We start from the raw sequence: 71753 nt of genomic DNA on the forward strand, positions 1-71753 counted from the left end.
CCCTTTTTAGCACAACTTCCAAGAAGCTCAAGTTTCTCTTTTCTTTTGATTCTTTTGAAAGCTTGAAACTTAGAGACGAGGGTTGGAAGAATTGTTTGGGATGAGTGTCTCATGAGAAGAGAGACGAGGGTTGGAAGAATGAGAACCGGAGATGCACATAGACAATGAGTTAAGAGCAATAAACACTTTCTTTAACAACATGTTATTTTCACTCAAATCCGGTTAACCCTTTTTAGCACAACTTCCAAGAAGCTCAAGTTTCTCTATTCTTTTGATTCTTTTAAAAGCTTGAAACTTAGAGACGAGGGTTGGAAGAATTGTTTGGGATGAGTGTCTCATGAGAAAAGAGACGAGGGTTGGAAGAATGAGAACTGGAGATGCACATAAACAATGAGTTAAGAGCAATAAACACTTTCTTTAACAACATGCTATTTTCACTCAAATCTGGTTTATCCATTTTAGCACAACTTTCAAGAATCTTAAGTTTCTCTTTTCTTTTGATTCTTTTAAAAGCTTGAAACTTAGAGCAAAGAGATCTTAGATGACCAAAAGCACCACAATGGTGACAAACAATGTGTTTAGGTCCACTAGGCTTTCTGCTAAGGGATCTAGTAACATGGTTTTGTTCTCTCTTTAACTTGGGGCATTGAGGTCTTATATGACCGATCACACCACAATGATGGCATGTAGGAACAAACTTAGACCCATCTAAATCCTTAGGTTTAGACCTAAACGAAGGCTTTGGATTAAAAGCCTTTCTTTCCACTTTTTGATTTCTTTTGTGTGGAGGAATGTACACCAACTTGCCTTTAGAGGTAGAACACACAAGAGGCACAAAATTGGGTACTACAACATGATTGCAACAAATATTTTCATCATTTTTAACAATCGGTTCAGCAATTAAACGCTTGGCATGCATCTTAAGAGATTCATTTTCACATTTAAGATCATCAACTAGTTTTTTAGACAAATCAAGTTTAGCATCCAAGTCCACATTCAAACTCTTTCAACTTTTCAAGAGAATTTTCAGCAAGCTTCTTATACTTTTCAACTAATTTATTGGATTCATTGAGCTTAGCAATCAAATCATCCTTTTCACAACTAAACTTGCTCAAATTCTTATAAAACTTCTTAGCCTCTTTCTTCAAGAGTTTGATGTTAGGAATATCATCAATTCCCAAAAATTCATGTAACATGGCATCACAATCATGAGGATAAACACTCATAGATAGGCCTATTCGTTGATCCACCGGCACCAACTAAAGCCGTTCTGACCGCACCAATCCGCCCCCCTCAGGCCGCCACCAAATTTTTTCGGTACGGTGGTCATCGGCATCTCTCCAATACCGACGTCAAACCGATGCGGCCATTGGCGCCGATATATGCACACCGCCGAGAACCGAACCACACCGAGGATATATTTTTTAATATATATTGTTTAATATATGGCATGCTGAGCACCCCGTGCTCTACCTCTACTACTCTCAGTTTCTCTGTAGGCTCAATTTTAGTAGGCTCTACCTGTACTCAGAGTCTCAGTAGGTTCAGTTTCTCACAATCTCACCAGTGTTAGAAGTCAAAAAATATATAACATTAGTAACTTAGTGTGCCTTTCAAAAATTAAAAAATGTTGCATGTGTCAGTCCTCAAGTGTGAATAGTCTCACTCGCTCTCAAGTCTTGTCTAAGACTCTAAGGCTCTAAGGTGTCTTGCATTTAATAAAAAATTTAAAACAAACAAAAACAAAAAAACAGTGTTGTATTTGGTAAGTGTTTAAGTCACTGTGTAAGATTTTTTTTTTTGTTTTTTTGTTTAATTTCAGCCACACACGTACCCTAACTGAGTTAGACTCTAACTTGTCTCTTTCTCTCTTTTTTAGACTTTTGCTCTCAGACTCAACTCACTCAATCACTCAGCTCAGTCACATTCATTTTTATTCAAGTTCCAACCCCTTAGCCCTAATCCCACCGAACAAATAGTAAAGTTTCCCTCTCAATCTCAGATTCTCAGCTCCCACCTAACCATTTTTCTCTAATCTTTTGCCCTCAGCCACATAATTTTTTTTCCATACCCTAATCCCGCCGAGCAAACAATAGTTTTTCCCTTTCAAATTCTCAATCTTAGGCTCCCAGTCCCAACTATGAGCTAACCTTCTACGCTTTAAGAACACAAGCGTGACAAGCTCTCAGCCTCACACTCTCATCAAGACTCGTCTCTGATTCTCAGTCTCTCTCTCACAAAGAAAGACTTTCCTCTTAGTTAGTCTTCTTCTCATCTCCGTTCTCCACCGTGGCTCTACCACAATATAGTTCTATCTTTGATAACCCTAACCCCTAATTTTTTTGGTTTTCTTTTGAGTTCACTGAATGTTTCTTGGTGATTCTAATTTTTTTTTTGTTTGGGTTATTTTCTTGTAATTTTAAGGGTGATTTAAGAGATTCAGCTTCAGCCTAGTAAAGGACTAAATCTCAAAGGCTTAAAGAGTTCTGGGTATTTTCTCATACTATTTATAAATTTTTTTTTTTAGTTCACTAATGTTTGATTTTTTTTTTCCTATGCTGTTTGATTTTGTTGTAAGGGTTCAAAGATTGTATATTTATTTGTTAATCATCCTATTGATTGATTATACTATTGTGATTTTAGTTTATAATATCATGCTATTGATCAATTATACTGTTGTGATTTTAGTTTATTATATCATGCTATTATGATTTTAGTTGATTATCTTGTTGTTGTGATTTTAGCACTGAGTAAGCTGTGTGTGTATGGTTTTTGTTTACTAATATGTTATTAAAATTAGTGTATGACTATGTGTTTTAGTTAAAGGTTGCTTGCTTAATTTATTTGTTGTTGCTTAATTACTATGTATATGTGATTGTTATTTATATTGATGTAATTAGATCATGGCTACTCATGCCTCTTGTTCTACCCCTCCTACTGAGCCTACTCCAAGTCCATGTACTAAGGCTAATCAACCAAACACACAGTCTCCCATTCCACCATCAGATGTTGCACCCCCTCAAACACAAACAGAAACTCAACAAGCTACTATTAATGGTGGTAAAGAGCCTTCTAAGATATGGGATCATTTCTCTAAAATAGAGGGTTGTCCCCTTCACCCTAAGTCACAGTGTAACTATTGCCAAAGGCGTTATAATTGTCACCCAAAAAGAAATGGAACGTCTGCCATGTGGTCCCATATAAAATCTAGTTGTAAAAAGTACCCTTATATGCGTGATAAAGGCCAAACCACTTTAACTTACCAAAAAAAAAAAAAGGGAGGGAGAGGGTGTTAATGAGCTGGTGTTAAGGAAGTTTAGTGTGGAAAGACTAAGGATGGCCTTGGCTAGGATGATTATAGTTGATGAACTACCTTTTAGGTTTGTTGAGCATGGCAGGTTCATTGATTTTATCGCAAAGGTAGAGCCTAGGTTTAAAGTTCCCTCTCGTGTTACTGCTGCAATGGATCGTCTTAGACTTTACATTAGGGAAAATGAGAGTTTAAGAAGGGTTTTAATGGCTGGTCAAAGAGTGTGTTTGACAACTGATACTTGGACTTCAACCCAAAACTTGAATTACCTTTGTTTGACTGCACATTATATTGATGTTGATTAGGTTTATCATAAAAAGATTTTAAATTTCTGCTTAGTACCCTATCATAAGGGTGAGACTATTGGTAGGGTGGTTGAGTCTTATTTGCTTCAATGGGGGATTGATCATATTTTTACAATTACTGTTGATAATGCAAGCTCAAATGATGCGGCCATAGAATATCTTAGGAGGAAAACAAAGGATAGGGTGTGTAGCCTCTTAGGTTGTGAGTTCCTTCATATGTGTTGTTGTGCCCATATTTTGAATTTAATTGTGCAAAATGGGCTAAAAGACCTTAATGAGTCAATTGTTAAGGTTCGTAATGTAGTGAGGTATGTGAAATCCTCTCCTAATAGATTTGAGAAGTTTAAGGCATGTGTTGAAAAAGAAAAAATTCAAAGCAAAGGTTTGTTGTGCCTTGATGTGTTTACTAAGTGGAATTCAACTTACTTGATGTTAGAAAGTGCACAAAAGTTTGTGGCTGCATTTGAAAGGATGGAGGAAGATGATGGGCATTTCCTTCATTATTTTGAGGATCCATCTAGTGGCCCTCCTCGGTTTTTAGATTTGGAAAATGTAAGACTTTTTACAAAATTTCTTGAGGCAACTTTAAGATTTCCTGGTTCCTTATTTGTGACTACTAATGTGTATTTTCATAAGCTTGTTAGTCTTTAAGACCAATTAAATCAATTGTGTAATGGTAGGGGTGATCCTTTGTTAAAGGGTATGGCACAAAGAATGAAATTGAAGTATGATAAGTATTAGGGAAGTGTAGATAGGATAAATCTGATGTTTGTGGCTATTATGGTTGATCCTAAATATAAATTGAAATATGTGAAGTTTTGGTTTAAGCAATGGTATGACAAGGAGAAGGTTGATGAGTTAGGATTGAGAGTTAGGGAAGCTTTGAATAGATTGTATAAGCACTATAGTGGAGTAATGGGGGCCCCATGTGGTGCTAGTGCTAGTACTAGTGGGACTAGTGCGTTTGGTAGTGGTGATGTTGCTACCATGTCATCCATGGTAAATGGCTTTGGTAGTGCAGAAGAAAGGATGAGGAGGTACAATAACATATACAAATAGCACTTAGCAGATGAGGATAGTGTAGAATGCAAATTTGAATTAGACTGATACTTATTAGAAGCTAGTGTAGATCCGGAGACGGAAGGCTTTGATATTCTTGATTGGTGGAGGGTGAATTCTTCAAGATATATGATCATTTCTCAAGTTGCCCGTGATGTTTTGGCAATTCCTGTCTCTACCGTTGCATCAGAATCTGCATTTAGCACAGGGGGTCGTGTTTTGGATCATTTCCATAGCTCATTGTCTTACAATACCTTTGAAGCTTTGATTTGTACACAAAATTGGTTGAGGTCGAAGGATTCAACTAAACCAATTAACCTATGAGGGGCAATGGATGAAGTGGAAAACTATGAACTTGAATCCGGTAATGTGTTTATATTCTTTTCTAATTTTTTTCTGCTCTTGTTATTTATAAATTCTCTTCTTTTTTTTTTGTTATTTATTTATTTGTGGGTTATTATTTATATACAATTTTTTTTTCCTTTTAGAGCTTGCACCAAAACCCATTGTGGGTACAGATTCTATTCTAGACTGATTTGGAAGGTGAGGTTGTTTTTTGGTGCTTAAGGTAACTTAAAAATTTTATGTAATTTACTTATGTTTGTTGGCTACTGTTTGTAATGGTGTTAATTGTCATGTATTGTTTTCTACTTTCTACTTATCATTATTTTTTGGGGATTGACATTGTAGAGATGGAGTTTTTTGTATATGATAACTTGGACTTGGAGTTGTTGGCTAGCTGATTGCAGAAATTCTTATGGTTGTAACTAGATAAAGAAGTCTATGAAAAAGAAGTCAAAATGGGCTCAAAATGCTATTTTAAAGGCCCAAAAGCCCAAAACTTAGAATAATAATTTTTAAAAGTCCAGCCTATACAACCGAACGAACTGCACAGAGCCGCTAAGATTAACCGCACCTTATGTAGACCGGTTCTTACCTTCCAAAAGTGAGGTGTGGTCAAGCATAGGGTGAAACCGCACCCTATAGGCGTCGTGCAAATAACCTCCCCAAAACCGACCGAACCGAACAGTGTACACCCCTACTCATAGAGGCATTTTCACAAACACGTGGCATGCTACAATCATCAACAACCAAAGAAGTATACAAATCACTGTCCATGGTAACAAGCACAAGGGGTCAAGGATTACACTTAGGTATTTAAACCACAACAAGTGTACCCACTCTGATACCAATTGAAAGTTCACTTAGTGCATAAAACACTTGTGAATGTTTAGACCCCGATTACAAAATTACAAAGCAAGCTTATATTCAAATAATAGATGTGCGGAATATGAAATATAAGCAATACCCAATTTGGCAAACTACTTTAACACATAATTAATCACAAACACAGCAGCAATTCATGGTTAAAAAGTAAGGAAAGAGAGATGCAAACACAAGATAACACCGGCACGTGTAATCAAAGAAGAAACCGACGAACTCGGCGAAAAACCTCTCCACCGCCTTCCAAGCGGTAAATGATCCACTAGAAAATTAGTTGGGATATATGAATAGCGATAGACCCTCTAAGCCTAATCTACCCGATACACCTAAGCCCTCTAAACTTCTTGCTCCAACAGGGTTACGCCGAACTTTGTCTTCTCTAGCTTACCAAATCCTGCAATAAGCTCCATATTGCATCCGCCATCCTTAGCATCTTCCAATGCTTCCCAAAGCTCCAAAAACACTCTCAACACTTTGAACGAGTGTGGGTAGTGTTTAGGTACAAATCTCCTCTCAATGGGTATAATAATAGGAGAGAGAATGAAAAGAGACTACAAAGATTTCTCTCTAAGAATGAGTAGCTCTCTCTCTAATGAGGTGAGTGTGTTGTAGAAACCTCTCTTAGGGTTTTTCTCTCAATAGCCACACCGACATTTTGTGGGTATAAGGGTATTATAATAGGGTATGAGATGGAATATGAAAAGTCAGTTTTCAGCAAAATAGGGTGCACTGGCGAGTCACTCGTGACTGGGATGAGTCGCGGGTTCTAGTTGCCAGTTAGCAGAAAGCCCAGACTGTACTTTTTATCCTGTAGTGATCCAGCACCCTTTAACTTCCTACAGACTTCACATGTGTGCTACATTTTGGTGAGTCGCCACTCGCGAGTCAGTCGCAAGTTCTAGTCGCCAGTTTGCTCCTTATTGCACACACTTGATCAATTCTTCACACTCTTGTACACACAACCCTTACATTATTCTCACCTAAATATAGGATTTCTAAATGCTAAATTACAAGCAAATTTGGCACGGAATAAAACCAACACATAGTTGAAGAAATTCAACCTTACAGTTACCAAGGACTCGAAATGAAGCAGAATACATAGCTGTTCTGACACACTTGGGGAAGCAAAAAATAAACTTCTGTAACCAACCCTTACTAACGCATGTGGTGGGCCTTTTGTGATTTTAGGCTGGACTGCCTCCTGCTGTGCTGGACTCAAGTATTCTGGATAAGAGAGTCGGGATCGGCCCAACTGCAACTCACTTTAGTCCGGTTTGTGCATAAACTACGCCTCCGTTTGCCGAAACTTTTGTCACATATCCACGACAGGCGAAGTTGCCGCAGAAGAAAGTTGTGGCGGAATGGGTACAACAAAACAATGATAAACGAGATACATTATTGTTAGGAAAACTAAGTAAGCAATCTTTCGTTAAAATAAAAGAAAAGAACAAGTTGTAAGTATAATAATAAAGCCTAGAGGAGAAACGACAGCAGTAATCAGTGAAGTTAAAGAAGAATGTAACTAGCTTGCCACATTCAGTTTAGTCACGAGGCTATGGCCAAAGAGGGAACCATTTTCTCAATGTGGGTAACCTCACAGGAGGATCCTGCCGTGAAAATTACATACTTTGAAGGAGCGGACCTGAATGGCTTGTGCGTAAAAGGATTTTTTAGCAGAAGGTAGGCTTTAAGAGAGAGAGAAGGAGAAAACCTATTGGTGCATGTCTGTCATTCTACTCTCTCTCACTCTTTTTCTAACTCTCTGTTTCTTTCCCCTATTTTACTATTTCAATTTTTCCTTTTTGTTTTCTCTCTTGTATTTAGTGCTTTCTTGTGTGACGTGATGGTGATCACTCTTGTGGTGATTGCTACTGTTTTTTCTTCCTTCTACTATGCACGGCAAAGGCCTTTTATATACTATCTGTCACATCTTTTTTTTACCACTTTACCCCTTAACAACCTTTATCTAGTCTGGGTGTCCTTACCGACCACCACTGGTTTGTCAGTGCCCTAGCCACCACCATTTACTTGTGCTGGCAGTTCCACTCCCCATTACCAAACAAAGAAGGTTGTTTTGTTTGTTTGCTCACCATGGCCTTCTCATTTGCCACGGTGTGGGTGTTCTCTCTTCCTATCCCTCATGGCATGCACCTAGTAATTTCAGCTCATCCTCCCTCTTTTGGGCGGTATGTCATCCCAGCAGGATATTTCCCCCAAAAGAGCCTGAGCAGGAACCCCCAAATAAGCTTCCCCCCACCACCAAACCATACCCTCTCTTACCTCTGACCCATGACCCATAACCCACCACTCCTGTATTGGCTGGGTACAGGCTGGTAGTGTCTGGGTCTTGCGCGTGCTCCACTTCCTGTGTACTTCAAAAACCTGTTTGCTGCTCAGGCATTTGCCGTGGTCTGGGGCTCGTCTGTGCGTTCTACTACCCATCCTTGACCTCTTATGGCGTGAACCATCTTCTGGTCTTTCATTCTTTATTGGCCTGCTTCTTTTCAATGGCTGGGCCTTGCTTGGATTTCTCCTTTTAGTCCATTCCTTACTTCACCCGTAGTCTTGTTGTCATTCCTACCACACCATTCTACTATTCTTGCCATGGTGTTATTGGACCCGTGTTTGCTGGGATTGTTTGGGCCTACTGGCCGTCCTTCTTTCAATGACTTTGTGTGGTCATTCATGCTACTTTGGGCTTTCCCAATCCGTTACATTGCTTGTGGGTTCTTTTGTCCCATTTCTTTCTCCCTGGGCATCCTTGGCTCATTTGCTTTCCTTGGACATCCTCGGACCATTTCCTAATTCTGCATTCCTATGGGCACCTTGCTAACTCTTTTAGGTTTCCTTAACCCAATTACTTTATCCTTTATCCTTGGGGTTCGTGGGATTTCCATCAACCCCTTTTTCTTTCTTACTTCATTACATCGAGCCTGTTATGGTCCATTCTTGTTTTTCTCAAGACCCATTTATTTATTTTATGGGCCTATGATCTATTATTCCTGCCATTAATAGTTCCTTCCTATCAATCCACTAACTCTCTTCTTGCCCATATTGTTGGGCTTCTTCCTGCTGTTGGGCTTTTCAAAAATTAGCCTCAACAACGCACACAATGCATCACATTTTGAATAGGCCTAGGAACATAATTCAAACCCCTCAGGCTATTTATTCCTATTGCCATCACATGGCCACAGTTGGGAAAGAAAGGAAAATTAAGCTGTAATTTTAAGTGATTCCTTAGTTACACAGAATTTGCTGATCAACTCAATTCAATATTTGCCTTCAGATTTTAGTTTGCCAGTCTTTTCATGCATTAATCATTCCATTAATTCAACTCTTTAATCTTTCATGATTCATCTAAAGGATCAATTTTATCTCAAAACTTCTATTTGAGTCAATGTCTATCTCAAGTTTGAGAGTGCGCCAAGTTGTTCCTTGCCATTACTTTTAAGCCTTAAAGTTGACTCCAGAACATTTTGTATGGCACATGATTGCTTCTTTCCAAAAGAAAAAATAAAAAGAGACAAAGCTTGTGCCAATGTCAGCTTGATAGGATAACCACCAAAGCGAAATTAATGTATTTGTCTTCTATGAATGGATAACGTATGGCATTGTTGTGCTAATTTAGGTGTGATTTGATATGAGCAAGACACTAAAAAGTCAAAATTTGATGTTATTGGTATCTAATCAATGATTTAAGTGCGAATTGATGAGGGGCTGCCATGACTCATACGAAAGTCATATCACAAAGACTTCCAAAAAAAATTCAATAACGAAAATATTCAAATTTCACTATCATTTAATAGAGTTAAGAAAACAGGAAAGAGAACTAGAAAAGACACCATCTTCACCAAAAATTTTAGGGAGAAAAGTACAAAGTCGGCAATACTGTACAGTTTTTCTATACTACAAACCCTAATTTGAAAATAAATACCCCAAACAACAAGCCAAAATATCAATTCAAGTCTTCACTCCATGAACTAAGTCTAAGAAAATCTATCATTTAAAACAGAAACACTTCCAAGTCAAGTAGGGCCACAAACTAGATCAAACACAAACTAAGTTCCAAAGCCAACAAAGATTAGGGTGAAGTTGATGCTAAAGAGATTGGATTTAGGCCTAATGTTTCTGGAAGAGATTGAAGTGAAGTTGATGCTAAAGAGATAAGATTTTGGCGTAGTATTTTTTTCAACTACATGGGACAAACTGGGCTCAGCTAGTCTGAGTTCAAGACAACCAGGCCAGGCATTCCACCAAGAAATACATAACGATATATTAATATAGCCCAAAATCCAATTTTCTTAGCACCCACCTCACTTCAGTCTCCTCCTTCCATCACCAACCTCAGGAATTGCTCTCTCATCCTCTGCCCCAATGTCCCTCCTCGCAGTAAAGAATATCAGCCAAGTAACCAAAAGGCAAGAACCTTATTGAAATATTAGCAACTCATATTGATCAAATTAGCAACTCATATTGATCAAATTGATGGCGATGCAATAAAGACTAGCTTTCTTCCTACTTCTCAATAGTACATATTTCTTCAATGCTTTAATGGTAGTGCTGATGTAGAGGGAGATTGCTAGTACTATTCAGAAGTAGGGAAGAAGCTAGTCCTATTGAAGCCATGTTCTTGAAATCATATATCTATTCCATAAAAAGTAAACATTATTTTTTAACAACATTTTTTCACAACTACTAACATAGTCTGTTGTGATTGGTGAATAATAAAATCAATATCAATGGTAGAACCAATTAAAAGTAATATGGTTCTAATCACAATAGATCATATTAGCAGTTATGAAAATTTTAACTTTCCAAGCATTCCAGAAACATCAAACAAAAGTCGAAACTCTTGCAAGTTGTTCTCAACCAACATGCCTTTAAAGTTTATATCTTAGTGCATAATATTTAAAAAGAAAAAAGAAAAGAGAGTGTGTGTGTGTGTGACTTATTTGCAACCCTTTTTATTAAAACCAAAGATAAAAACTTTATTGTCTTATGCATAGAAGGGGCCGACAGCTATGCTAAACAGAAAAGAGAAGATGACAGAATGCACCATAAAATGCCCCATGGCCTCTAGTAACAAAGAAGAGACAGGGTGTGTGTAAGAGAGTTGCCTTGCAGTAAATAAGGGATGGGGGCCAGAGAACCCAAATTATGACCACAAAGAGTCCAAAGTAGAAGTTCCATACGGGATCCAGCTATTTGTCCCAAGTTGTCCAAAAACATCAAGCCAAAGCCCAGAGTTGAACAAGCAAAAAAATACAAAAAAAGAGACAAAATATAACCTAATAATTCAATGTCTTTAGCATTAGAATTAGCTTTACTCCAATCTCCTCTTTAAAGCCATCTACAGGAACTTCTCTATGTATTATCCTCTTGTGCTGTCACCCCATTATCCATAATTTCAGCATCATGCCACCATCCCTCTCTCTCATGAGGGTTTCATGATTTATCAAATACCTATCTTCTAGTGCATTCCCTCGTCATGATTCACCAAACACAACTTGAACGGTGCAGCTCACAACTCACTTGGGTTCAAAAGCTCTAAAGCAGCAAGTTTACTATGCCACCCAAAACATGTCCCTTACTAAATTTAAGATCAAAATCTTACATTCTTGACAACAAACTTGAGGCTCTTGGTTATTACAATTAAACCAAAATTTATTGGAACACATAAAGCAATCCCATCTCTATCTATTCTCCCTCTAAAATTCATTTCCCAGCTCATTCTCTTACATGCTTGTCCCCCTAGTTTTGAGCTTTGATTTCCATTTTTTGTTAAGTCCAACCAAAGCATCAACTTAATTTCTTGCAACCCTTTCAAGTGAACTAATGGAGGAAACAAATGGGGGCGAGGGGGTATATGCTTGAGGTTTGGAATAATTGCATGAGTCACAAAGGGGTTTGATTTTGTTTGAATATTTCATATGTATCGGATTATAAGACCAGGTTCCTTCTCAACAAAACCAACATCTCCCACACAATTTCCTAGTAAATCATTTCTTAATCTTTGTTACAAAAAGTCCAATAGAAACCTTTTTTGTCCCCCTTCTTTTGGCTACTTGATAATTATTCTTTACCGCACGAGGGGACACACGGATGAATTTTGCATCAAAATGTAATGCTACAGAAACACTTCGTCCCAGGTTCCCTTTATTTTCTTAGGACTTCCAGGCTTTAATTCTATATGGTCAACACATGCAAGTTTTATTTGCAAGTTATAGAATATGGATATCAGAGCGATGCAGAAATAATCAACAAACTGCAAGCACAGTCTAGATGTATTAATGGGACATTTTTTTGTCAATTCACTACTTTAGCCTGTAATACAATGATGAACACCATACTACAATTGCAGCACAAAGTTGAGGCTGTGACACTAACATTCAAGTGCACATAAATGGGCACTGAGATCAATTACAATAAACCCAAGACAAAACTTTATATACATATACAATCCAAACATTGGTTTAGGTTCCATTAAAAATAAAATGAGAAGAATTAAACAAATTCTGTATGAAGGTAATAAAGGAAGATGGCCTTTTTTTTCCAGGTAGCATGGACCATCACTCTAAACAGTATTCATTTGCAGATGATCAAAATTCTTTCATACACAGAGAAGGAGGGGGTTGGGGGAGGGGGGGGGGGGGGGAGAGAAGGGGTGAAGAGGAAACAACAAATACTAAAACTCAGACATCAGTATTTCAAATCTTACTTCCTACATCTCCAAGCCGATACTGAAAACAAGGCTCGGTCTTGCCAGCATATTACCACACAGCCATTCTCTTCCTTGATCTTATAACCATCAGAACCATAACCTTGCAACAACCGCCTTGCCTGCAACATACCATAATAGCTCAAAGGCAAATTCCCAAACCCAGCCAAGTCAAGCCTTTGGACCCACTTCTCAAGCTTTTCATGCCTTTCTTTTCTCTCAGCTCCCTCGCATGCTATAATGTTCTTAATTTCCTCCCCAAACAGCATCTTCTCTAGCTTCAATCTCTCCAATGTTCTTGGCACTGTAGACTCCAAACAATCAAACAATGCTGCATAGGAGTAAAGAGCCTCCAATAGCCTCTCCATTAAAGTTGATCCATTGTGGTTAGAATCTTGTTCTGTTATTACCATGAGCTTCGGTGTCAAGCCCCACAAGGCATTGACAAATCCATCCATCTTTGCTGAAGCACTTAAAGATAGGGGCGACGATGTGGCTGAGTCAGGACTCCGGCTATGCCCATTAACTAAATCTTTCTCAAGCAGCTCACCCAATGTGCTTTGGTTGATTGGCAGGACTCCAGGTAAGTGAATTCCATTCAGATTCTTTGGAGCTAGTGGGGATTTCTTTCTCAAGAGTTCATCATCAGAGGCCAACAGGGAATGCAATTGAAGAACTGAACTGATTGCTAGTGCCTCCCCAGTTTTGACACGAAGTTTTTCAAAATCAAGATTATCCAATTTACTAACTACAGGATTGAACTGGAATGGGATATCCAGCTTTTCAGCTTCTTCGGTCAGTTTAAAAGCCATTTGCTCCAAAACCTCTCTCTGTTGATGAACCCCAGTTATTCTCAAATGGGGTGGGCCTTCAGGCCGTGCACTCAAAACTTGAATAAGTGCAATCCACTGGGCAGGTTCAGCAGCATTCAGGTCAATTATGTGAACCATCTTTTCCCCTTCCATGGCTTCAACAATAGCCTGGTTTGTGAGCACAAATGCCACCTTCATGAAGGGAAACAGCTCGAAAAACAGTTTCTGAACAAGAATTTCTTCAGAAACCAATGTTAATTTAGTAGAGTTGAGGGCTTTGTGAAGACCAGGCCAAGCTTTTAGGATTCTATCTGCAAGTGCCTCAGTGAAGTATGCCGCGATACGCTGCATGGTATCGCCATCAGGAGAGGCAAGTTGGGAGATTTGTTCAAGGGCAATATTTGCATTTTCAAGGCTGCCGGCAGCAACATGATTTGCACAAGTGAGCAATAAGTGGATCAAATACAAACCCCTCTCTTCAGATTTAAGTTCTCTAACAAATGGGTATGGTGATCCTAAATTAGGTGAAAGAGACATCATGGAAAATAATTGGAGTGGTGATGAAGTTACAGAAGAAGACCCTTCATCTTGAAACATTGGTGCCATACAACTAACACAACAGATTGAGAAATTGGGTAACAAGGACAGGCTATAATGGTAACAAAAAGAGAACCAAACTCAATTCACAAATTGATCAAAATGATGACAAAGTCTATGTCTTTACAAGGAGACATCATATTGCTTATGCAAGAACCAAATTTGCATGAATCATAATCAGAAAAAAAAAAAGTTTAGTCTCATCTCAGCATTCACAAGCAAAAGAATGCAGAATCACAGCACTATGAGCGCTTAGTTAAAAGTATAAGAGAGTAAAGAATCTACCAAATTAAGCAGATCAAACAAACAAGAAAGGGAAAACAAGTGGAAGGCTTAGATTAAACAACAAGTGGAACACAAATCAAAGAAAAAATATCATAAATGTAATCCTCACTAGACAAGCTCCAAAGGGAAAAAAAAAAAATTTCACCAATCTTAGTTCAGGTTTCACAAAGAAAAGGATCTGATAAGTCAAAAAAAAGAGGAACAGTGAAGACAAAAAGAAGCAGCTTGTGCATACCAGAACCAGAACTAGCTAACTAAAACAAAACAGCCAAAAGCCTTACTGGGTTATGCAATTGATAAAGAACCCACTTGCATCCCCATGAGAATTCCAAAGATTGCTTTTTGAATCTCTCTCAGTACGCACAGAGAGACTATTCTTTCTGGGGTTCCCTCTGTTTTTCAGTTTTCCTCTGTTTCTATCACAGATAGAAAAATACACTTGGGGGGTTTTAATTAAAGTTAGTGTTGTTTTTGGACTTGTTCATGGCTACGTTGTCGACAAAGCGTTGGGGGGTCCTTTTGTCGTTACTGTTTTGTTGTCCTTCACTCCTAAGTGGAATATGGAATTTGTGAGAAGCTGAGCCATTTTGGCTTTTGGCTCTGTTTTTCTGTTTCTCTCTCTATGAAGGAATTGTCTTTCTCTCTCTCTCTCTTACTCTATTAACACCTCCACTTTTTATGGTTTTTTGTCTTTACATTAGGTGGATAGGGAATCAGGCCAGGCCTAAAAGACTTTTTAATATTCCCAAAGGTTACATGGATCCAAACATGCCCTACCAAAGACAAAAAAATAGGCTCAGTTTTGTTTCCTAGTGGGAGGAGTGTGAGAATTGCAAGAAAACTCTCAAGGATCCTTCCAAAACCACATTTTGTTCTCTCCTCAATCCCTGTGACCATACAATTGGTATTATCTTCTTATATTAAGACAAAGGGACAAGGAGGTTAAGGAAAAAGCCAAAAGTAGATACCACATTTATCTTTACTTGTGGAGTCTTAGGTGGAAGGCTTGGAAACACAGTTTCATTCTAATTTAATGTTCTTTATCTGTATATTATGAAAACGATTTATTTTGGCATTTCTTTTCTTTCTTTCTTTCTTTTTTTTTTTTTGTACAATTGCACATGTAAATCCAACCACAAATAGCCAGTTCAATAATGAATTTATTTGAGAGGAAAAGTATCGTGAGAATGAGAACTTAGTGTTTTTTTTTTGAGGTGGATGAGAACTTACTGTTGATATATTATATATCCAATTTATAAAATTTGTAAACTTGAAAACCTTACACATCACTGACATCAATTTACTTTTTTCCTGAATAAAAAATATATTTAATAAAAGAAAAAAAATAAAAAATAAAAAAGGAAGAAGATATTTACAACAAAAAGGCCCAAAGGGGCCAGCTCATCTCATCAACACTGGATGAATCAGCTCTGAAGCTGGGATTGATGAGATGGGTGAGCCTTGGAAGATCAAGAAGTAGCCAAGCTGCCAAGGCAGCCACATCCTTTCACTTCCTTTAGTGAAAATTAATTTCTTCAAATTTTTAAGATTTTCAGTAAAGAAAAAAATTTTAATTAAATTAATGGCCTCTCTCCCTTTGGAATATGAATAATTGGAGCTCATCCGGTAGAGAGAGAGTCTGTACTTTATGTAATTTTTACGTGTAACAACATTGTGACTTACAGCCATATGAGTATGATTACACATATAATCATAACACATAATATCAGCTCTTAGATAGGAAAAAACTTACAAGTTTTAACCAAAACACTTTGTTTCTCAAGTTAATAAGTTTTCCTTTTGTTTATGTTTGCATTAACACTTTTTTTTTCTTTCCTTAATAATTAAAATTATTTGAAGAAATAGCATTTTTTTGGATCTTCTCTCATCAGGAGAAGAGTCCCAACATGGACCTTGTCTCTTGAAGAGACAATATATTTTACCTTGAAGCTAAAATAGCTAATCTGATGTCGCCATTTAATAAATAAATAAAATTGGTACCCACCTGGATTTTGCCTCTTCAAGAATCAAGATGTGAGTACCACATAATAAAACATTAGTTGAGTTCCATTTTGAAACATTTCACTTGGAAAAGCAAGCAACGCCTCTCCTTCAACACCGACACACAAAGCTGTGGGTCTAAAGGAGTGAATTGGGATTAGATGTGTGGAGAAAGATTGGTGCACCATTTATTTCTCCTATTATTTTTATATTGTATACAACTCATTAAACAAAATATACTCAGGTATATATTCCAAAAAAATAGATAAGTTTATATAAATGATTAAAGCATTATTATTTTTCTTCTTATTACTTTTATACTATATATATGTAAGTAATTAAACAAGAGCATATTCAATACATATGTTCAAGAAAATAGTAAGTAAATCTCTTTCATAGAAGTCTTCTTTATTTTTCAAAGAGAAAACATTTTATTATTATTTTTCATTTGAAGAATTAAAGATATGGAAACCATGCTTTTATGGTTTTATTCTTTTTAGAAGAAAGGACAATTTGTGGACTTTTTGATGAATAGTTAGAGATAGTTAATGCATTTGTCATCTATGAAAAATAAAGTGCTCCTTTAGTAATTATTAAAATACTTTAATTAAGTAAACTCTAGTTTATTTTTAAAAAACTTGATATAAAACATTTAAAGAATATTAATTATGATCAATATGATTCAAAAGATAATTCATAGTTTACAAATTAACGGGATAAAAAATGTTTTAACCTAACTTAATATAAATGATTATATATAAAAAAGTTAAATATATTAATAATGTTAGTATGTTACAAACATATTTCATGTATACGTTATATATGGTTATCTTTTTTTTTTGAATGAAACTCTCTCTAAAAAAAGAAATATTATAGACAATTAATAGTTTATTTTGGATTTTAAATTTCTTTTGATATATTTTACTTGCCCCTCAGAAAAATTCTTGCTCTACAACTTTTATCAAGTTGCACTAAGTAAGTAAATAATATTTTCAACAAAAAAGCTAATGCAAACGCACAAATGAAAATCTTGTCTTACTCGAATTCAAGATACCAATCGATTTTTTGTGTAGGCGGTAATTGAACCCCAGATTTCTTATTTAACCTTCAAAGACTTTACCGGTTGAGCTAACTGTAACTCACCTCCATCAACTTCACTAAATCGTGTCTTTGTTTTAAATTTTGTTATTTTATAAGGAAAAACAAAAGTTGTGTGACAGACCATACAAGATTGATAGAATATAGAATGAGACACTCAAAATAGAACTTTTACTCTAATTTCTTATTGAATTTATATCTTTTTTTTTTTACCCACAAATTCACAATTTTTTTTATATCATAATTTGATTGTTGGAAGATTTAAATTCTAGATATTTCAATTGGAAATATTAATAGTTATCAATTAAGTTACAAGATTCTTAACTTTGCAAACACGCACTTATGTCTAATGTCCATTTTCACACAAGCTATTAATGCTTGCCAATATATCGTGGACTCCATGTTGTTGCATTATAGATTAACCCTGGTTAATTAATGATTAATTATCCAAATTACATGAAACATTGTGGAGGCACAAACAAATCTTCAATTTAAACTAGAGTGCAGCAAAAATTATATTGACACAATGATTTGTTGACGAATAGAAAAAACCTTCACAAGAAAAAATCTCATGGTGTAAATTTCAAGTCACCTCCCAAAGAATCTACTAATCAAGAACAAACGATTACAAGTATAAGGAATCTTACTACTACTCGACCTATCCCAAAATACCACCCTACAATTAAACCCTTACGCTACTCTCCAATCAAACTTAATCTTGTAGAGACTTCTCCTCTGCACAAATCTCAATCTGTGACTAACTGCACATCAACTTAATAGTTATTGTTTGATGCAAAGTTCTTCAATCCACACTTGTAGATCTAAAAGCAACTCAGTACATAACTCTGTGGCACACAAGTAGTCATAGCAGCTTCTCAAAAGCGTGTATCTCAATAGTAGCCTATGTGTCTATGATGACGTTATAAAATAATTCATTTCTATCCTTTAGAGACTTAGAGCACAAAACCCTAGAAAGCTTTGTCATCATGGGCTAAAAACAGATGTACAAATGCAAAACCGGCATACCTTGATAGATCAAAAGGTATCGAGGAAGGTATTGTGATTCATTAAAACTCAATAGATCGAAAGTGTCGAGTTGGGTATCGAGACAAATTTTTTCAATTTTTCTTGCACTTTTTTTTGAGTAATTTCCATGTGCTCAATAAAATTACTTGTCATGATAGTCTTAAACCCACTTAGAGCTACCAAATTACAAGTAAAATGCATTTTTATCATAAGATATGCCAATTACATAAAAATATGACCTTAACATATGTGAACTTCACAAGCAAAAGATTTATTGTTAAAGCTAATAGCCTTGTACCTCTATTAGTTTTTTTAAAAAAGATTGTACTTCTATTAGTTGACATTTCTTGATAGTTTCCATAGATATATTTAAGGATCAAAACTCCCATTTTTAATGGATATATTCAGGTTATACCTCCGTCACCCAACTATCAATTTTTCAAGAAAAAAAAAAGATAGAGAAAAAAGATATAATGTTCTCTCATATTCAAGGCTACTTTGACGAGTGATTTGTAAGTTTGTAACCAAATGAGAACTTGAAATTGACATTAAATTTTGTTGGTAAATTTCTCCTCCCAAAACCAGAGTTGGTCACTGTCTCATCAATGAGTGTCTTAAATAGGAGAAGTTATATTATGTTTCCGGTGCATGTTATTTCTCTCTCACAAGAGGGTGGACCCCTTGTGAGAGAGAAATAACATCACCAAAAACATGATTGAATTTTTCCTTAAATAGGCCGAGCATGTGGCAATACCTTAATGGCTTTTCCTGTTTTTACAATGGATTATTTAAAAACTTCCAAACCAAATATTAACTCCCACTTTAGTTCATCACTTTCGTAGGGACCATAATTTTTGGGGGGGTCTGATTTGAGACTTTTGAGTGGATGTTATATTTACAAGTCACATGATATCGACTGATAATTATCATGACACACTCTCAACTGGTACTTGGTGGTAGCTCATTCAATACACTAGACACTACATTAGGCCACATCAAGTCATAGGTCGTATCTATTTCTCAAAAAAAAAAAAAAAAAAAGTCATAGATCGTATCTTTTACCATCAATTTACACTAGGACAATCCATCAAGGCCAAGAATGAAATAGAAAAGTACTCTATATTTCTAAGTTCTAATCAATCCAAAATAGATCACTTTGTTAATGGAAAGAGTTGAATGATAAATTATAAATTTTATAAGAGAAATGCTAGGGATATTGTTTGTTTCACTGTAATTTTAATAAATTAATAAATTGTTATAGGACCAATATTAAATATTATTCTTATTGTTTTTTTCAAAGTTTTATATGAACAAAACGATATCCTGTGAGATGAGCGCATACACTCAATATCGCACTGATATATGAGTTCCACACACATGAGACCCACACGTCAGTGAGACATTAGACGTATGTGTCTGTCTCACACAAAATTTTATCTATATGAATTTATTAATAACACTACTTTTATTATACCCCAATTACAACAAACTACCATCAATAATTATGAAAATAATAATAATTTTTTTGAGAAATAAATTATAAAACTTTATATCCTTAAAATTTATTGATTTTATAATTGCGTAACTTAGTTAATAATTAAAATACACGTTTTAATAGAGTGAATAAAGACTTACACAAAAAAATAAAAAATAAACGTCTATCACAACATTTCTCCCCCCCCCCCCCCACCACCCAATTTTGTGTGTGGGTGCTTTTAAAGTATGTTTTATTTTGTGGAAAAAAAGTTATATACAAATATAACTTTATTTTTTTTTATGAATAAAAATATAGTAACTTTATCTAAAAAGACAGATTTTAAAATAGTGTATAATTGTATTTAAACTGCACGTGAAAATAAAATAAAAATATTATTTATCACATACATGATCCTATCTAATCTTATACATGATCCTATCTAATCTTATACATGATCCTTTCTGACAAAAAAAAAAATTTGTATTTTTTAGTCTTGATCCTTATCACAAATTACGATGAGATATTTTGCACTACATAGATTGAAATCGTCACTTATGTCAGTTTTAACTTTTAAGTATTGGAAGACATAACCACATCGGCCTGTTTTCCTTTTCCTTTCTTTCTGGTCCATAAGGTCATTCATTGTCTCTTTGTATACTTTGAAGTTTGAAGGTCATTCATTGTCTTGAGATTAGAGTCATGGTGAGGCTTAATGCCATTGGGCTGATCTTCTTTCTTACTGTTGAACATAGTTGGATTGCAGCCCAATTTGAATCCCACCAATAATGATTGGGTTTAAATTTATTGTTTAAAATCCTATAATTAAGAATATCACCCATTATTATGTAATTTGAACTTCTTAGAATATACTGATTAGAATAAAATCAATATCAATGTATCTATTAGTAAATCTAATTGCAAAAACCTACCCCTAAAATTAATACTATTTAACCACGTAGTGTACATTTTAAAAAAGGCAAAATATCGCATTAGTTTTTTTTTTTTTTTGAGAAATAAATATTGCATTAAAGTATTTAATTTACCGCCACATCACCGGTCGGTTTGAACAACGAAGTTGTGTAATAGAATCCAAAAACACGTGGTTTCAATGTAATAAAAAAAATACCATTGCACTAAAAAATAAAATAAAAAAAGAGAGAAAAAACGAAATAGAGTGGCCCATAACTGTAAAGCGCAAAGATACATAAATTTTGCAAAATAAACTTATATTATACATGAGCATTGTACAGGACATCAGCTAATATTATGTAAAAGTAAAACTTTTATACATATCATATATGAAAGGATGATTAATCTCTGCAAGACATTATAGAAAACAATATGGTCTCATTATTCCTATATTAAGAGGGACAAGTTTTCTGTAAATAAATAAAGAAAAACTTTACAAGAACAAACACAGATATATCAGTTTATTTTTTTTAATTTATTGATAAACCAGATATATATATGTAATCAACAGATGTATATATATATATATATATATATGTAAGTATTTCAGCAAAAAGGAAGAAGATATGTATAAGTATTTTTTTGATGAATATGATATTTATAAGCATTGGAATGACATAGTGAGAGCACTACCATAAATATGACAAAACCAAAGTAGGTATATCCGTTTTGTCCTAACTTCAATGGAGGCATGTGGCCACCACAGTGACAAGACGTGTTCCCAGACAAGACCAAACACATTGAACTCAAATTTAAAAGAGAAATTATATTCCCACAAATTAGTGCACAACTTTGTGTACAATTTACCTATGTGACGAATTGTGATTAGTAGAGAGGTGATCCACCATCACATAGTCAAGTTGTGCACAAATTTATGGCACCAGATGAACTCAATTTAAAAATAATAATAACTATTATAAAAAATAATATAAATAAGACCTTGAATTCCACTCATATTATTAATAAGGTCTTAAGAAAATGAGAAGACCATTTCCTGTTATATTTAATCAAAAAATAAATTTAGAAAATGATTTTTTTTTTTTTTAATTTTTAAGTGTGAGGTGAGGTAACCAAGAATCATAAAGGGACAAATGGAGAATGTTAGAAGGAAGAATCCAAGCGTTGCTAGCTAGAGTTGCTGGAGGTATTTACGATAAAATGTTCCTTGATTTTTTTTGCTTTATTTGTAATATATTTAGATTGGGGGAAAAAAAAAAACAAACAAACAACAATAACCACCATCACCTTGTTCTCCCAGAGAATTAATTTGACGGTTTCGAAAAACTACTTATATGGGATCACATATATTGTGAGAGAAAAATCTCACGAAACCGTCTTATAAAATATTTTTCTTTCTTTTGAAGTGGCATGAATAAAATTTCCAATTTCAACAGGAACTTCAAAGTTGGAGCTTGTTCTTCCTGAGCCAGCTTACTATTACTAATAATGATAAAGTCATGTTAATAGAGGCCCTTAAGAAAATTGTTAATAAACTATTTTTGAAAAAAATTTATACCACTTTTACAGGAAATTGAAAATTTTGTCAAAAAAATTTTTTCTATTAAAAACCTTTTTAAAATTGTTCATTAACAAATGCTCTTAGGCCATTCATTAACTTTTCTCCTAGTAATAATCCTTAACTAAGAAGGATTTGAGTGCTGGAAAGAAAGCCTGAAAACATTCATGACAGGGACAAAAGTGATGAACTAGTGGTGCAAAATGTGTGAACCCAAGTTTTGGTTATGAGTTCCTAAATATTGAACTCTTAAACAGCCATGTGTTTAGGTAGATGAGAATACCATTCTTAGCAGTTATAGACAAAAAAAAAAGTAAAATGCTGAACCAGAAGCAAAATGATATCAAACAACATAAACTAGATATATTTCCTTCTTTTTTTCAGTTTCCTTGGAGGTGGGGAAATGAAATCCTAGTGGAAAAACAAGGACTTTCACGCCAAGAAGTGACATTACAAAGCCCTAGAATCATATTGGGATATCTATTGATAACACTTACCCAATAGATTCATTCATTGTTGCATTTGGACCAAAACTGAATAAAAAAATAAAAGTAAAAACTAAGGCCACCAACTGTCTAGTTGCTTTGTACCCATTAGCACAAGGTGATTGGATCACATTCGAATGTAGTAAGACTCTTATGCTAAAAACATCCACAAAAAATTATCCACTTTGTACCAAGATCACATTCTTTTAAAGGGATAGGCAATTGTGAGAGAGGGTCAAGAGGGCGTTGAGGTATTCAATATCATAGTGAGCATTTATTTCTCTAATTTTGTCATTTCAACATGAGAAAAAAAGATAAGGCCTTTTTAGAATATTTTCAGTCACTAAAATATTTCAAGATCTTCATAATGACAGATTCTTGAGTGATTTAGCTCACGAGAATTAGAATTATTAAAGTTGACTTTTATGTTATTATAATGTGTTCATGCCATATTTTAGACTACTATATTTAAAATATCATTTTTTGTTGTTTAAAATAATCTTATACATGATCATGAAATAACTAAAGATTGATAATTTGACCATTGTGTACCATTTTTTATTGGGAAAAAAAAATAAACCTTATAAGGATGTTTATTTTGGTGAATTAGAGGGGAGTAGGAGAGAATTGACACTTCTTATATAAAAAGGTGAATTAGAATTCTTTCATATCATGGGAACTGAGAGATTCAAGGGGATCGTAATTCTAAAAAAAATTGTTAAACAAAAAGGCAAATTTTTAAATATTCTCAAGAATTAACAATTTGCATCCTGAATAGAGAAAACACCTAGAGAAAGGTAGAATTTTATTTTATTTACATGAACATGAGATAACATAATAATACATATCATCTAGGATGACAACTGCAGGCTAGGTCATCTGCCTTCAAAAGTATAACTTCCCCTATATGGGGTCAAGATAACAATTCATACAGTACTTAATACACTTCATCAACTTATATGGCTAACTTAACCTTTTCAAATCACTTTTTCATTTGTCATGAATTATTGGATCGCCCGGTCATATCAGGGAAGAACAAATAAAACAAACTTGCCAAATTATTGGATCGCCCAGATTTTGATCAGAACAATTTGGGGCCTATGACACTGACTCCACATTGCCTACTGAAAATAAAACAAGAGTTTTTCATCAGGGAGAGAACAGGGCAGCTCAATCATTTCCAATATAGAAAGCCAATTAGAACAAGCATAGCCACACAAACACATCTTGGAAACTCAAAGGAGCTCATATTTCCCTTGAATTAATCAGGAAGCGTTTTCATGTAATTATTATCTCTTTGTTGGGTCAACATCAATTAATTATTATCACAACTCAGCAAATTGATCATACCTTTATTACAAGATTTCCTGAGCTGAGCAAGGGCTACAGCTATTCTTGTACCAACAAGAGCATTATTCTTCACAAGTGCCATGTCTAAGGGTTGGTTAAGAAAATTAAGCTAACAAAAAGGGTTAACTCGGGGTAACTGCTAGTGAAGATGGAAATGAATTGGGAAAAAGAAATTGTAATGCAAATACATTTTTACACTCATATGCTCAAGCAAAGAATTCCAGTTAACCTTTAATAAATTTAAGCATAAATTATGAATTAGAATATGAAAATGTGAAATTACTAATATAAGAAAAATTGTGCTAGAACAAAAGAAAAAGGATACTTGCAGCAAGTGAGGCTCCTCCAGTTAGTTCATTCACTTTGGAAAGCAGGAAAGGAGTTTCAGCATTTCCAGTTATGTTCTTATCCCTGAGGATGCAACTCCTACATAAATTAGTGGTGTGTGTGTGTGTGTGTGTGTGTGTGTATAGATATAAACTAGACAAGATAAAATAGCAGTTATAACATTTGGGTGACAGGAAAAGCACATTTTACCTAGCCTCCTTAAGTGCTTTCTGTATAGCAGATTCAATTATGCTTCCAGAAGCTGAGTGTTCTTTGGGAATTGGAACTGCAAATAGAACTCCTGTATTAAGCTTCAGTTTCGTGTTTGCATCTGTAAAAAACAATAATAAAAAAACGGAAACAGAAATGATTAAAAAAAATTTTGAAGGTAAATGAAGAAAAAGACAAAAAATAAATAAATAAAAAAGTTGAGTTTGTCAATTGCCTATAAGCCGAGCACAGTCTTCTGGGCTATCTACACGACAAGGCACCTAGATTTTGTCACAATTGACCAACAGAACATCAATACATAAAATTATACCTTAAAATTATCTTAGACTGATACAGTTGCACAAAAGTTCTGTACAAGAAGTCTAAAATCAGCATTTTAGAGAACATCAATATAACCATTTTCCTTCTTGTAGGTGTCATATTTATCAATACATCTCTTCAATTTTCAACCACAATAAATAAAAAATAAAAGTTTTTTAAACAAAAACAAAAGGAGATCTTCTGAAGTTTATGAAACATGCAACCACTTAAAGAATTGAAAGAATTTAAAAGAGATTATACAATTTTTTTTTTTGCTTAAGAGAATAATTATACTTGATTCACATGTGAGAAATTACCTAATTATACTTAATTTAGACCCCAAATTTTAAATTTACAGCTTAATCACTTCTAAGCTAATCTAACAATTAACACCGAATTTAAGTTATTAACCAATTACAATGTGCATGGACATCAAATTAAGCACAGATAAACATGTAAAACATAGATAATGAGCAACCCAGAGAAAATTAAAGACACAATACCATAAGATAACACTGGATGTGTTATCAAAGAGGAAAATCCAAGAATTGGGCAGAAAAACCTCTCCATGGCACCACCGCCAAAACGATCCACTAGAATGAATAGTTGCAGTACATGATACACATAAAACCCTCCAAGCCTAGTACTATGTATGTACTCAAGCCCTCTAAGCTGTTGCTAACAACCAACTTCACTGAGTCATTTCTTCAATCTAGCTACTAGATTCGCAAGTTGAGCTGCCAACTGCAAGCAACCAAGTCTCCTTTGATTTATGGAATTACTCTAGGGCTCCAAACAACACTTACAATGCTCAGCAGATAATAGGTGTGAAGGATTTAATCTCCTCTCATAGGATTTGGCAATTTGAGAGGGAGACGGTAGAGAGAATGAGAAGGTTTTAGCTCTAGGGATTTTGGTCTCTATATAGCTCTTCAATATGGGTATTCAAGCTACAAATTTCGTTGAAGTGAGGGTTATATAGATGGGCAAAGGGCTAGAACAGCAGAGAAATTTGTAACTAATTTCTCTCAGGTTCTGGCATTTTTGCTTGACACTTTGTAAAGTGTCGGACAAATTTGCTCTTCCAACAGATTTTCATAAACTGATTTCACCAGACAGGTTTGGCTGAGCCTCCAATTTTTGTCCAACCGATATTCTTCGGTATGCACTTTGAACTTCAGCTTGAACCCTCTTGAACCCAATACAAAATACACCTCATTTCAAGTATTGAAATACAAATCGATTGATAAAAAAGTACATGGAAAATTGCCATGGAATTAGCCAATAATCTAAAGATCCTAACAACATGGAGAGGCAAGGGATGTATATAAATGTATCCCTTTGCTACTACATATCAAAGAGGTTGAGCTGTTTATGTGCTAGAAGGCCCAGAACACAACACCGCAAGAATGGGTCCAATGTCAAATTCTAACGGCCATAAAGAAATTCTGGAAATTATAGTTCAGAGTTGAGACAACAATGACCTGGGCAAATTTTGTGGACTTAAAAGTTTTTAAATCAAAACATTTTGCTTGTTGAATAAAGATCAATGTAACTCTAAGAAACATTGCACTGAAATAGAGTACAACAGCAATACCTTGCAGCCACTTGTTTCCGTAAAAAAAGCTGGAAACTCATTGGTTTTGTAGGCAGCAACGCAAACTCCCTGTGTTTCCTGTAATGACAGAGATAAATGTAAGATTTTTTTTTTTTTCTTTAGACAATAATTTATAAGTCATAATCTGAATCTCTGTTACTCATAATGATACTGGATATAAAAAATACCAAATATTCTAGGGTCCTGGGAATATCTAATATTGATTTGACTCCAGCAGAGACAACTGCTACTGGGGTCCTTCCAAGCTCAGTAAGATCAGATGATATGTCCATCGCTGCAAAGGAAAAATTATGAATATGCATCCCCCCATCAATATTAATTCACAGATTATTAAATTCCAATCAATCAATAAAGAACTTGAATTTTTTGGAACAACTAGCTCATTCTTGAAAATTCATTTAGCAACTTGTATAATTGGTATGTAAGTTTATTAATTTGTATAATTAATAGGTACTAGAAATATCATTACCATGACTCAGTAATAAAACGCCATCTCACAATCCATTGTTGGAGGAGATGTGGCTATTCACATCTTTCCATCATAGGTCTATTCTCTTATGTTTGTTGGGGAGAAAAGTTCATTCTCTTTTATTTTATTTTTTGCAAATACAAAGTGCAAAATAAAAATGAAATCTACCTCTAGAGAATAAATGGTAAGATAAACTGGTAACTGCATTTTTTTTTTTTTATAAATAACGTAAGAATATTATTAATAATAATAAAGAAGTTGCCAAGCCGAGTACCTTGGGGATGTACTATGGGTGCAAAAATCAAGAAACAAAAGAACAACGGTCAAGAAAAATAGAAAAGGAAGAACAAGAAAAATGAGAAAAAACCACAATCCATTCAAAGAGAGTGTGTAAGAAAAAAGACTTAATCTCCAGCAAAGAGCGTACGCAGCCCTCAAAGCTTCTAGCATTCCTTTCTCGCCAAATGCACCAAATCAGGCAGTGAGGTACTAATTTCCAAACATCAATGTAACGATGTCGCGCAAACTTTCCTTGCCAAGCCTCAAACACCTCAAGAACAGTACGAGGCATAACCCACTAAATACCAAACAAGCAGAAAACCAAATACCACAACTCCCAAGCTATGGTGCAATGAAGTAGAAGATGATCCACCGACTCCCCACACCTCTTACACATAAAACACCAGTCAAGCATAATCACTCGTCTTTTACGAAGGTTGTCTGTTGTTAAGATCTTACCTAAGGAAGCAGATCAAGAAAAGAAGGCTACCCTTGGAGGAGCCTTCGATTGCCATATCATTTTCCATGGAAAGGAAACAAGATTATGAGGGTAGAAGGAACTGTAATAACCTCTAACCTCAAATCCTGTATTCTTTGCAGGCTTCCAACAAACCTTATTTAGGCCAAACCCTTTCGTTGACGAGGAGTAGACTAGCCCCATAAACCGATCAAAGGCTTCTTCTTCCCAATCTTGTGAAGGATGACGAAATTGCACATTCCAGTGATACCTCCCAGCAGACCAACCCATAACTTCAGCCACTGAGGAGTCCTTAGACCTACTAAGACAATAAAGCTCCGGAAAGGCCTCTTGGAGAGTACAATCCCCACACCACACCCCCCACATCATAAACAAGGAGTTTAGAGAAGTTCAACCAACCACTTCTAATATATCTCCACAAGCTGACCCCATAAGGACTTGTCACCTTCTTCGTACACCAACCACCCCAAATATTTCCATATTTTGCCTCTATAACCCTCCTCCATAAAGCATCAGTCTCAGTGCCATACCTCCACAACCATTTACTTAGTAAGGCAGAATTAAAATTACCCAACTGTCTTATACCCAACCCCCCATCCTGCAAAGGCCTACAAACCTTGGCCCAATTAACTAAATGAATTTTAGGTTCACCACCAATCCCATCCCACAAAAAATCTCTCTATAATTTCTCCATACGCTTAGCCACCTTACCCGGTAAAGGAAGAAGGGAAAGAAAGTATGTAAGTAAGGACGATAGTGAGCTTTTAATACCATTATAAACATGCCTGTTCTTTTCCTATTCCATACTCCAAATCAGACCATCAAATGGACATAAACTCAACAACATAAAGATTGGATGACTTAGTTGTTGATTAAACAAAACCCTAAACATAAATGGGTTTGGTTCAATGAAGCTTCAGGAAAAAACAAGCAAGACCATCCATAAAAGATGGCCCCGAGATTCCAAAAGACCAAAACAGCATATACGGAGTCTTACACAAAGGAGGTGTCTATGCACACCACCTTATTTCTAACATCATGATATTCATAGAGGTAAACTTACTGTGCTCGCCATGTCTATGTACTCCTCCAATCCCCCCAGTGACGAATACAGGGATACCAACCTGATGAGTTGTACATTAAAATATTATCAGAACCTACATTAAGGACACCAGAACTGTAAAGATGTCCATAGTACACCTGTATAAGCAAAACCAGAAGGCAGTGCAAAAAATAAAAATAGAGTAGTCACCATAGAAGCGAAGAACATTGAAGCAGAGACAGTAGTTGCACCATTCCCTCTGGAAGCCACCTAAAAAGAGAACAAATAGCATGTAAAAATCAGCAGAAAAAATAAATGAAAATACCAAAAAAGAAAAATCATAATGACAAATAAGAAATTACTTATGTCAAAGTTATACTATATTACTAATTTATACAATATAAGTAACACAAAAATCCTCTGAAAATATTTCATTACAGAAACTTTCCCAGATGGCCCATATGTCAAAAAAGCAGCTATTTTCCTTGTCAGCCTTTCAAACATCTTGCCTCTGTGTCAGACATTTATAGTCATTGTTGAAGCTTCTCACTACAAAAGCAGATACTGATACCATTTTCATCTGTTATATAGGCCAACAGGTTCCCCAAACAATATGTCCAAACCTCATGGTTCTAACAACTAAATAAATTAACAAAGGCATGTAAGTTCCCAGCCAAGAGCTTTGTAACTCAGTGGCATAGTTTGCTCTCCTTCATTAGGAGAACCAGGGTTCAAATCCCCCTCTCCTATTCTGGTAACCATCGAAAAAACAGTGTATGTTCCCCAAAGTATTCAAATTTAATCTGAATATCTAATTGGCAGCAGTCAACATGCCCTAAAGGAGGCTTGCTTATAGTAAAGGTTATCAAATTTGTCTATTTGCCTTTTGAAATTAGAATTTGCAACTCTAAAAAGTGTTTTCCAACTACTTTCTTCTTTTTCCTACCTTTTCTAATTAACAGCAATTGTAGGCAAATTAATAAAGGATGGTCTCCCCCTGCCCAATTTATCCCCTCTCATGGGTTCAACCTTCAAGATGGGGGGGGGGGAGGAGATAAAGGCCGGTGCATATCTGCAACTACTAAGGGACAGAAATGATGGATTTCTTGATATGATATATCCACAATTTATGATGAAGGGTTCTGTTGATTTGATTTCAGTGAACACAGAACTTCTAGAATTGGATAGTCATCACAGAGCTTGTTTATGATTGAAGAAGTTTAGATCTACGTATAAATTATTTATTTATTTTTGGACAAACATCTACTTCTAAATTATTTTTTCTGTAAAAATATAATTTTTGAATCATGGATAGTGTTACTCTAGCATCATCATTGTATAAAGGATCTCATTCTAAAAGGATTCTCAGATCTGCTTAAATTAAGATGTGAAAATAGAAAATGGGTGGCAGACTGGTAGTGACAAACTCTGAATTTAAGTAGATCCTACATGAACTCAGTGCAATTATCAAAAGAAAGAGCTTTCTAATGAATAACAATCATAAGCTTAAATGATCAAGAGCTACTCACAACAAGCGCAATGTCCCTCCGAGCTGTCTTCTGAACTCTTTTTCCCAAAATGGCGAGCCTCTCCAATTCTTCCATACTCAATCCTATGCAGAGATATATTTTACATTATAGAATGAAGTAAATTATAGTGTATTCTACACCCTAGACAAGATAACCAACTTTTCTATAATTGCAGGTTACAGCCGAGGTGAGGAAAGGATTCTAATACCCCCCCCCCCCCACAAAAAAAAATAAATAATAAATAAATAAATAAGTGGACACAGAGATGGACACACGACCTTGAAAACCTCAACAAGTGTTCTACTAATATTTGGGCTAGCTCCTTCATAGCAAGGCCCAATCAATTATGGACAAGAAAGCAACAAAGTTGACCAGACCAGTTTCCCACTGAGTAGATAAAGCAAAGGAAATATCATCTTTATTTCATGAACTTTAGCTATTCTATTTACTGCTCTTTTCCCAGAACATGTTGAATTTAAAAAGCTGAGCCCTTGACAAAGCTGATGTATGGAACACTAACTCTACTCCACCTATAAAACTAGATGCAGACTTCAACCATTAAACTGATACAGTGAATTTCTTCTTTGATATAATAATGATCTTTATTTGGTCAACCACTATCTTTGTACATTGCAATAGGTTTCCCTGTAACAATGTTTTTACCATCTATGCTCTGTTCTATATATGTAGAACGAGTTTAAGTGAATGGTATCACAAATTTACAAAGACATGCTGTTAAGCAAAAGGTATCTGTGACAGTGACAGTGACAGTGACAGACCCCACTTAGAAAGTATGTCAAACTCACCATAGTCGGATAGTGGAGATCCATCTAATTTTCATAAAATATTCCAGAATTTCTCAGAACTTAGATTACTGAATAAAGAAAGCTGTTTAAATTTGTGTGCTACAATAACTAGATCAAGCTATTAGTCTATTACACTTGATTTACTAGAAAGGGCCTCTTAGACAGTCAATTCTCTGAGTGTACGTATGTGCATATTTAGTACAAGAACAAGTTTAATGTAAACACCTACACATGGTATGCCATCTAAAATTGCAATAGTAGCAGGAACAGCACCGTTGGTCCTAACAATGGCCTCCACCTCCTTTGCAGTTTCCAAATTTAGAGGATATGGCATTCCTGAATATACATAAAGAATGCAAATCAGATTCCATTTTATATCTAATTATGCAGTGTTGTAAATGCACACAAACACATTATTTTTATTTCTAAAGAATCAAGAAAACCATTTTTAAAAGTTACATAAGTTCAGGACCAGAATCACTTGAAATGCTATGTAAGATCAGATAAGGTTCAATTTATATTATAATTCCAGCTTCATAGCATGCTTTCCAAGGATGCCAAGGGGAACCGCAAGTATCCAGTGAACTTTCTGAAACACTACACAAAACCTTCCCAAAGAAATACTACCATCAATAAAGTAAATTGTAAGACATTATAAAAACTTCACAGGCTTCATCACATAGTCTCTAACAAAATAATTAGACTCATAAAACCTGTAGTCCATACTTTCACATTACAACACACACATCAAAAAATTATACAAACCAAACTTAAAATCTTAAACTTTAACAAAAAGGGGTTTAGCAGTTTCAATCAAATTTCTCAAAAAAACCAAAAATTCATGATACACAAAGCATCAAACTAGCAAAAACACATAAAATTACAAGAACTGTTATTACCATGTGAAATAATGGTGGATTCAAGAGCAACCACCGCATCCCCACGTAACAAGGCTTCAGAAACCTCTGGAGAAATCTTTATTAAGTCTCCACAAAACCCATCACTGCCACCCTATAGAAAAGTAACCCCCCCCCCCCCCCACAAAGTCAAAGAACTGTAAAAGAGGCTCCTTTATTAAAAACCAAAGCAACCATGAAACGAAAACAACAATAGAATCAATGGGTAACAGTTAGTATATTAGTTAAACCATTTAGAGCATTTAGATTGAAACCCAGAAGTGAAAAATTGTGAAGCTTGAAAATTTGGATGCAAAAAGAAAAGACCTTGTTGTTATTTGCCTCTGTGGGATCGAAGTGTCTTTGGAGATTGGAGATTCGTGCGAGTGCAGAGGATGCCATTTCTGCTGACTCAAAATGAACTCAGGCTACTCAGCGATGTTAAGCCCAAAGGGTCTTTGCGTCGAGCGCCTTTTTTTTTTTTTTTTTTTTTTTTTAATACAGAAATTTTACTGTAGCCTAATTGTATAGGTTTGAACCTCCCTCTTGATAGTTGAACCCGATCCTTACCCATACCCTACAAGTACTTATACTTGTGGAGTGACCATCGCACTAAAAATATGTGATGATATTCAGAGTTTATTTAGTATTTGGTACTTCCTGTGTTTTTTATCTACCATTTGTTTTCGATCATAAAACTTTTCCAGAAAATGTTTTTTGGTGCGTGGATCGAAGACAGAAAACGACGCCCTGTTTGTTTTAGTATCAATTTTTTTGAAAAATTGGTCATTTTTTAATAAATATTTTTAAAAAAATTATCACATTTTTTAATATTTGGTAATGACTTTGAAAATGAGATTGAAAACATTTTTTAGTGTTCGGTATACTCAAATTTTTTGAAACACTTTTTTTATATAATTTAAAATATGTATAATATGTGTATTGTGTAAACTCAACTAATGTAATCAATATAAATAGTTAAAAACAAAAAAACAAAAAACTAAGTATGAATTTGGTTTTCAAATAAAATTTTGAGTCACGGTGGTATCATCTCTTATATTTGGGAAAATTCTTATTAAATTATTAAAATTCATTGATAGAATTTAGATTAGAGTATGAAATTAAAATTTTCAGAGTAAAAGGATATTAAAAGTCTTAAATATAGAAAAAGTGAGGGAGATGAGAATATTGTAAGTACATAATTGCGCCTGGACCCAAAAACACACATGGGCTCAGACTCAATGAGCCTTAAACAATGAAATTTGTAGAGTGTGGGCTCGCAATCTAGTTTAGTGATATTCGAAACTTGATGAACAGGCTAAAATATTACAGTATTTGCAAATAATAGACAAACGGGGCAAAATGTACCTCCTCGGACGTAAGCCGAGGACAACTTATATATTATTTCTCTTTCTTCTCTCAAAGGTTACAATTCTTAATATTTTTCTCACCCCCTCTTTTCTTTACTCTCTTCCCTCCTTAAATACTTCTTCTTCTGCCCTTTTCATCCACGTGTAAAGCAAATCACCCTATTAGATACTTGTCACATCCATCACCTTCTGGAAGTCTTCAAATGATAGCAAGAAGATTGACTTCTACTATTCAGGAGTCATTTCTCCATTAATGCGGCCAGGGAGGTAGGTGCAGGGTCTTTAATATGGAGGAGCAGCCTTTTTCTGAGATATTTCTCTCACACCGTTGCGTCCGGAGGGTGCTTGAATCCCCCTCTTAACCAACGGTTTTTCCAGAATTCTGTCTTGATCTTTTTGGCGAATCCCAGGGTCATCTTGGGTCTTTCCGAGGAGAGATTCATCCTCGGACTCTCGACTCATGGGCCGACCTGCAATTTTAGGTCATTTTAGTCCCTACAAGTATCTATAATTTTCAAAGATAATAGTGAAAGAGTTAACAACAAATTTGATAATTAGGTAAGTTTAAATTTGTTTCTCAAAAAAAAAAAAGTTAAGTTTAAATTTCAATTTAATTTCAATTTATTAAATAAAAAACTTGGAACATACTTGAAGATTCTAGTTTTTTTTTATTATCAGTCAATTAATAATTGAAATGAAAAATTATTTAAAAGGATAGAAAAAGAAAAATATAGTAATGGCCCTCCTACATAACCAGCACCACGCAACCCAACCGTTGTCTTGTCCCTCTGTTTCGGTTTGCTGCTCTCTTTCTTTGTTCAATAGCTTCCAAATTTCGTGGTTATAACATTCCCAAAACTCCTTCAACGACAGCCATGTTTTATATTCACTCTTCCATAGTTCTACCACCAACTTCTTATTCTATGTTTACTTCCTCTTCTTCTAAGTCCATTTCTAGCTCTAGAGGAGGGTCACCACCATTTTGGCTCCATTTCATTAGAATGAAAAAGTGAGAGGGTGGAAAATGAGAAAATTATAGAAAAATAGAATGATAAAAATAAAATTTAATTTTTCTTATTTGTGTTTAGTTGGGGGTAGAAAAGTAAATTGATGGAAAAAAATGAGTTTGTATAAATTTACTCATAAGCTTTTATTAAAAAATGATTTCCAATTAGAACAAAAAAGTGGCAAATAACCAACCAAAAAAAAACAAAATCACCAATTTTATTAAAAAATAAAAATCAAGCCCGGAAAAAAAAAAAAAAGTAAAAGAAAAAAAATTAACACCCTATTAATCAAGAAAATATTGCAAAAAAAAAAAAACGCTCAAGAAAATAAGCAACAAGAAAAATAAATAAATAAAAACTTAGCAGGTAAGAGGAGGAAGGTTAGTTCAGTCATTGACTGAAACTATTCATTTCTCTTCTAATTTCTTCTTAAATTGGGAAGATAGAATTTTTATTGGCCAAAGAAGAAAACACCAACACCTAAATCTTACCAATTTTCCATCATCTCTTCTCTCCTATCAAACGCCCATAAAAACCAAACAGACCCTTGCAATCAAGGAGGAACTCATCCAATCGCCAAGTTAAGAGCCATGATTCCACAATTGGTAGGAATGTACAGAATTGTGTATAATTTGTTGAAATTTAACACAATTTTTCAAAGAATAGACATCAATTTGTACATTCAATGAAGACATTTTTTTTTAAAGAGAATGTACATAATTCTGTATATTGAACGCACACATTTTTTTTTCATAGTATGTACAGAATTATGTATATTCAATGTATACATTTTTAAAAAATGTACAAAATTATATACATTTAACGTACTCATTTTTTCAAATAATGTATACAATTATGTAGATTTAACTTACTTATTATTTCAAAAGATATACTCAAATTTTATATATTCAAGATACAAGTTTTCATAGAATCTATCAAATTCTATATATTCAATATACACTTTTTTTTTTAAGAATGTACTCAATTTTGTACATTGAACGTTCACAATTTTTCATAGAATATAAAAATTATGTATATTAAACATACAAAATTTTTCAAAGAATATACCTAATTTTGTACATTTAAGATACAAAAATTTTCAAAGAACTAACACAAATCTATATATTCAACATACACAATTTTTCAATGAATGTACATAATTTTGTATATTCAACATATACACTTTTTTTAAAGAATGTTCACAATTCTATGCATTCAATGTATACAAATTTTAAAGAACACACATTTTTCAAAAAATGTGCAAAATTTTGTACATTCAACTTACACATTTTTCCAAAATAAATGTATTATGTACATTCAACGTACACAATTTTTAAAATAAATTATAAAATTCTTTATATTCAATATATACAAATTTTTATTCATTACAATCAATGTAGATATTTTCAAAAAATATATACAATTTTGTACATTTAATATACACATTTTTCAACAAAAAAAAAGTACAAATTCTATATATTTAAGTCTCAACCTACAAAATTTTAGATATTTTTTTAAAAATTGTGTATAAAATTCTTTGATAACAAATTTTTAAAACATGTATAAAATTTTGTATATTCAATGAATATATTTTTTTAAAGAACGTACGTAACAATGATAGTAAAAACTTGGAACATTATCAATCAAGTAATATAATTAATTATTAATTATTAAAATAATAATTTTTTTATTATTATTGTGGCGAGCAAAAAGCAAAAGATTAACTTTGTCTTAAATGATGATTTTACTATTTGCTATCACAATTAATTTCTTTAGATATGGGAAGTCAAGTCTGTTTTATGATATATAATACAAAGATTAAGAAGGCTTATGTCATGAGTTTCAGTTAGCTTAACTAGTAAAGTCTCTAATGGTTGTATAAGAGATCTGGGGTTCAATCCCTGCTTATACCAAAAACTAATTGGTGTCTTAGTCTGATGATAAAGAGCTATCATCGGGAGCGAACGCCATATGTTTAAAACTCTCTCTCAAATTAAAAAAAAAAGGCTTATGTCATAGAATTGAAAGAGAAATGGTATTTATTTCATTGATGTTCAGTTTGAAAGTTGATTAAGGAAAAACACAAGCGTTGGTCCTCGGGTCTATTCCGAGAAAAATGTTACAAAACAGATGAACTCTTTCTTTCTTTTTTTTTGTATTCTTATTTCTGCTTGTCCCCCTCCATCCAAATCTTTTTCTTGCTATATATATCAAGCTTCAATGCATCTGGATTTTATACTTGGAGGGCTGAGATCGCACCCCTAGAACTCTTGTCCCATCCGAAACATACCAGCAAGCTTTACACTAAAATCTTAGTTGTGTCATCACTGTTCATGGTCACTTCCTTAATAATGCGACTAGAGAAGTGGTTGTCTTGTATTCAATGTGGAGGGGATGACTTCTATACCCTTCTCTCTCCATCCCTCTCGTATTTCATGCCAAGTCAGTTTTCTTTCCTTTCTAGCGGTTTAGCCCTGTGCCCCTCATATAACTAGTGCTCGTCCCTCTAAGGTCCGAAATATGTCCTCGAAATCTTCATCAAATAAGTTATCCCAATCTCCCTTCAAATCGTGAGATCACCACCCTAGATCAAGTTTTGGATTTTACCTCCTCGAAACTGCCTGTTTACGTGTTTTTGGATCACCATCCCCACAATTATATAATTATATAAATATATTTATATTTATATTGATATCAAAAATAAATAAATAAAAGGAAAAGAAAAGAGGGAAAGGAAGACAGTCGTGGCCCTCATGGGGTCATTTTGGTAATCCCGATAAAACATAACCAGCAGCACCCACCACACAGCCCAACCGTTGTCTTGGGTCTTGTGACTCTTGTTCCTCTGTTTCAGTTTGTTTCTCTATCTCTTTCTCTGTTCATGGCTTCCAGACTCTTATTCACTCCAATTCCCGATTTCTCAATCCCAGTTGAAACACTCCCAAAACCTCACCAACGATTCCCATGTTTAACATTCACTCTTGCACCTCCAACTTCTTATTCTTCTAAGTCCATTTCTAGCTCTAGAAGAGGGTCGCCACCACAACCACTTAATGCTGTCAAAGAGGAACTCATCCAATCCCAGAGTTCAGAGCCAGCCCATGATTCCAAAACCTCTCCTCCTTCTTCTTCTAAGCTTATTCTCGTCGCTGGTGGCTCCGGTGGTGTTGGTAAGCTATTTTTTTTCTCTCTTTTTCTCTGCTGCTTATGATGTAACATCTACATGTTTATGAACTTGTGTACTTAGTGCATGTATGTGAGTGACTGAGTGTTCATACTGTATGAACACTCAATCTTTGCCTCTTTGTATTCAATCTGATTGGTTTTAGTGTGTGTGCGTTTATGCTGGTAGTTTATATTGCAATGGAATACAGTTATTGTGATTGTGGAAATGCTAGGGGTTGTTAATAAATAAGAAGAAAGATTAAATTTTGAAAGCTTATCTAGTATAAATTTGACTCCTTGAAGTCCTCTTGATTTAATGAATAACCAATGATCTCTATTCGAATCTTATAATAATAACTATAAACTGGTGAAAAGGAAGGGGAGAGAGAGAGAGAGAGCAGTGGCTAGTAGTACCGTGTCCATATCTCAGTGATTATTGAGTAATAATTCTTGTTATTGGTTCGGGATCTGAGTAACTCATAAGGCTTTCACCAAGAATATCAGTTTGAAAACATAACCTTTTGTTAACTTGTTTGGGAATTTTGCAAGTTTAGTACTTTTCTCTACTTTTCAGGGCAGTTGGTAGTGGCATCATTGCTAAACAGGAATATCAAGTCACGACTTTTAGTACGAGATCCTGAGAAAGCAATATCCTTGTTTGGTAAACAAGATGAGGAAACATTGCAGGTAGCAATATTCTGACTGAATTATGCATAAACTTTTCTCCATGAATAATAAATGTGCTCAAATTTTCTTCATTCTTTGTGCATTATTTTACTGTGTTATCTTACCTCCGGATGTCAGACTTTGTAGTCATAGAGCTTTTCAACTTGATAGGTGATTAAAGGGGATACTCGGAACCCAGAGGATTTAGATCCATCTATATTTGAGGTTTCTCCTTTGCTCTATTCAATTCTATATTATATTATTCGATTATATCTATCTTAATGAATGAAAAAAAATTTCTTGACCATTAAGAATGTTGGGTGATTATCTAAAATATGATTTTTATTCTTAAAACCTTGTATTCAGGGAGTAACACATGTGATTTGCTGCACGGGAACAACAGCCTTTCCTTCGAAACGATGGGATGGGGATAACACACCAGAAAGAGTAGGTCAGTATTGTGTTTTTCATCAATTAAAAATTTAGCATTTCGAGTAAACAAGACTGTGCAAGTAAAAATATGGAGAACAATCTGCAACGTGTTTTATGTACTACTGCCTGTGAATTGAAGAGCAGCCCCACATACTGGATAAAATTCATTATTCTTGTACCTTCAAATTTCTGTTTATGCATACACAAACACCAGACCATGTACACATGTATGTATGCTTTCAGTGCTTTTGACTATAAGTTATTAATTGAAGATTGGGAGGGTGTGAGAAATCTTGTATCTGCACTGCCTTCGTCACTGAAGAGAATTGTTCTTGTTTCATCAATCGGAGTAACAAAGTTCAGTGAACTACCGTGGAGGTAAGACTACTTCTTAAATGAATGGATAATTAGAAAATAAGCAATTATAAGGAAATTTCTATCCACTGATATAAATATATATGTGTGAGTGTTTGGACCCTACATGTTAATATGATTCCTGATACTCAATTCAAATGATTTTAAAATAGACATTCCCATTAAAAGGTTTCTCTAGGATTCTATAGGAATTTACATATCCTGTACACTATGTACACTTTCTTTAGTGATTCTTTCAGGCTTTGTGTTAGAAATAGGTGTAGTAAATTCATGTTTTGCAGAAGTTGTGCATATTTGTCAGTGGTATAAAATTGGGGATCTTTATATTCTCTTCTTGTTGTGGCTACAGCTTTCTCAACGTGTTTGGTGTGTTAAGTTTTGATTAGAGATTCATTCCATAATATTACTAGTACTTTGGGCTAATATAATCACTTTGTATTATTTCTATAGCATTATGAACCTCTTTGGTGTCCTCAAATTTAAAAGGATGGGAGAAGATTTTCTTCGCAATTCTGGTCTTCCATTTACCATAATCAGGTATATGGTATAATTACTGCCCTTTTTTTTGTTAACTTGATGCTGAGAAAGGAATGCTTAGCAACTAGAGAGAGAGTGAGAGAGAACTTGCAGTCATATTTTAATTTGGTTTTTGTAATTTTTTCTTATACCAGACCTGGTAGATTGACTGATGGACCTTACACATCATATGATCTAAATACTTTGCTCAAAGCTACAGCTGGGCAAAGATGTGCAGTTCTTATAGGTCAAGGTATGGCATAAATAATTTGTTTCTCAGACGAGTTGCAACGTACATCACCATGTCAAATAAATTACAGATCCATAGCTACTAATCAAATAACAGATCATCTAATCTATACGTGAATTGCGAAAACCTCTTCTTTTTCCTTTTATTCATGTCTTTTGTCTGATGGATTTGTATATTGGTGTCAGGAGATAAACTTGTTGGAGAAGCTAGCAGAATTGTAGTTGCAGAAGCTTGTATACAGGCACTGGACATTGAATTCACTGAAGGCAAAGCTTATGAAATCAACTCAGTTGAGGTAATCTTCAAGTAATGATTATGGTAAATGTGGAGCATATGGACATAGAATGCAAATGTTATCATTCCACTTGCTTCCAGAATGTTTTTGACTTGCATTACAAATTGAAAATCTTTTATTGGTTTTTTGTTGTTAAACAACAGGCTGAATATGTACTAACAGCAATATGGACTTTGAAACATCAGAGAAGCACATTTTAAAGGCTAAAGACAATTTTGACACGAGTTTTTTATTAATTATAATATTTGGTCGATGATGAACAACATGCACTTATTTTCTGACATTCAACATTCATGAATTATTTTATCTAAGCAAATGCATCATCTTCTTGATCTTCCATATTGGGTTTTGACCAGGTATGTGAATCTATGATAAGAAAGAAACCTATATGACCACATCATGTATATTTGTAACTTGTAATATTCGATGTTTCTTTCAAATACTTGTGAGATCCAATATTGTGTGGTACAGATTTCTTAGTCCTTGTTAATCAGAGTCTTTGCATTTTCATTCAGTATTCAATTGGACTTAATCTGTGTCAACTGTTTGGATGACTTTCAGTTAACTTTACCATATTCTACTATGCTTATGAAATTACTTGCCAAACTGAAATTTATGTGCAGGGGGAAGGACCAGGAAGTGATCCGCAGAAGTGGCAAGAGCTATTTAAAGCTGCCCAAGCCCAATAATTGAACTCCTACATTCAATTTGGTTCGTCATCTATGTGTACCATTATAGATATTGTTTGAAATTGAGAAATGTGTGATGTAAGTAATTATATTATGTAATATAGTTTTTTTATGTAAGTAATATAGTTAATTATGGCAGATATTGCATCTTCCTTTTCTTTTTCCCTTCTCTCCCCCACAGTTCAAGTCATGATTGCAGCCTTCCCAAGTTTACATTTTTTTTTTTTTGGCTTTTGCTTGGTAACTAAGGTATTGACATGCTTTATAACTTAGGTATACCAAGTCCCAACACATAAGCTAGGAGTCCTAAATTCCCTCTATATTACAAATAATGCACCTTTTGGGGTTTGAGCCCTATTGCCATGAAGGAACACAGAACGTGCCATTGAGCCTATATATCCTTAACCACACAGATGTCCTCAGCACAATTCACAAGCAACATCCCTTCTAAGGTTAAAATTATGATTACTTCCATAAAGGGAGACAGAACATGCTATTGGATCTGCAGGCCATTGTCTATACAGATGCTTAAATCTAATATGTTATAGCATTCTCACACAAATATAGCTTTCTTTTTATAAATTTTAATGACATATTTTATGTAATTGCCTAATCCTTTGACAAAACACACTCTACTTGTAATTGGATAGATCTAGGATGGGTTTAGTACTTCAAAAAACATGTTGTTTAAGCCAAGTATTAAAGCCATGAAGATTGGACCAAGAAACAAGTAAAGAAAAGCTATTCATTAAAGTTGGACAGATTCTTGACAGTTGTCGACAGATAATATCTATCAAGGATTAATGAATCTCGACAGATATATCTATTGAGGTCTCGACAGATAGCTCAACAGTTGTATCTATCGAGAATTATGAAATTCAAATTTCCAGATCTAATTTTTGGCCCATGCAGACATGTATGTGTAGGGTTTCTTTTCTCACAACCCTAGACATATATGAGACTTATTTTAAAGGCCGTCACATAAGAGAATACAAGGAGAACATATGCAAAAAGTAACTGAGTGCTTATTCTATCTAAAAGGAGCTACTTCGTCTTTACGTCTTAGGATTTTATAACTAAGCGCTTCTTGATTTTCATTGTTGATGAAGTGAAGAACTTTGCAGCCAACAATCTTCTTCAAGTTGGTGAGTTAGTCACGTACTGGGAGTCGTGCATCATTGGTTAGTTACTTACTGGGATCCGTGCAAAAGGGTGGCGTTCGTATATTGAAGAATTCAAAGGTTTTAAAGCGGTGAAAGGTTTCTGCTGTGAGTTCATCTACAGGATTGTAGAGTCTAGGAACAAAGGTTTTGTACAAGATCTGAAACTTATCTATACTATAGTGAATTGCTTTTCGGGAAGGTTTCCACCCAGATTTTTTACTGTGAAACTAGTTTGTTTCATTGATTTTCCTGGGTCATTATATCTTGTCTTATTTAATTTTTCACTGTGCATGATATTGATGTTAGTTTGTTTTAACAAGGTTTATTCATAATCAATCTAATTAACAACTTGGGTTTAAAACTTGTTAATTCTATCAACCAGGGTCTTAATTTCCGAACAATAAATAGGTGATCTGATCTTTTGCATGGTTGGGTCAAGTAGTTTGAGGGCTTAAGCTTTTGAAAGTTTGTGAATTTGTGATCATTGCCTGTAAATGCTCTCTGTTATGGGGGAAAAGGTCATAACAGGTAGTATGCTACCAAAGAAAGTTATGATCTAATTTCTTAGAAAGATTCTGGCTGAAAATTTAGAAAAATTGGCCATTTCTGGACCCAGTTAGTGTTGGTCCATGTACATGCTCACATTACGTACCTCATCTTCTCTTGAAATAAAATTATTAGTCGGCTGCTCGTGCAAATGTGCCACCAGAAAATTTGTCCAAGACCTTGTCATTGTCTATTTTTGCTCTCATTGTGACATCATGTGTCATGTATTTTTAAATAACAATAGTTATTGTGGTGACCAGTGATCATTTTTGTAATTGTAAATGTTTACTTTTTGGAAATTAATATACTCTTTGAGGCAGGGTGTACTAGGGCCCCTTCCCATCTATATTGACCGGGAAGAGGGGCGAGGCCCTCGCGAAAGCCCTGCCCGCCCTGACTGGTGGAAAAAAAACACTGGATTGCTTACTAGTATAAGAGAAAGCGAGCGTGGTTTCACATCCTTGCCTAATTACAGCATACAAACATATGCTTACTAAAATAGTATCATTTATATAATGTTGCCTTTAATTTCTTACAACTTGGTTGTGTGCATAGGTGCATTGTTGCCTTTGAAAAACATCATGATTATCTTGTTAATTACCGGAGGAGGAATGGGGGTGTTTCAGGGTCCATCCTCAACTGCAAAAGAGGTAGGTAGACATGATAGTTGGTATCATAGCTATGTCACAATCTAGCACTAAGCTCACCAACTATACCAGTGCTTCTATTTCCTTGAACAACATGTGAGGCAAAAATTTTACCCACCAAGGCCAGTTTAACAAAAGGGTTGTGATAATGGTAACAGTGAGGTTTGCATTGCAAGTCATATGCAGAATCTTTATCTGCAGCGCATGAGTAATGACTCGTATTATTTTTTATGTTGAAAGAAATAAATTTTCAGTTGTTATATGATCTGTTTTGGATTTTAGTGAGCTTAAGGAAAAGCCTAGCTAGCACCCAGAGCTAACCAACATGCATGGCATTTGTACCTCAAGCACATCAAAGACCTTATTAATTTAAAGATTTTGACACACATAGGAAGGTGGTTTGCTTCATATGTTCTTGCTAAATACGCATCCACTATTGAGTATATCAATATTTGCCAGTGTCATATTAGTTGTAAATGAAATAACTTAAGCTCAAACAGAACATATGCAAACTTGTAAATTTCCTTCAAGCTAATATATGCTACCTCACATACTTGTCACCAAATAATGTGAATAAATAACTCATAAATCCTTAACAATATAGATAAATGGAATAACAAAAGAAGATTTAATGATGGATTAGAACATTCAAAATAAAAGAACATTGAAAATAAATCAAATTGACCAAGGAATTGGTTACCAAACAAAGAAGCAAAATCCCAATCATCTGTGGACTAAGCATATGAAATCAAGTATCTTGCAATTTTATTCAATATAATGCTAATTAATTGATAAAAAAATTACTCTGGAAAGAAATAACAAACACTATTACTCTGTCTGAAATCTAGAAATTGATAGTAGGCTACCCATGTAATATAGGACTTCCACGTCATGACCTAAAATTTCAATGTACCTTTTTACACCAGTCTTTGGATTATAGGAAATAAAACTTTCACGGTACCTCAATAGTATTTCACCAAATTCCCATAACCCTATAACTTCAACCCAAAAATCATCTAGTATCCCAAGTGGGGGGTTTACATCAATCTTGTATTCTTTCACCCATTCTTTCTTTTCATATTCCTTCATTACCCATATCTCAATGTGGCTATCAAATGATCGATCAACCATAGCCAAGTTTCCTCCAAGATCAAGCAAATGACTTGAGCTATAATATTTGGGAGGAGAAATCGAGCCAAACTCCTCCTTCCCAACATCAAAAGAAACAATATACTCAACATAAGGGTTAACAAACCAATGAAGTGCCCCACATGCAAATATAGGTCTTCCAGCAAGAAGGCAGGGAGGACCTTTGCTAATAGGTCTCCATGAACTTGTACCAAGAGTGTAAACTTCAGCACCCAAATTGAATGATAGATTTCCATGACAACCTCCACGGATGAATTTGAAAACCCTAACAACCTTGTATGTGTTTGTTGAAGAATCAAAACCTAATCCATATTTTCTTTTGCCTGGTAGAAGAGAAGCTGTATGTGGTGGCAGTGCTATAACTTCTTGTCTAAGAGGATTAAACAAAACCAAAACTCTATCATCATAAATTTTTGTAAAGCAAAGCAAACCATTGCAACAACTCTCTAAGAAACATGCTTTTGACTTTGCAAACTTTGTAACTAAATTCATGTCAGCCTTCAAGAAGCCCCCAACAACTTCTGTAAACCTTAATGTATCTGGATTTTTAGTTTGATGATCAAGAATTAACATCTTGGGTTCTTCAACAGATCGAGTTAAGTGAATGTAAGCAAGAGATGGATCATCAATCATATTGCACCATAGTTGAGAGACACACTTGAATCGTAAAAGTGACTTGATGGGTAGTCGTGAAAAGATGTCAAAGAGGAGTTCTGAAGGGAAGTGCACCATGCTAGCTTGCTGGAATTTGATACCTAATAATTGAAGAACAAACTCCGCTAATCTAGATCTTCAGGAGAGAGAGAAAATTAAATATATGTAATACAAAACTATTAATTGAGCATCGGTCCAAGTAAATATATATATACACGTAACATACTACAAACAATATTCAGAATTGGAGAGTACCAGTATGACTCGGATTCGACTATAGAAATCACTAGAGAAGTCTAGTACAAATTAAGAGGTATCATTTATTCTATGTCCACTACTTATTATAAATATATATATATATATATTTATTTATTTATCATAGTTTTTGAACTTGACTAAGTATAAACTCCCGGTCACGACTCACTAGGTCACTCTTTATAATCAGTTGAATTGCAAGTCCAATTAATATTTTAATAAAAATAAAATATATATCTTACAAAGAGATTCTAAAAAGTTAATTAAAATTGATAGATCATTTTTTTAGAAGCTTTTTGAAAGGAAATTGATAGATCAATTTTAAACAATATAATGATATAACATGTATGTTCAATTATAAAGACAAAACTTATATATAGTATCTTAGATGTTGTTCCTTAGGTTTCCCTCTTAAAATTCTACCATACGACTATTTAACTAAAAAAATACATTTTCATCCATTAAAAAAAAAAAAACCAGATAGCAGAATCTTAGGAGAGAAACGTAAAGAACAACACCTAAGTATTATACATAAGTCTTGTTCTAATTATAATATTAGATTTGGTTTCAGTTCAGTGCATCCAGTGCACTTGACTCGGTCAAATAGTGACACGTGTCCAAAAGTGGATACGTGTCACCATCTCAACAAGTCTAGTGCCACTGGATACTAGATCCAAGCCTAACCTATAATATACACAATTAAAGATATAAGCATTTAATAACATATTTAATGTCATATAATTAATAATTATTGAACACTCTTGTACAAGTTTTTTTTTTTTTTTTGAGAAATAGTCTTTGTACCAGTTAAACATAAAGAGCACAACAATTTCTTTTTATATAAAATTTTTTATAATGATAAAATCCTTAAGTTAAACTATATGTATAGATTAGAGTCAATATTAAAAAAAAAAAAAAAAACCTAAATTATAAGTCATACAAGAATATCAAGTTTAATTTGTTAAGAAAATTATATCATATACTGTATAATAAAAGTTGTGCTTAGAAATTGTGGTTGCGCCAATTAACTACACCAAACTGCAATTTTTCATATTACCCTCCTAATTAATGAAAATAAGTTAAACCATCTACTTTTGCATCCTGAACTTTTTGGAACGCACGAAATATTGAGATTGTTTGAAATCGCTAACGCCGGTGCCTTGAACGAATTAGACTGAAATTGCTCCTGGGAACAAGAAGACAGTGTGATAGAACTTCTGGACTAGATCGGACCGAATTGACCAATGATTATATATAAGTTTTAATATTTTTATATTTAAAAAATAATAATAATTTCAAAAAAATATTTAATTAATTATAAATAAATAAAACTCTTTCATCTCACGTCTCTCTCGTTCTCGCTTCTCTCTCCCTCTCTCTTGATCTCTCGGAGGTTGGTGTGTCTAAGCTATTCGTTCATGGCAAAGAAACTCAAACCTCGCTTTCTAGAGGACAAAAAGGAATGGTGTAAAAAAAGTGTCATAGTTCCTTTTCTCACTGCCTCAACAGCTCAACCCTTTGTCTTTGCAAGACTTTGAATCTATATTATTCATTTATACTCTAATATGGGTAAATTTTACTTGAAGATACAAAATGGATTCAATTAAAAAGCTACTAATTTTTTCTAAAAGATACCCGAGGCAACTATTCACAGGTTATTTTAATTTTTTTTTTTATACAATTAAATTATTTTTCTGCCCATCTAGGAGACACTAAACCTCATTGATCAAGAGTGTGGTGGATTCAACTTAGAACCTTAATTTAGGTCAAGGTCCCAAATAAATGAGCTCACCACTAGGGCACCCTCTTGGAGATATTAAGGGGTAAATTTTTCAGTTCAAGAATCTTACTTTATATAAAACATATGTTGGAGCATTTTAATATTAAATAATTAAAATGAATAAATGTGATAAAAATAAATGTAAAGATGTGGGAGTGAATGTGGAAGATGAGGAGTTAGTGAAAATGTTTAATCCCACATTGAAAAGGAGAGAGACTATTTTGTTCTTTTTAATTGTGGTGATTAATGGGCTAACATAAATTGTCTCAAATATTGGGCCAGATACGTGCGCAAGGGGGAGGTGAAGGGTGGAGGTGTCAAATTTGAATCTCAATCATCTATGAATCTAGCATATGAAATAAAGTATATGTGGGACAGGGGATTTATAACACACAGCAAAATCTCAATCATCTATGAATCTAGCATATGAAATAAAGTATATTGTATTTAATTCAAAACGCACACAGCAAAATCTCAATCATCTATGAATCTAGCATATGAAATAAAGTATATTGTATTTAATTCAAAACAGTACATATTGACTGATAAAAAACATGACTCTGAAAAGACATAACAAAACTGAAAGAAAAACAAAAGCCTCAAAACATTACTTTGACTAGAAACCTAGAAATTGATAGTAGGCTATCCATGTAAAATAAGATATTTGTGTCCTAACCAAACATTGGAATTCAAATGTGCCTTAGCACACCAATCTTTAGGTTATAGGAAAGAAAATTTTCTGTGTCCCTCAATTATATTTCACGAAGCTCACATAGCCCTATATCTTCAACAAATGCATTTCGCATCCCAATTGGGGCTTTTAGATCCATTTTGTATTCTTTGACCCATTCTTTCTTTTCATATTCCTTCATTACCCATATGTCAATGTGCAAACTAGATGAACTATCAACCATAGCCAAGTTCCCTCCTATATCAAGCAAATGACCTCATTCCCAACATCAAAATAAACAATCTTCTCAATGTTGGAATTATTTTTAGGGCCTTTCCAATGAAGTACTCCACATGCAAATATAGGCTTTCCTTGGAAAAAGCAAGGAGGACTTTTGCATTCCACGAGCTTTTACCAAGAGTGTAAACTTCAGCAAAATACTTGAAGCATGGTTTTTCATCAACCATTTTGCCGTGGAAAACACGAACAATGTTGTAATTCTACACACTCTCCTTTTGTCTTCGTCTTTAGAAAATACAGATTCTGGTTCAATTGTTTGAAGAACACTTGCAAATATTAAGGCAAACGCAAAACACGTGTAACAAGTCTAATAATAATATAAACGTCTTCAAATTTTCAATGACTTTAAACACAACCGTGGAGACTTGGTTACAAACTCCTTTAGAAGTCAAGAATCAAGAGATATTAAAAATATATATTCTACTAAACATTTTTTATTCAATTTCTACTACTATATATATAAAGCAAGAATGATCCGTTTGGATTGAGGAGGAGTAGAGTAGAGTAGATTTAGGTCAAAATTAGCCTATTTTTAGCCAATTCTACTTTATTCTCCTCTACTCCCCCTCCTTCCCCCCTCCATCCAAACGGGCCCTTAGATACAGTACTTAGGTATTGTTTCTTAGGTTTCTCTGTTAAGATTCTATCATGTGATTTTTTTTAATGAATGGAAGTGTATTTTTTAAGTTAAGTAGCCACATGACAGAATTCTAAAACGGAAACCTAAATAACAGCACGTAAGGTATTGTACATAAGTTTTGTTCATATATATACATATATATTAAATTTTAATTTTAATTACTTAATAAAATTTTAGTTAAAGTAGATTTTTAAATTTCTTAAATCTCAAATAATAGAGTTTTACACAGAGTACATATATAATTATATACTATTGGTAATTGAGTTTTCGGATAAACCATCTTCCCAGTTTACGTGACTACAGTAATAGAGATTTTATTTTTCTGGTCATTTATGTAAAAAAAAAAATAATAATAATAATAATAATAAAACTCAAAATGAAAATATATTGTTTTAATTTTTTTTTTTTTTTTTTACAACATATATCATATCATATAACAAATTTTAGGCTTAAAAGGTCATAATCGCGCCAAACTATATCTTTTTAGTTTATCTAAAACACAATTGTTAACTGGAAATTTTCTTTTTAATTTAACTGAAACCCAATTACTAACCAGATGTGGTAAGGTTAGCTTCAACTTACATTGTAATCCTTTGCTATTTTTTTTTAAATAGAAACTTTTACTCTATGATTTGTCAATATTTTATTTGTGTGGGCGGACAAAAATTGGCCCCGTGGACCTCAACTAAAAAGTCTCACACATTCTATTTGTAATTGAATAACTGGGAATAAACACTCCACAATGGGAAGCTCAAACAATTGGTTCCATTTATTACAAATATTACAAATAAAATTCAAGTGTTACACTCCCAGAAATTCCCTTGTTCTCGTGGTGTTACACACTCTCACACTTATCAGATTGATCACTCCTTTTTTTTCCCAAAATTAGCAGATTCTCCTCTTCTCTTTCTCCCTCCTTATTTATAGGGGTACTTATTGTCCATATCCCTACAGCTATCTTGTTGCCACAGGGATATTTTTCTCACTTTATCGGTTTCCTCCCCTCCCTTATACTTGAACTCTACCTTTTGGGGGATATTTTCCCTATTCAGACTGTCTTATATGTATTTAATGCGGCAAAGGTTAGGTAAAGGCTCACAAATTGATACAAAGGTAAAAATCTTCAACCTTCTTATATGTTCAGGAAGTTTCCTGTGGTGTTGGGCACCATCTAGGAGTTTCACGTGGATTATCCGTGCACATTGTTTTAAGTAGTGTTAGTTCCTCACATTTTCCACGAGAACCATTTTCCCATGGTGTTTTCCTTTCTAAGGTGCGGAATGGTTCAGCTTCCTCTTTCTCACAGCCCACTACCGTCTGGGACTTCTTTCAAGCATAAAGGTTTGGCCCAGTTTGCTCCCATGGCCCAATCCCTTATTGGGCTTAAAGCCTAAATGGGGATTCTTCTACTCCCCACAATTTGAATTGTTATTATCAAATTTTTGTTTTACACATGCACAGCTGGGTCCTTTGGAAAACATATGGTTGCAAAAAGTTTCAAAGATTGGAGTCTCTTACACGGTTATTCTCTTTATAGTTTAAGTTTTATTCTCTATGTAGTTTAAGCTTTGGAAAATCTTATTTAGGTGGACTAGATATCAATTATCATGCTACGGAAACTTTTTTTTTTTAAGTTGATCAAGCACAAATTCAAAAAATAAGTGGAGTATTCAAATCCACTTCTTCACACGGGGATTAACTAGAGAGTGCCACCGAGCTAAAATTCATGGTCATGATGGTGTGATGTATATAACTTGGTTATTAACTAAACTTTTTTTCTTTCGAAATCAAAGATTATAAATGACGAACTGTGGTCAATAAATTGTCAAACCATATATATGCATTTTTAAGCTACTTTCTTCGGGCAGTAATTTGTTTTGTTAATATGGATGATACAATTGCTTAAAAGGTCAAATATGATCTTTGCTTTATATATGTGTGAGAGAGATTAGTGTTTTTTTTAAAATGTTTTGCTTTTACTTATTATACATATTGTTGTTCACAAGAAAAACCCAGAAGGGATGCACTTTCAGCATGCAGTTACTCATTAAAAGGTATTACTACTATTTATTTCTCAATTTTCATCATATCTCAATACTAATGAATTTATTTTTAATTATCATATATATATATCCTCTCTGTTTTTGCTTTTTTTTTGGTAGGGTGAAACTCACCCATGTTTTGGTATCTCTTCCCTTGCTTTCAAGTACCAAAATTCAATGCTTACACGCTGCTTCAAATTTTTAAGCAATATATATTGTTCTAAATTATTGAATTGAAATTTTCACTTAAATATGCTTTGAATTATTGTTTTGGATAGTTTTTAATTATTAAATTCAAAGTTTTTTCATTTAATTATGTGTTGGTGATTACTTGAGCCTTAAAGCACAATATATTATGTAAACTTATATTATATTTTTGTAGGCATCTCCTTTTATATTAGTTACATAGTTATCACCACCGCACACCCTTTGCATGATGATCACAAAGCTCATGTACGGTGGAGGGGGCCAAGGGATGTGATTCAAGTCTCCAAAAGGAATTTAAAACACATATACACTTAAATTAGGCTAAAGTAGAATTTCTATCTTGTGTATGTGTGTATATATATATATTTTTTTTTTAAATTACATAATGATCTATCATCTGCCATTCAATTATTTTAGACTTGTATATTTTTTTATAAAAAGTTAGAAACATTGTCTCACACAATACACATTTGTTATATAACTTAAAAGTAAAATATTCATTTATTTTTATTATCTATTTTATTTTTAAATTAAATAAACTAATAACATTTTTTTGGGTACATATGAATTTTGATTCAGTATAGCACAGGCATAATACTAGTATATATATACAATTGAAGGCGGACATATGCTGGAGTAATCCTGAAGGCCACATATTATGAGTAATCATTTGTTTCAAGAAAGCATATTAACCTGCGAAAGATTACCCCCAATCAACAACTAGAAACTGAATTTTTTTCTAATTAGAAAAGATTTCTGAGTCTGATGCTCATTGAGCCACATGGACACCGTGCCAGCAAGCATTACACAATCTTGATCTCTTTCTTCTTCTCCTTTTTGTTTCTTCTTTCATGGACTATACAGGACCATAAAGAACCTTCTTCTTTTTAAAAGAGGAGGGAGGGGCTTGAAAATGACCATAAATTCTTTTATTTCAAGTGCCCACCATACCTTTTCCCACTACCACAATCCTTTGTCTTTGCAAAACCCAGAAAATCTTTCAGTCATGTGTTCTCATCTCAAACATGGGTAAATTTGACTTAAATATATAAAATTAGATTCAATTAGCAAGTTCCAGGTTTTCTCTTAAAGAAACTTGGCCCAACCATTCACTGGTAAAATTTCTGAGTACAACAATCTGTTTTATCCTTTTTTTATTATGAAAAAAATACAAAACACATCAAAATATACAAGATTTTAAGTACTAAGCCAGACAAACAAAAAGGCTAAGAAAGTGGAAAATAAAAAAGGACATACATATTAGTTAGAAATTTTACCAATGAATTCCCCTCTTTTATCCCAAGGGCGATTTTCAAAAGACTTTCCAATAATGCTGCGCTTCTCATTTATAGTCCCATCTTCACAGCAGTACTCGGGAAAGTAATCCAGGAATGTTCTGCTTCCTAGCTCGTTAATTCCATTAAAGAGGAAGTTCCTCAACAACTCCTATGGATTAGTAGCAAAGTAAGACACAAGTCACAACATTGTTAAATGGTAGAGAAACATTGTTTAACTTACCAATTCATAAAAATATATACCTTTGAACTTCTCTCCCCAATCAATTTTGTCAGCATTCTGTGACCTGGATCCTGCTTTGCAAATGTTCCATAAACCAAATACATCAGGAAAGCAAGAGAAAGCGCATAAAACTGTGAATTTTAACATGGTCTGCATGAGATTCAAGGCTTCAATCTATGTGATTAACAGTTATATGGTTTAACCCTTATTTTGTACAATTAATCAAGCTTGGTATGTGGATTCATCCTTGACTCCTGGCCCTTTCCCCATGGCCAGTCTTATTGCTTTCTACATACTAACACTCAACCATGAATATGATTATAAGTATTTATAAGTCAACAATGAGACTACTTGTAACACCTTTATATATGGTATTTTGGTCTAGTTGTATTTCAGATGTAACCCTAACAATCGTAGGCTAAATGGGATTTCTCATACACTCATACAAATTCTGATGTTTTTTGCATGCCTTTGATAAAGCATGAATACTTCTGCTGTGTGTCACAACCAACCACAACACAAATATCAAACACGATATCATGATATACATTGAATTTGAGATGAGTATATTAAACTTTGCATTACAGATACTCCCAAGTTTCGTCTTTAATATGCTAGTGATACATCTTGGCTACAGCCTTTATAAGGTTGAGCCAAATTATGAAGCATCTTCTACTTATAATTTTAGCTTTTAATAATTTTTAAGAAAAAGGGAAGGATCTTCAGAAGCATGCACACATGCACAACCAAGTAGAAGACCGAGAGGGAGTTTCTATCACTTAAAAATTCTTATCAGGGATGTTCAGTTGATTGAAAAACTTTAAAGAGCAGCATGAACTGATTTTTAACCATTTGGATTGTATTCAAGTTTATATGTCTAAAAAGTTAAGGAACATAGTGGTTTTTCCCTTAATATCTGTGACGTGGTACACACAAAAGGCTCAATAGTCAATCATAATGGTTCAGTAGATATGATAGGATGCATTAAAAATGAACTAGGAAACAACATTAACCACCTTCTCAGCTCTCCATGTTAGATATCTATGTTGTGCTTCACGATTGCTCATAATTTGGGATGCATCTGTCTCCCCTACTGCTTGCTTTATCAGCTCAAACCAAGCCTGCAAAACCAATGAAAAGTTGTGACGCAATACGATATGCAATGTTTCAGTCATCCAGTTGAACATAGGAACTACCAAATAAATGTTAATTCTCACTTCCTATTAGAGTCTGTTTGGACGCTTATTGCTGAAAACTGAAAATACTGTAGCAGAATAATTTTTAAATGTGTGAATAGTACCGTGGGACCCAATTTTAAAGTTGTTTTGCTGAAAAAAGTACTTGGGGTCCCGTGAACAGTGCACAGGACCCACACAAAACACACTAAGTGCACAAACGCCAACGCAAACTCTGTATCCAAACGTGCACTTAATAGGACATGGTTAAAATAATTCTCTTTTAAATTAGGCTGCAAAATTCATTAGTCTATACCTTGTAATAATCCATGAATGCAGAATATAAGATATCAAATCTGTCTTGGCTTGGAGAAAATCTGGTCCATAGCACAATTGGTGAGAAAAATTTTAAGGACTCGCTTGTGAGCTTTCCTCCCCAGGGCAGAAGCTGCATGAAATCTGTGTTCAGTCATACCATAAATCTTAGAAAGGATTACCCAAAAAATAATCCAAAGATTTAACAAGTTCAGGATTTATTTAATGTGCAAGTACTGAGCAATTCATTTACCTCAACATACTTGAGACCAAGAGGCATTAAACTTTTATAGTATCTGTCCTTATAATCTCTTCGACCGATGACATCATGCAAAGGGTTAAGGTCCCTATAAATCACCAATTAAAAGTAAGTTGTGAAGTCCAGAGTCCTCAACTGGTTACAAGACAAATTTGACAGCTTAGAGGCAACATGGTGCTATGATGACGGTCACGTGGGACTCGTCCACAGAAACATGCATTAGAATTAGTTTGATATATGACAATGTCTCAAGTCCTGTAAATATCGGGCAGATCAGTTTCTCAACTCAACCTAAGTGAGTGAATATATCAGGTTGCCAAGCCATTGTACACCAAAATCATTTTTTAAAACAATTTTGACAAAATTATGCTGTCAGCCTGTCACAAATCATAATAAACAACATAATGTCTATTGATATAAGATTATAAGAGCATGACATGCTGATGGTATTTGTCATGCAGACCAAATATTTTTGAAAAACATTATACATATCACATAATGTTATCACTAATCATACTTAAGGGCAATAAAGTGTCTAATGGTACAAGATTTTAGGAGCATGATGAGCTGAATGTTTTTGTTGTACACACAACCTCTCAAACTTTTACTTCGCATGGATGTACAACTTAGGTCCTTTATCATGCTACGTGAAAGTCACCAATTACAAATCTACTTTATCAGTTAATCAAGTTATCAAAGCATTGGAAAGCCTCTAATCAAGTTCTGGAAATTTCATGAATGGGAAAAATTTGCATTGCTCAAGCATTTCCAATGAAAAGAAATGCTCACTGAGAACAAGTTTTCCTAGACTTTTTAAATATTTTTATCAAACCTTCTGAGAACAGGTCCCTTGGGAGGCATGTTTCTCAGTTCAAGCAGAAAGGAAATCCAGGAGAAAAGTTTTAGAATGTATTTTATATTGTAAAAAAACAGTGTTCAGCTTATCAGATTCGGTAATTCAAAGAAAGGAACAAGCTTACAAGACCACTATGTTTGTGCTACTGGTGGAGAAACAGTTGGCACAGAATATGGGTACATCAAATTCTGGTTCTGGAAAGACAGCAAAGTCCAAAACCTGCATATAGATTTTGACAAAAAAGCTATTACACAGAAAAGCATAAATTTTTTCATACGTTAAAAGGTTTAATATTGATAAAGCACATGATTTGAAGGCTTGAGGTGTCTAAAATTCTTTTCATTGTGCATATAGACCTGCAGGCAGGACCAAGATGCCACCAGCCAATATCAGAAGAGTAGAATTAGGTTTTTCTTATTGCATTTTTTATTTATTTTTTAAATTGTTCCATTAATTTCTTTTTTTACCCAATATGACTAGACAACATTGCAGCCTAGAAGCCAAACAATAAAGGTATCCAAATACTAAACCCAGGCTTAAATCACCATAAAGGTCATATTCAGTGACAAGGGTCCCACTTCTACAGGGTCTGGGAAAGGTGATCGGTATGCAATCCCCACTTTTGGAGAGATTGACTCCAAAGCTCGAACCCACAAACACATCGCTTGGGCAGACAGTACTTGCCATCAAACCAAGGTCCAATCTCTTGCATAAATCATCATAAAGATGATTTTGCATCCATTTATTCAATAAGCAACCGTAAATTGACCAACCTTTCCATTGCTTTTTAGGTAGGTTTCTTTTTAAGATATATCACACTCTTGAAGTGGCCGACAACTACAACTCCAATAGATATCCTCATGTGGAATGGTAATAAAAGTTTAAAGAAACCCCAGATGAGGACAAGCTCCATTAGTCACAATAAATAGTTTCAAAAGAATTGATGTGAAAAATGATTATGAACAATTTGATAATTTGTAATATCAAAGTAAATAAAATAAAAACATAATATATAGAGAATGATACCTGCATTACTTCAGTCTCAATGCTCATACTCCGTAGAAGTCTAATCTTGGGAGCTTGAAATGATAACATTTGAAGCTCTGCTTTACCATCCACAGAAATCATTGAATTAAACTGTTCCTGGAGACAAAAAAAACTGATGTTTTCACGAATATCAAGACTGATGCTGTAATGTAATATTTCCTATCAGCTCCTATAGTGTTAATTACAAAATTAATAATGCCAAAACGATAGTAGTAGTTAAAAAGGTCTTGTTCTTTTAAAGCTTTAAGCACAAAAGGTGAAACAGGAATCATCTCTCAGACCTTCTCCTAGGAGACAATGTAGGATCCTGAAAAATTCTGCTAATATTTTCCAACCTAATGGACCAAATAAATTTCCATAGAGCACTTCTCCTCATGGTCTTGCCTCTAACAAACCTTACAGTTATCCATCAAATTAGTAAAGCAACACAATGGAAACCTACCTAGAACGACAGAGAGAATAACTTGTGTCATTTGGAGCAAGCCAAAGGACAATAAAATAAGCACAATCACTGAGGATTTCTCTTGCCACCAGAAGACAGATATCTAACTAGAGAGACCTGAAAGATTCCGAGAGCCTAAAACTAGGTTCTATACTAGCTTACCTCATGATGTCTCAAAACCATCTCAGTCAAAGTAGAGGAAGGACGGCACTTATGGATTGTGCTAACTTTCAAACCCACCATCTAACTATAATCAAAGTTCTGCACTGCTTGTATTCAATTTTCTCATTTTACTAGGTGCAATAAAGTGGGAAAAACATGCAGCCAAAGTCAACTAAAAGTTGTTGGCCAAAATATTAGGTCCCCGAACCATGAAAAAATAGCTAATGAGAATGATGTGCGCTGAAATAGATAAACTGCTAGAAGACATGGTTAAGCGCGCCTAATTTAGGCAGACAAAAAAAAAGGTAAAGATAACAAATAAAAACTAACGTGAAAGATTAAAGAAAGAAAGAGCAACAAATGCTTTGAGTAAACGAAAAAAGACCAAAACTGTGCTTTACAATTGTATTCAAAGTATTCCATTTTCTCTACAAATTGGAAAGCAATCAAGTGACCGTCTTTCTTGGATCCAATGCTGCTTGGAGATGCATATGTTACTAACTGTAAAAACAACTTATCAATGTGATCAGAGCAAATACATCTTATCATATGTTTATATGGACCCATATGCAGGACTTCAGTTATACTCTTTTAGAAGGCAATAGCAGAGTATTTAATAGCATATTAAGCCTATTGAAACACCCATTAAAAAAAAAATGGTTCCACCGAATTCCAATCTTTTTTTTTTTTTTGAGGAAACACCGAATTCCAATCTAACCGCTACGAATTGCACCAATCTATTAATTAATTTTTTATTCATAGCTAAAGAACCCATTTTTCATGACACAAAAATGAAGTCAATGGTCAAAACAGAACCAGTTCTTATGTCATTGAAACTATAACTTATTTTATTTGAAAAATGACACCAAAAACAAAAATGGCAAACTACAGTACTTTAGTGACAGTGGCCACTAGTAGCAGGTTAATATAAGCCTTCAAATTCAAAAAAAAAAAAAAAAAACCCAGAACCTGAATACAAAAATGGATCAATTAAGCTTAAAATTGAAGAAACCCCAGGTGAGATCAGAGACAATAGAATGCAAAATATACCTGTAAAGGAGAAGGAACCAAATGGGTTTGGCGCTTAGCTTCATTTAGAGCAAATCCGATGAACTTCTTGTAAGAAATTGCTGAGACATGAAAAGAAGCTCCCTTCCTCCTCCTCCACCAACAGCTATGAGTGCTAGAAAACACTCCTACACTAGTGCTTAGTACTACCGGTGGCTTTAGTGCTACACAGAAGCTTCTCAACGAAGAAGTAGTACAGGACTCCATTGAAGAAAGACAAAACGCTTCCACTTCTTCTAATTATAAAGCAACCTAAACCAACACCACCACCATTGATAACAAAGTTGTTTCTCTCTCTCTCTCGGTTTCTGGGTTCTTCAACTTAACTCACTGTGGCTTAGTAGTACTTTTAACGCTTTTCCAGAACTGTGACTTATAACCACGCCATGACTCTCTGTGTCTTTGTCTGGCCACGTCACCAGAAATTTAGCATTTACAGTATGTTTCTCTTGTTGGATTTACGTACCACTACAAATATGAAAAAAGGCAAAAATATGTTTTTAACTATTTTGGGTGACAACCCAGGGGGTTGGCTGAGTTGGTAGAGCTCTCAGTCTCAAAGTGCTTGTACTGGCTCTGGTGTCTTCCTGGATTCGAGTCTTTCGCACTTTGAAAAGAATTTCTGGCCAGTCTTTCTTCGTAGGCTCTCCGCACGAACAGTGATTAGTCTGGTTGAAAGAGATACACTGTGGGCAACCAAAAAAAAAAAAAAAAAAAAAAAAAAAAAAACTATTTTGGGTGACGGTTAGATATTATGGGAAAGATTGATCACATGTTTCTAAAATTTATGTCTAAGAAAGTGAGCAATATTGCCACTATAATCTAGAGACAACAGTCAAATTGTGAGTGGTGAAATTTTTTATAAAAAAAAAAAATGCTAGTTATGTGTATATTAAAAATGGAAAATGCTAATTACATGTATTAAATTTTAAAAAATAAATAAATATAAAATTTTAACTTATAACGTTTACTTCGTAATAATTGTTTTTATCATCAAAGTAAGATATTAATCAATTTTTTGTAAACATCAAAATAATAATAATAATCAATTTTTTGTATAGGTAAAGTTTGAACTCCATATTTGCTACTCAATGAGCTGTATTTTAAAATAAAAATTGAGATGTTAAGTGAGTTGTAAAATTTCATAGTAACTTTTTGAAGTATAAAATAACAATTTTTGTAAGAATCCAAATATTAATGCTCGTATTTTAATTTTATTATGACCAAATTGTTATTGGACTAATGGTTCAGAAAAAATTATTATGGAAATGTTTAGAAATATTATATGCTAATATGTTACAAGCTTGACAACTTAATCTCTTCTCTGCCCCTTCTGACCTTCCAAGCACTTAGTGCATGGGAAGGTATCGATAGTTCGTCAAACTTATAAAGGTGGGTGGTAATAAAGGTTCACTTAGGGTCCGTTTAGTTGTAGGTGAAACGGGAAGGATAGAAAATTTGGGAGATAAAAATGAAAATAAAACTGATTTTATAGGTATTTAATTTGAGAGAAGAGGAGGATGAAAAATTGATAGGGCCCACGTGTTTTCTCCCTTCACCTACCAAAATTCTATCTCTCCAATTTAGGGAGAAAATAAAGGGAAGATAAATAGTCGCAGTTAATGACTGAACTACTCTTCATCCTCTAACGTGCCAGACCTGATAATTTTTTTTATTTTTCCTTTTGTTTTGTTCTTACATGCTAGACTTGCTAGTTTTTAATTTTTTGGCAATATTTTTCTAAGCGTTAGGTTCTTTGTTTTGCTCTTCTTCATTTTTTTTTTTTTTTTTTTTGAGTTTAACCACATGTGAATTTTTTTTTTAACTTTTTTTTTTATCGGGAATGATTTCTCTTTTTTATTAAATTTGGGTATTTCTTTTTTTTTTTTTTTTGGTTTGCTATTTTCCACTTTTTAAAATTAGACATCATTTTTTTAATAAGAGTTTATGAGTAAATTTATATAAACTATTTTTCCCATCTTTCTACTTTTTCACTCTCAACTAAACACAAATTATGGAAACTATAATTTTTTTTCTATCCTTCCACTTTTTCATTTCCCCAGCCAAACAAACCATAAGAGTAAACTACTTTGATAATTTAAATACACTTGTAATACATCACAATGATCACATGACAAAAACATGTACAAGATATATATATAACATTCACTTTGAGCCACTCATCACAAATGTGGCATATAAGACCCAACTCATATCATTAAAACAAAAGTTCATCTGTATATATTAAGAGAATTCGAAAAGTTAGTTATTGTCTTTTTTATTATAAAAAATGCCCCTAATTTAATTAACTTATCATTATTCCATGGGTTAAAATAGTAAATTGAAAAAAATTAAAAATATTCCTATAAAATAAAAATTACCCTCGTCCCTTACTCCTATATAAAAAAAATCCTATTAAAAATTTCCATCCTACTTCCACTATCCCACGTCCTTATAACTTAAAAATTAAAAAAAAAAAAAAAACTACCCACAATTCCTATCAAAAACAAAAACTACCAATTCCCACGTTATATCAACAACAACAAAAATCTACCGCCCATGTCACGTTTAAAAAAAAAAAAAGTATCATTGCACGCACAAAGTGCATGTGATGAAGCTAATTAATGATTAAAGTAATTAAATTAGATAATGAAAAATCTATGTGTTTTTTAAACTTTTAGAAATATAAATTTTAATTAAGGTTGTGATTTCGCAACTTCCTTAAACTTTGGAAATAGATTTCCACTTTTTTTTTTTGGAAATAGAGTTTCACTTAGACAAACTAAGTTAATTATTTAATCGTTTCTAAAAAAAATAATTATTTAATATTTTGCTAAAAAAAGTTAATTTTTTAATATATTGCAGTGTGTCACGTGATATAAGAAGAAGAAAAAAAACACGATTAAAAAAGAAAAAAAGATGACATTTACTTAACACAACTATAACACGCGCGCGCGCGTGATTGAGGTAGTTTAATGGTCATACCCAAAAAATGATAATTATCCAAGCCAGTTTAAGAATAAAAAATAATAATAGTAGTAATAATAACAACAATAATAATAATAAAACACACACAAAATAGGTAGTTAGGTCGAGAAGCACATGCTAGTAGACCTGCATGATAGCAACCAACATTTTTTATAAACAAAAATTAAGAATAAGAACAAGTATTATTGTAATTTTATGGTTTATACTACGTGCACACGTTTGGATTCCGTGCATCTGCATTTTTACTTAGTGCATTTGTGTTTTTGTTTGGGTCTTATGAACTGTTCACGTGATCTATAAGTACTTTTTTTAACAAAAATAATTTTTAAATTAAGTCTCACGGAACTGTTTACAAATTTAAAAATTATTTTGTTACAGTATTTTCAGTTTTTAACAATAAGCGATATCTAAACAGTCCTTATATATATGTCAAATTACAATGGTTTTGAAGAAATTTTTTTATTAATAATTTTTTTAAACCCACTATTTTCTTAACTTTTAGAAGTTAATATTACTTTAATGGGAAGAATATATTAAAGTTATTATTGACAAAAAAAAAAGGAAAAGAAAAAAAATCTAAATGCACATTTTAGTGATAAGAATTAATGTGGAGAGGAAATAACTCCTTGAAACTTTAATAAAAGTTATCAAGTTTCAGTGATTTTGTGAGGATATGGACAAATGAGCATGTGGGATACTTGTAATGGAAGATTTTTTAGACTTTTTAGTATGAGTCATTGGTTTGGTTGAATAGAGGAGCGAATAGGCTTATAGTTGACTAGTTTCTATGCACGCGCATTGCGCGTGCTAATAAGCTTTTCTATTATTTAAAAAAAAAATTAAGCAGTAACTTTTTTATTTTTAAACGTGCTTGAAAATGGTGTAATTAAGGCTGCGTTTGTTTCGGCAGTAAATAGTTTTCGGGTGTAAAATGATTTCAGCTGAAAACATTTTCGGGAAAAGAAAATATTTTTAGGTGTTTGGTAACATTTGAAAAAATACTTTGAAATTTTTTTTCAGGTGTTTGGTTGTCATCTTGAAAATATTATAGAAAATGCATTTTGTATTTGTTGCTCACATTTTCTCACATTTTCTTAGCTTCCAATCAATATATAAAAATATTTTCTGAGATAAACACAGAACAAACAAAACCAAAAAAAAAAAAAAATCATCAACTTTGGGAGAGAAGAAGGAAGAGAGAGAGAGAGGAGAGATCGTGCGATCAAAGGCGGCGGAGGCTTCGATCGCGTGATCGACGGCGGTGGAGGCTTCGATCGCGCGATCGACGGCGGCGGAGGCTTCGATCGCGCGATCGAAGGCGAGACACATGGCGGAGGTTCGATCGCGCGATCGACGGCGAAGGCGAGACACGTGGCGGAGGTTCGATCGCGCGATGGACAGCGAAGGCGAGATCGCGCGGTGGAGGCTTCGGTCTTTGCTTGATCGCGCGGTGCGAGGCATGGCTCGGACGGCAAGATTGTGCGGCGTTTGGGCTGGCCGGAGCTTGGCTGGCTGGCCGGAGTTTGGCTGAGGTGAGCTTGGAGATGAGTTTTGGACTGTGTGAGGAGCTCTCTCTTCAGTGTGATTTTCGGAAATGGTTTGAAGGTAAAATCAAAGTGGAAATGATTTTCCGTTGGAAAGGGCTGATTTTCCGGTCAAACTATAAATGGTTTTCCGTTGACCGAATTTTCCGTGGCTGCCAAACATACGAAAACGCGGAAAATGATTTCCTGAAACTGTTTTCAGTCCAAACAAACGCAGCCTAAGTAGAGAAAAGATTTGGTGTAATGATATAGAGAAAAGATTGGATAGGAAAAATAAGATGAACTTAAGGAGAAAAAAGTCTAAATTTTAGAGTTCTCTTAGTTAAAAAAAAATGGTGGGATTATATTTGGATGAAAAAGGAATAAAAATAAAATGGCTAAATTTTAGGGAATAAAAAATGAAGGCAAAAATGCAAAATTCACCCTCTAACTTTCACATTTTTTTCATTCTAGTCCTCTAATTTTCAGTTTTGTCAATTAAGTCCTCTAACTTTCAATTTTTATCAATTCGGTACTCCGTTAAACTTCAGTTACCTACTGCCGTTAGACACACTGAAACGACGTCGTTTTGCATTTTTTTAAAATTCAGAATTAAAAGTGATGATGCGAAGAAAATCAGTAGGCTGGATGCTTCGGACTTGAAAGGACTACGGGTTCTTCCTACGGCCTGAAAAAGAAAGAAAAGCGTATCAAAGGCGACCGGGGCTGCCGGCCAAAAATCCTCCGATGGCAAAGTTAGTTTTTCCCTCTAAGTTATCTGAGTTCCAACTTTTTTGGAGTAAAAACTGAACATACCTTGGATTTGTCTGAAACAGCCTTTATATAGTGTTCTCATAGGCGGTTACCAAAATTGGAACTTCTCCTGACTTCAAGGAGAGATAGAAATCAAACGTAACTTGCATAACCGTTTGGAAGTTATGCTCTTGTTTCACAACGGATACCTGGCAGTTATGCGTGGGATAAGGGATTATCATATCTCATTTGGAGATTTTCCTAAGTGTGACACCCTCGTCCTTGAGTTCCTCAGTTGGGCGTGCTTTGTTTCACACGCGGGGGCTGTTTCGTCTAACGGGTGAATTTGCTCAAGACGAGGATGTCGACACTCTGGACGAGTGCATCACTGATGGTGCGTACCTCGTCTTGAGCTCTTCTTCCCTGGACGAGGCACTTGTAGATAAGTTTCTGAGGGTGTTTACGGTAGTAGGTGGGCTATGGACGACCTGTATGGACGACTTGGAGATGGGCTAAATCATTCCCCTATCAGTTGCCCCCTGTTCTAAGGTCGTCCAAAGTTCTTTCGTTTCTTGGACTCGTTTCAACATATTATTCCACGTGTCTCAAAGTAAGGGACGAGGTTGCAAAGACTTCATATTATGTCACGTGTCATTACTTACCCGGGTTAACCGTTGTGTTGGTTTGGGTTTTCGAGGAGGTTGCCACGTGGTTCTTCCTGATTGGTCATTTCGTTCTGGGTTTTACTTTTCAACGCCTATAAATAGTGGATTTCCTCCCCTACCCTCCTCATTTTTAAAATTCTCTCGTTTGACATCTCTCGTCCATCGCCTCGTCTAGGAGTATTCCAGCGTCCTTTAGTTTTCTTCGTCTAGAGCCAGGTATTTTCTCTACGCTCGTTTTAGGCTTCCCTTACATTTCCAAAATGTCCGAAAGTTTTTCTTCGTCTAGCAATAGCGTTGATAGGGAGATAGATGAATATCGCAACACAACTAGCTATAGTGGTTCTAGTAGTGACAGCAGTAGGAGTAGTGGTAACACCACAGACGAGTATGTTTCTGGGGTTCCTGGGGTTCCCTTAGAAGTTTTCCAGGAAGAATTTAGGACGAGGGTAGCATCTGGGTCTAGGGCTGGTCCTTCTAGCGCGCCCTCGTCCACTAGAAGGGACGAGGTTGAGACGGTATACAGCGCCGTTGGGGTTCCGCCCAAGACAGACGAGAGAAAATTAGCGTCCCTTAGAAGTTGGTACCAAATCCCGGACGAGCTAAATCCTAGATTGGCCGTCTGTGATGAGTGGTGTTGCCAACCTCATTTTGGCATTGGGGTTTATGAAGCCTATCTTCTAGGGGGTCTTAGGCTGCCTCTCAATGCTTTTGCCAGGGAGTTGCTTATTAGGTTAGGTATAGGTTTATGTCAATTAAATCCTAATGCATGGAGACTAGTTGTTTCTATGCAAATTTTGTGGAGAGAGGTTTTCGAAGGGGACTGTCCTCTTACCGTGGACGAGTTCCTTTTTTGCTATAAACCCTCTGAAATTAGTCAATCTCGTGGCTTTTATCAATTCACGGCCAGGAGAAAAGACTGTAGGATAATTAAATCTTTGGTTACCTCAGATAGGAGTTGGAAGACGGAGTTCTTCTTCGTCTCAGGTTTTTGGGCAGGACGCCCTACTGATGTGGGCAGGGATTCATTTCCCCCATATACAGGAGATTTAGGGAACCTTCGTCCTGAAGGTATGCTCACTACTACTGTAGCATCGCCTTCATTACATATCTTTATGGGCTAATTTCTCCGTCCTTGTTGCAGGTGTTAAGAGGCCGTCGTTGAGCAAGTTCCATCTAGGACGCGTTCAGAAGGCTCGTCTTCACCCAGAGAGGGACTTTCATACCTTGGTCACTCTCCAGCGTCTTGCGACTTGGGGACTTGGCCCCGAGCCCTCTCCAGAAGCCTTAGCCCATGAAATTACAGTCCGTCGACGTGAGTTCTCGTCTTGCACTTTCTCTCTTCCTCTTTCTCTTTTTCTCTTTTTTTATTTTATTTATTATATATTATTTTTTTATATATATATATATTTTATATATATATATATATTTTTTTTTATTTTACACTTATTATTGTTATTTATTTTAGGGATGGCTACAATGAAGGAAAACAAAGGCAAAGGGGTCGTGGACGAACGTGGCAAGCAAGACACAGAGGCTAGGGGTCGTCCTGCTGTGGGGGATAAGAGGAGCCTGTCGAAGGCCATTAATCTTGACAACCTCCCCAGCAGAAGAGCCAAGCATAGAAAGTCGTCCAAGGCTGGGGTCGTCTCTCCTGCTGTCCCTGTTCCTCCTCCTCCACCACCGTCCGTCCAGATCTTCGACATGGAGTCGTCTAAGCCTGCTCCCACTCCACCGTCCAAGACCAGCGTTCCTGCCTCGTCCCAACCTCCCGTTGATGTTGTGCCCAACCTCCTCGAGAGTGAGGACTTGGCTTGGGAGAGGTTCCAACAGGCAGTGTCTGACGAGGACGTGGCTGCATGCTACAATATGTCCTTGAAAGATTTTGAGCACTCGGGTGTCCACGATCTTTTCAAGGTAAATGATACAAATTTGTTCCCGTCGTTAGCTTTTTATGCTTGTTTACTTTGCTTGATACAAAAATTCTTATTTGTTTGTGCAGGCCATGTCCAAGTTTATAGCTGCGTCCAGGCAGGCTGCGAGTTGGACGGGACGAGGCTGCGTTGGAGAGGAGGATCAAGGAGGTCAAGGATGAGTGCAAGAGGCTGGCCGAGACGAGGCTGAGGCCAAGGACGCGGCCAAGGATTTGCTAAACCTCGTCGAGGAATTAAAGGCTGATGTAGTGGAAAAGGACTCTCGTCTTGACCACTTTCAGAAGAAGACCGACGAGCTAAGCAATTCCCTTGTGAGGGCTAAGGACGAGGCCGTGGAGGAGTTCAGGGCTTCGAAGCAGTTTACGGACCTTCTGGACGCCAACTATGCGGCTGGATTTGAAGACTTTCGCATGGAGGCGAAAGAAAAGTTTCCAGAAGTTGATTTCAGTCCTATCGTCCTTCAACTTGGAGGTGCTGCTAGTTCTTTTCTTTAGACTAGCTCTGAAGATGTCAATGTTGAAGACGATGCCTCTACCAAGCCTGCTGAAGACGACCCTAATGCCTGATGCCTGTTGTTTGAAAATTTTCATCATTTGTTCAAGTGTTTTCTTCCTGTCTTTTTTTTTTTTTTTTAAATGTATAAGAGTACATTTGTTTCGTCCTGAGTACTTTTGACGGCTTTATAAACAATGCCTTTCAAGGCTTACTTTTCAAGGGTTTTTGGGCGGTGGTCGTTCACCCTTTTATTGTTTAATGAATGTTTATTTTCAGTTATCATTATTGTTGTTCCATGGACGAGTGTGTGTATTTTTTTATTCAATTGCCCTTTAAGCAATGTTCCCCAGTGTTGGGTGATTGTTTACACGATGCTCTTATGGACGATTAGCTTAGGACGATCATGACCGTCTCGACCATATGCTCGTCGTTAGAACGCAGGTGTTAATGCCTACTTCCCTTCTTAGACGAGTAAGCCCTGGCTAAGGAAAACTTGGACCAGCATGCCTTAGCATTGTTGCTTTATCCTCATTCTTTTTAAGGAAAGCTTGGACGAGCATGCCTTAGCATTTTTGCTTTATCCTCATTCTTTTTTAAGGAAAGCTTGGACGAGCATGCCTCAAAGCTTAGACGAGTTTGTCTTCGTCCAGAGATTTTATTTGTCCAAGGCTTTTGCCTCGTCCGTGGATATTATCAGGGAAACTGGAATTCAAGTACATAAGAAATCCAAACCATATTATTACATGAGCATTGTTCACGAACTTGGCACACGCTTATAAGCTAGTGCCTTATTAAGATATCAAGTACATAGCATCGTCTTTCATAAGCTAGTCTGCAAGTAGTGCAAAAGTTTAAGAACTAGTGCACTTTTATTCATAACACACCATAATAATAGTAAAAGCACAAGTAAATATAAGCAAACACGCAAATCACAACTGTAATTTTGTCACTGACTTCCCTCGTCCCTGCTCATCACTGATAGTACTTTCGCAGATGTTCCACGTTCCAAGGATGTTCTAACTTCCGTCCATCTAGGGCTTCCAGGTAGTAGGACCCCTGCCTTTTGCAATTGATTACTTTGTAGGGTCCTTACCAATTGGGTCCCAGTTTTCCATGAGCTGGGTTCCTGGTCGCCAAGGAGACCCTTTTGAGGACAAGGTCCCCAACACTGAACCGTCTGGGTCTTACCATGGCGTCATGCTGTCTGGCCATGAGATTTTTGTATCTTGCCGTCCTTTGCTCCGCATCCATTCTTACCTCATCAATGAGATCGAGGTCAAGGCGAAGTTGTTCCCCGTTGTCTTTCTCCTGGTACTTCATCACTCGGTGGCTTGCCATATGGACCTCTGCCGGTATAACAGCTTCACTCCCATAGGCTAGTTTAAAAGGGGTCTCTCCTGTCGGAGTTCGTGCAGTCGTCCTATAGGCCCACAGAACACCAGGTAGCTCGTCTGGCCATATCCCTTTTGCCCCCTCAAGCCGAGTCTTGATGATTTTCAGCAGGGATCGGTTTGCTACTTCCGCTTGCCCATTTGCCTGTGGATGGGAGGGTGAAGAATAGTGATTCTTGATTCCAAAATGATTGCAGAAATCCCTGAAGGGTGCGTTGTCAAATTGACGTCCGTTGTCAGATACTAATACCCTGGGTACTCCGAACCTACATAGGATATTCTTCCATACAAAATTCTTCACGTTCTGCTGAGTGATTGCTGCAAGAGGCTCAGCTTCTACCCACTTGGTAAAGTAATCTATCCCTACCACCAAAAACTTCATTTGCCGGACTCCTATTGGAAAAGGACCCAAGATATCCAGTCTCCACTGTGCGAAGGGCCATGGGGCTGTCATCGTCCTGGTACTCGACGCCTGGGCACATTGCTATAACGCTGGCATTGGTCACATACCTTGAGATAGGCTTTAGCGTCTGCCTGCATTGTTGGCCAATAGTAGTCGGCACGGACGATCTTATGGACGAGGGACCTTGCCCCTGAATGATTTCCACAGGATCCTTCATGAATCTCCCTCAGAACATAGTTTCACTCGTCAGGAGCCAAGCATCTTAAGTAGGGTTGAGAAAAGCCTCGCTTGTACAACACCTCATTTATGATGACATACTTGGCCGACCTGACCCTTAACTTTCTCGCTTCATCCTTGTCTTCTGGAAGCCTCCCATCTTTGAGATAGATTATTATCGGACTCATCCAATTTTCTCCTCCTCCTATCTGCTGTATGTTGGGGATGTCTATGCTCGGCATGTACTGGATGTCGTCGAACTCGTCTATGACTCCTGCCGAGGCGGCTTTTGCCAATGCGTCTGCTTCAGCGTTCTCTTCCCTAGGAAGTTGAATAAAACTTATGGCTGAAAATTTCCGGGCAAGGCGTTTCACTTTGTTAAGGTACTTCTTCATTCGATTTTCTTTGACATCGCACATCCCATTTACTTGGTTAATGACCAGTTGAGAATCTCCTCTGATTGTTAACGACTCCGCCCCTAGGGACTTGGCCAATTCCAACCCCTTGAGTAGAGCCTCGTACTCAGCCTCGTTGTTGGTAGTTGGATATTGCAGACGGGCCGCATACTCCAGCTTGTCACCCTCAGGGGACTTCAGTACAATTCCAATCCCTCCTGCGTACAGTGTGGACGATCCGTCCACATTAACCACCCACATTTCATTTCTTTCGTCCTTGTTCAGGTCGTTCTGACTGGGGGTGAATTCCGCAATGAAATCTACCAACGCCTGTGCTTTTATCGCGCTCCTTGGGAGGTACCTGACATCAAACTCGCTGAGCTCAACGGCCCACTGTACTAGCCGTCCAGCAGCTTCCAACTTGCTCATTGCCTTTTTTATGGGATGGTCCGTCAGGACGTTGATGACGTGTGCCTGAAAATAATGTCTTAGCTTCCTGGAAGCCGTGATTAGTGCGAAGGCTAGTTTCTCCATCATTGGGTATCGCCCTTCTGCCCCTCTCATCGCGTGGCTTGTGTAATAGACTGGCTTCTGGACTTTCCCCTCTTCTCTGACTAACGCTGAGCTTACTGCGTGTGGGGACACTGCCAAGTACAAATACAACTCTTCCCCAGGTACGGACGGACTCAATAGTGGTGCCGTCATTAGCTACGTCTTCAAGTCTTGGAAGACCTTCTGACACTCGTCCGTCGATTCAAAAGTCTTCCTAAGGACTTTAAAGAAAGGTAAACACTTGTTAGTAGCTTTCGATACAAACCTGTTGAGGGCGGCGACTCGTCCAGTAAGAGACTGGACTTCCTTGATATTTTTTGGTGGCTCCATGTTCAGTATCGCCTGGATTTTATCTGGATTCGCCTCAATTCCTCTGTGCGACACCATAAACCCCAAGAATTTACCCGATGAAACCCCGAAAGCACACTTGCTCGGATTTAATTTCATGTGGTACCGTCGTAATGTATCGAAAGTCTCTTGAAGGTCGTCAAGATGTTTATCCTCGTCCTGGCTCTTTACTAGCATGTCGTCCACATAAACCTCCACATTTCGCCCGATTTGAGGACGGAACATATGGTTAACCAGCCTTTGGTAGGTCGCCCCCGCATTCTTCAAACCGAAGGGCATAACATTGTAGCAATACAACCTTTGGCTCGTGACGAATGAGGTTTTCTCCTGATCCGCTTCATTCATCTGAATCTGGTTATACCCTGAGAAAGCATCCATGAAGCTAAGTATCCTGTGACCTGCCGTCGAGTCCACTAACTGGTCAATGCGCGGCAATGGGTAGCTATCCTTGGGGCATGCCTTGTTTAGATCAGTGAAGTCCACGCACATCCGCCACTTGCCATTGGCTTTCTTGACCATGACTACGTTCGCCAACCAGTCTGGGTAATGAACTTCTCGGATAAACTTCGCGGCGACCAACTTCTGCACCTCTTCCTTAATGGTGTTGTCTCGCTCGGGAGCAAAAACTCTTCTCTTCTGACGCACTGGTTTCGAATAGGGACACACGTTCAAGCTATGGGTAATGACGCTCGGATCGATGCCAGGCATGTCTTCATGACTCCATGCAAAGACATCGAGGTTTTTCTTCGGAAACTGAATCAAAGCGTGCTTTGCCCCCGTTTCCATGCTCGCACCCACTCTGGTAGACTTCTCGGGCTGGTTATCATCCAAAGGGACGTCCTCTAATGCTTCAGTGGGCTCAGCCACAACCCTCCTTCCGTCTATACTCATTGCCTGCATATGCTCGTCCATGGCCAGTATAGCTAAGTAGCATTCTCTGGCAGCCAGCTGGTCTCCTTGTACCTGGCCTACTCCGTGCTCTGTCGGGAATTTGATGGACAGGTGGTAGGTAGAGGTCACTGCTTTCCAGCTGTTCAATGTTGGCCTTCCAATAATCGCATTGTATGACGATGCACAATCAACAACAAGGAAATTCACCTCCTTGGTTATCTGCTGCGGATATGTTCCGACGACCACTGGCAACGTGATGGTGCCCACAGGTTGCACCTTCATTCCCCCGAATCCTACCAACGGCGAGCTCACTGGTCGAAGCTGATCTCGTCCTAGTCTCATTTGTTGGAATGCGGGGTAATAGAGTATGTCTGCGGAGCTGCCATTGTCTATCAGTACCCTCCTGGTCGTGTAATCAGAGATGAGTAGGGTGATGACTATCGCGTCATCGTGGGGGTGGTGAACTCGTCCTGCCTCCTCGTCTGTGAAAGTAACAGCCTGTTGGTCTACCTCCCTCGTCCTGAGAGGTCGTCCAGACTGTTGGATGTTCTGCACCACCTTTAGGTATGTCTTCCTTGACTTGGACGACTGCGCCGTCGAGCCTCCTCCTATAATTACCCTTATTTCTCCTAGTGGGGGGCGTGATGATTCTTCCACCTTGGCCTTCATTTTCTCATCTCTCTGGTCTCGTCCAATGAAGTTCCTCAATTTTCCCTGTCTAATGAGATTTTCTATCTGCTGCTTCAAGTCAAAGCACTCATCCGTATCATGTCCATGGTCCCTGTGAAAACGGCAGTACTTGCTCCTATTACGCTTGTTGGGGTCCCCCTTCAATTTGTCCGGCCACTTCAAGGACGGATCATCCTTGATCTGCATAAGAACCTGCTCTAACGGCATAGTCAAGGGCGTGTATTGCTGATTCCTCGCGGAGGAACTGGCCTTCTTACCATCCTTATCTTTTCTCTCGTCTACTCGAACTTTCTTTGGACGATGTCCCTGGTCCGGATAGCGATGGTGGCCCATTTCCGAGCGCTCTGCCCTTTTTCTTTTCTTGGCTATGATAGCGTCTTCAGCATTCATAAAATTCTGGGCTGAATGGACAAGCTCAGCCATAGTCTGTGGTTCCTGCTCGTAGAGCTTATGAATGAACAAGTCAGAATTAACCCCATTGTGAAAAGCGGCCAGTAATAACTTGTCATCCATCTCGTCCACCGTTAAGGCTTCTCTGTTAAACCGGGTGATAAAAGACCGCAAACTCTCATTGTCCCCTTGCTCTATGGTCAGAAGGCTAGAGGAGGAACGCTTGTGACGCTGTCCTCCAATGAAGTTGTTGAC

The 71753-nt window shown here is 35.6% G+C and overlaps 5 protein-coding genes across 7 annotated transcripts; 1 reads left to right on the plus strand and 4 right to left on the minus strand.

Annotated features, from left to right (window-relative positions):
- Window positions 1-12273: 12273 nt before the first annotated feature.
- LOC142605718 (scarecrow-like protein 3) lies at window positions 12274-14925 on the minus strand. Its single transcript, XM_075777154.1, has one exon. It carries the CDS (start codon window positions 14032-14034, stop codon window positions 12613-12615), a length of 1422 nt encoding a protein of 473 aa, XP_075633269.1. The 5' UTR covers window positions 14035-14925; the 3' UTR covers window positions 12274-12612.
- Window positions 14926-23660: 8735 nt separating this feature from the next.
- LOC142605514 (pseudouridine-5'-phosphate glycosidase) lies at window positions 23661-32936 on the minus strand. Of its 2 annotated transcripts, none has more exons than XM_075776910.1 (13): window positions 32535-32936; window positions 32211-32322; window positions 31537-31647; window positions 30506-30588; window positions 29187-29246; window positions 28998-29058; window positions 26876-26982; window positions 26688-26765; window positions 25005-25050; window positions 24770-24890; window positions 24558-24643; window positions 24233-24316; window positions 23661-24003 (listed from the first exon to the last, which is right to left on the minus strand). In XM_075776910.1, the coding sequence occupies exons 1-13, from the start codon at window positions 32607-32609 to the stop codon at window positions 23981-23983; spliced, it is 1047 nt and encodes a 348-aa protein (XP_075633025.1). In that variant the 5' UTR covers window positions 32610-32936; the 3' UTR covers window positions 23661-23980. The 2 variants fall into 2 exon arrangements, with proteins under 2 accessions (XP_075633025.1, XP_075633024.1); XM_075776909.1 differs by having other exon boundaries at window positions 23661-24006.
- A 4413-nt stretch (window positions 32937-37349) lies between these two features.
- Window positions 37350-41110, plus strand: LOC142606758 (uncharacterized protein At5g02240). The gene is made up of 9 exons (XM_075778091.1): window positions 37350-37754; window positions 38324-38436; window positions 38587-38640; window positions 38782-38866; window positions 39120-39225; window positions 39673-39759; window positions 39894-39991; window positions 40174-40283; window positions 40907-41110. The coding sequence occupies exons 1-9, from the start codon at window positions 37466-37468 to the stop codon at window positions 40970-40972; spliced, it is 1008 nt and encodes a 335-aa protein (XP_075634206.1). The 5' UTR covers window positions 37350-37465; the 3' UTR covers window positions 40973-41110.
- A 3046-nt stretch (window positions 41111-44156) lies between these two features.
- LOC142606324 (F-box protein At3g07870-like) lies at window positions 44157-45209 on the minus strand. Its single transcript, XM_075777691.1, has one exon. It carries the CDS (start codon window positions 45207-45209, stop codon window positions 44157-44159), a length of 1053 nt encoding a protein of 350 aa, XP_075633806.1.
- A 6370-nt stretch (window positions 45210-51579) lies between these two features.
- Window positions 51580-58186, minus strand: LOC142606925 (phytochromobilin:ferredoxin oxidoreductase, chloroplastic). 2 transcript variants are annotated; one of them, XM_075778301.1, is made up of 9 exons: window positions 57850-58186; window positions 56175-56291; window positions 55273-55367; window positions 54287-54380; window positions 54035-54166; window positions 53560-53664; window positions 52564-52614; window positions 52303-52471; window positions 51580-51718 (listed from the first exon to the last, which is right to left on the minus strand). In XM_075778301.1, exons 1-9 carry the CDS (start codon window positions 58072-58074, stop codon window positions 51714-51716), a joined length of 993 nt encoding a protein of 330 aa, XP_075634416.1. In that variant the 5' UTR covers window positions 58075-58186; the 3' UTR covers window positions 51580-51713. The 2 variants fall into 2 exon arrangements, with proteins under 2 accessions (XP_075634416.1, XP_075634415.1); XM_075778300.1 differs by lacking the exon at window positions 51580-51718 and having other exon boundaries at window positions 52090-52471.
- Window positions 58187-71753: the final 13567 nt, after the last annotated feature.

The sequence above is a fragment of the Castanea sativa genome, chromosome 8 (genome assembly GCF_040712315.1).
Source record: "Castanea sativa cultivar Marrone di Chiusa Pesio chromosome 8, ASM4071231v1".
Taxonomy (NCBI): Eukaryota; Viridiplantae; Streptophyta; class Magnoliopsida; order Fagales; family Fagaceae; genus Castanea; species Castanea sativa.

What these genes read in the sequence shown, in the direction of transcription:
- LOC142605718 (XM_075777154.1), bottom strand. Translation starts at nt 14,034, where the DNA reads ATGGCACCAATGTTTCAAGATGAAGGGTCTTCTTCTGTAACTTCATCA.
- LOC142605514 (XM_075776909.1), bottom strand. Translation starts at nt 32,609, where the DNA reads ATGGCATCCTCTGCACTCGCACGAATCTCCAATCTCCAAAGACACTTC. An exon ending in GGAGGGACATTGCGCTTGTT is followed by an intron (nt 29,247 to 30,505) that starts GTGAGTAGCTCT and finishes TTCTCTTTTTAG; the next exon opens with GTGGCTTCCAGAGGGAATGG. An exon ending in AGGAGCCTCACTTGCTGCAA is followed by an intron (nt 24,317 to 24,557) that starts GTATCCTTTTTC and finishes ACCAACCCTTAG; the next exon opens with ACATGGCACTTGTGAAGAAT.
- LOC142606758 (XM_075778091.1), top strand. Translation starts at nt 37,466, where the DNA reads ATGGCTTCCAGACTCTTATTCACTCCAATTCCCGATTTCTCAATCCCA. An exon ending in TTCAGTGAACTACCGTGGAG is followed by an intron (nt 39,226 to 39,672) that starts GTAAGACTACTT and finishes TTATTTCTATAG; the next exon opens with CATTATGAACCTCTTTGGTG. An exon ending in ATGAAATCAACTCAGTTGAG is followed by an intron (nt 40,284 to 40,906) that starts GTAATCTTCAAG and finishes ATTTATGTGCAG; the next exon opens with GGGGAAGGACCAGGAAGTGA.
- LOC142606324 (XM_075777691.1), bottom strand. Translation starts at nt 45,209, where the DNA reads ATGGTGCACTTCCCTTCAGAACTCCTCTTTGACATCTTTTCACGACTA.
- LOC142606925 (XM_075778300.1), bottom strand. Translation starts at nt 58,074, where the DNA reads ATGGAGTCCTGTACTACTTCTTCGTTGAGAAGCTTCTGTGTAGCACTA. An exon ending in TGGTTCCTTCTCCTTTACAG is followed by an intron (nt 56,292 to 57,849) that starts GTATATTTTGCA and finishes TTTTGTCTCCAG; the next exon opens with GAACAGTTTAATTCAATGAT. An exon ending in AGCACAAACATAGTGGTCTT is followed by an intron (nt 54,381 to 55,272) that starts GTAAGCTTGTTC and finishes GGTGATTTATAG; the next exon opens with GGACCTTAACCCTTTGCATG.